The sequence below is a fragment of the Schistocerca americana genome, chromosome 9, assembly GCF_021461395.2.
Source record: "Schistocerca americana isolate TAMUIC-IGC-003095 chromosome 9, iqSchAmer2.1, whole genome shotgun sequence".
Taxonomy (NCBI): Eukaryota; Metazoa; Arthropoda; class Insecta; order Orthoptera; family Acrididae; genus Schistocerca; species Schistocerca americana.
This window is the reverse complement of record NC_060127.1, coordinates 124,260,224-124,332,312: the sequence shown is the minus strand read 5'-3', so window position 1 is coordinate 124,332,312 and position 72,089 is coordinate 124,260,224. Positions and strand designations below refer to the sequence as shown.

The 72,089-nt window shown below is 38.4% G+C and overlaps 1 long non-coding RNA gene across 1 annotated transcript; it reads left to right on the top strand.

Moving 5' to 3' along the window:
- The first annotated feature begins 33,800 nt into the window (after positions 1-33,800).
- Positions 33,801-63,350, top strand: LOC124551299. The gene is made up of 3 exons (XR_006967804.1): positions 33,801-33,869; positions 40,028-40,191; positions 63,116-63,350. It is a non-coding gene; the product is annotated as an uncharacterized LOC124551299 (long non-coding RNA).
- Positions 63,351-72,089: the final 8,739 nt, after the last annotated feature.

Below are 72,089 nucleotides of genomic sequence, written 5' to 3'. Positions count from 1 at the left end.
CACGCGGGTCAGTCGTATACTAGCGGACCGCGGCCGTTTTAAAGGCTACCACCTAGCAAGTGTGGTGTCTGGCGGTGACACCACCCCCCCTCCCCCCGTTCCCTGGAGCCCCTCTCCACAGTGTCTCTTGGACTGGAAAGCAACTACCGTACCTCAGCCACGAGACACACCATCTATCTGTGCATACTGGGATTTCTTGCTCTCTTTCGGTTCTTGATCTTTCACAAGCCTACCCTCCCTCCGTGCCCTACCCTCCTCCACCTCCGAAAGAGAAGAAAAAGAGATGTAAGTCCCAGGACAAGCACCCCTCCTGGTACCCCCGGAATATCAATCTCCCTCTTTGAAAACTGAGTCTGATGACTTGTGACAAATTTGTTATTAAAAACCGCTGTAATACAAAATACACACCAGCCATGCAATTAAAAGGTAGCAGGGAAACAAAGGTGGAAACTTTAAAAAACAGAGACAATCCTTTAATCTGCCTCTTCTTGGAGCATTGCTACAGAACAGACGGCTTTAGTATCAGTGCTGTAAACTTTGATGTGAAGAGAGCAGATTGTGTGAAGGATCAGTTTGCATGGTTAGTTGTCTTGCATTACTGTGTTGTGAGTAATTTTATATTTTTGACTTTATTCATTCAGAAATATAACATCTCTAAAAATGAATACCTGTTTGTCTTCTATTTGTTTTCATACCATTCAACTGATTACAATTAAGCAGTAATGAGTTGTGCTCAGCCTGTGAGGATAACAACAACTAGCCACCCATAGAGATAGGAGTGAAGAGCGAGTGACACAGAGGCTTAGCTCAGGAAAATTTCGTGCAATTTCACTCAGTTTTGTATATTTATGACTCATGATGTGTATAAAAATACTGTCAAGGTAACATACCTGAATCATCCTTAGGAAAGGCATTGGGGGTGTGGAGATGTGGCATAAAAAAATTGATAAAGATCAGTTACATATTAACTAGCAGAAGGAGCCACTATGAGCTGCTACTGTAAATTATACTCATAACAAACCATGGTAGCTGAGAAATATTATCTCCGGAAAAAGCCTCTGTGCTTCTTCTTAGATTGGCAGTCTGCTGTTATTATCTACTGATTCAAGCTAAGCATCTCTGTAACATCATGCACAGCCAGCACTTACTTCAAGAGGTCAAATGTTTAGCATTGTGAACAGAAACACACAAAAGTAGAAGTGATGACACTGTTCTTGCTTTAGGAACAAGTAGTTCCTTACCTGGGGAAGAGAGGAGGATAGACTGAAGAAAGTTAGAAAGGAAAAGGAAAGGCAGACCCATTGTGAGAGACGCCCATGTGTGGTTATAATTAGGATAGGCACATGTGAAGGGGTAGCCACCTGAGAGTGTATGAGGACAACAATAATTGATGGTGAGTGAAAACGGGGTATAGTGAAGAAAACAGCAGGAGTGGAATTTGCTTACGTATATTATATTGGGGAGGTTGTTGAGATGTTAGCATGGCAGGTGGTGAGATCCTGTCTCTAGAGTTCATGAAAACAGGTCTGTCTCAGCCACCCGCCAACCAGCCATATATCAACATCCAGTGGGTAGCCATGTTGTCTGTCACAAATACTTTCTAGCTAAACCTGGCATGCACTCACCTCGTATCTTAAGTACACATACCAGACAATGACCACAGAGGCCGATTTGTTGTCTGCAGAATCTGAGGCAGCCACCACGAGAGGCATCTGGCTCACTGCCAGTAGAGTTTGCTTGGTCTAATTTAAATAAAAATTCTAATATCATAAAAATGTTAGTATTTCACACTCAAGTATACTCTCAAATGCTTGAAACTATATCTAAGTACTGTTAAATCCACTTAATTAAATTACAGTAACCTAATTTGAAATGAAGTATTCTGCAAGCTGCTACTAGTTAGCGTGACTACGGCGAGATCATGTCACTGCGCATGTGTGCTTGAATTGGCCACCAACTGTATCAGCTCAGGCCAGCCACTGGAGGCCCCCTACGGGAGGTTTGGGCGCCATGCAGTCTCCAGTAAGCCGTCTGCCGGGGACTTGTGCATATAAATGCGCAGAGCAACACTGAGTGATCTTCTCTGTTCTTCTAGTTGTACCACTCACATCATTTGTTCTGTGTCTTGTTACATGTGGATTGAGAGGCTTATTTCTGTTATTGTTAGGAGGTTATGAATAAAACCATATTTGTGTTACTTGAATTGTTTTTGTATATTACTTGGTTACTACACATTTCTTTATAGAACAACAAGAATATTGCAAAATATTTTAGATCATCCTAAAACATTCAGGAACATTTCAAAATGTTCATATGTATAATGGTAAAAATGTGAAATAGAGTGAGCAGTGTAATTTCCATTTGCTCATTGCCAATGGAATATACTTGCAAAAATGTATAATATTTGTTTGGCAATGGTATGATCTCACTCCATGACACTTCCCCATTAATTGAAAACAGAGCGATGAACTGATGTTCTTCACTGATCATGTAAGTAGCACAAAATGATGCTATTTCAAAGGAGATATTGCTTGCTCTCATATTTTGTAGAAAATGTTCTGGCTTGGGATTTTCCCCAGATATCATATAATTATTGTAGAGATACCTTCAGTGGTATTAACTGAAAATTTCTGCTCAAGGAACACATTCCTGGTGGTTCACTAAAGTGCCACAGACCTGAAGCACTTGATCCATTTTGCAAGTGATGATGTGTTTGTGTTTGTAGTCTTAAGTGGTATCATAATGGAATGATCCATCTGCCAAACTATAATCTCCACGTCTCCTTTTGATTTCTCATACTCTAAATTTCTGCTCCTGTGCTTGTGATCGATGCGTTTCATGAACTTAACTAATTGTAACCATATGTATTCTGTTTCATAATGTTGTTTGTTCAGCAGTTTCTCCATGTCAGATTGCTGAGTGTCTCACTTGATCCTCTTTCCTAATTTCATTTTTTTTGTTTTCTCTCAGTTTGTTCATTCTCTTAGGTTTTGAAGCTAAACACACTTCTCACTCCTGATTTGTTTCATTTCTTCACTGCTCTGTTCCTTTCTTGTCATTTCACCACAGGCAGTATCTTCTCTACTGTTACATAACAGCATCCAGATAAATGTTAATCTTGCATAACACACTAAATGCCACTTTCTACACAGTTCACTATCTTAAACAATCCACTTCCACTTAACATTATTTCATTTTCACTTTCCCTTGATTGACCATAATAGATTTCCAAAAATACAGTAACACAGTGAGAGGATACAAGATTTTCTGTGGTGTTATCAGTAATAATCCTGAGTAAAATTACTGGACCGATCAGAAAGTCCCTCCCCATCATAGATCATAGAATATAAATGAACCATGACAAACTTCATGTTTGTGAGAAGAGGGATATCATCATCGTCTTGTGAAATAAAGTTACTTCTACATGAAATGATGGTTTCTTTGGATTATAACCTGTCATTCTGATTGTCTGTGGTATTCCTTTTGAGCTTTGTGCACCACTGAGTATAGTTGAGCTGCATCTGGCATCACCACAAGTGCACCACATTGTACACTGCTCAAAGGAATATCAACGACACGAACATCGAATGGAAAGTAATGTCATCTACATTGATGGTTATTTGTATGATATTTATTTTGATCACTAATATGTGAAAGTACAAGTCTGTCACTGCGTGATGCAGAAGAGAAGGTGAAAATGTGCTTTTATCCTCAAGTTGACAGAATATTCCTTTGGTAAGGCTGCTAACTACTGTAATGAATACATAATTAGTGTCTGGTCAGAGTCCATAACTTTTACTGAATCCAAAAGCATTTGACAGATGGGAACTCATGCAGCAGTTGTCTCATCATTGCCTACATATACACTTCTGACACACCTAAACCTCCAGATGTCAAACACTCTGGTACTAAACATCATGTGTTGATAGAGTACCAAACAAAACACTGATTTAGTTTGTGATGTATGCTGTCATCCAATAGAAGATGCATGAAGAGTAATTAATAGTAAAATCAGAAGTACAGAGTATAGGGAAAACATAACTGTGTAAGGGATAGGGAAAGGACATTTCCGAGTTTGTAGCAATGACCTTTTGACAATCTGCTTTCGCTTCATTAGTTCAAACTACCAAACCTATAGTGTATATTTGTATAGATAACCACACCTATTTATACAGATGTACACTGTAGGTTTTCTACTTTCAACTAACGAAGGAAAAGCAGGCAACCCAAAGAACACTGCTACATACTCTGAAAAATCCTTTTACATAGCAGAAAAATGTTCTCCCATATAACAATTTTACATGTCATCTGTTAAAATAAATTGCCAGCAGAGGGTTTTGAACTCATGACCTTTACTGGAATGATCTGACACTTTACCAACTCACCTACCAGAGATGTTCACATTTATAGCTTATAGATACTGTTTGCCTAGACAGTTCACCCATCTTCTGCTGGATGGCAGCACACAGCACAAACTAAGTCAGTTGTTTGGTTGATATTCTATTGACACACAATGTTTGGTACTGATCTGAAAGTCTGACATCTTGAGCTTTGGGTGTGATCTGGTGATCACCAACCACACAAAGCAGGGTAATGAAATGTTCGATAGTGCTCTACAATGTACTGAAACATTCCGGAAGATTTTCAAACCTTCTGGAAGTCTTTACCACATTCCAGAACATTGTAAGCCATTGTGCAACACTCTGGCCAGTCACAGAAACTTCAGCACTCGATTCGCAGCTGCTTCGCACAATTCTGTAATAAGCGCATTGATATGAAGCTCTCATTTGGTATCTATATCTTTGAAACCTATTCATGCAGTTCCAAAACAAAACCACTTTCATGGATGTGGGATGAAGGGCTACCATACCATCTAACCCCTACGGTGCTACACGAATATGGTGCGCAGCTATAGTGAAATATGAGGACATGCCATTTTTACTTTTATTACATGTGTTGATAGATTATCAGCTTTCATGGATTTTTAAATTTTTATTCAGAATTTTGAAAGGTTTTGTTGTATTTACAGGTAATCTCTGTGTGTTTGCTTATTTGAATGACAGTCATTTGTTATTGTTGTGGTAGTGGATCCTAGAAAGCTATCCGATGGTTCTGATAAAGTACTGTATCTCTGTTGCACATAATTCTATTTGATCAGTTCACAAAAGGGGGATAGAAAAAAATATGGTACAATAATAGGAGGCCAAATGTTCTGGATGTCACAAGGGGTGTAGTGCAAAGCCTCTTCATTGTCAAGTAGTATTTTGTATGTGTCCACTCTATATGCATATGCCACGATATATGTTGTAGCTGGAAAAGACTTAGCCGCACTCAAGTATCAAACTGAAAATCACCTTTGAGCAGTCAGTACACAGTTAGTTATGAAGACACTGGTAGTATTCTCTTCTCTTGTGTAGTAAAGATGACATTAATGGTGCTCGCATGCAGTGTATTGCTCAATGCCCAAGGTGCCTTTTTCTGCTGTCCTCTTTCATCTAAATTGTGTAATATTGCAATAAATAATTCACAACAAACAAGAAAACAATTCTTAGTTGGCAAAAGAAGGCAATCAGATACAATTCTAGACTGAAAATTGAAGAATTGTACACCATACTACAAAAAAAAAAAAAATAAAAAAAAAATAAAAAAAAAAAAAAAAAAAAAAGAAGAAGAAGAAAGCGTACAAATAGTAATGTCCCTCTTTATTCTAAATTGTTCAAGACACACATGGGGAGGGAACAGCATCATGAACAATGACAGTTCATCAACATCAGAGGAACCAAAAGTAGCAGACAGACATCCCAGCTGCCACACTTGGGTACATACACTTAGGTTTACAGTCACTAATACTTAACAGGCTGCCAGCACATGTGTGAGGTCTGACACTGTACTCAAAACACCACAAATAACTGGCTTAGACAGCACACATTTTATTCAATGCAAGAACTTAATATTGGTCCACAAAATACTAATGAGTAATACTTGAGTACTAATGTTGTGTTAGTTATGTTGTATGTATATATATGTATGAGTTCACCAATCATACTGTAATCATTGGCAGATACTTTAATCACCCAACAATTAATTGAGAAAATTACAGTTTAATTAGTGGTGTGCATGATAAGATGTCCTGTGAAATTTTACTAAATGCCTTCTCTGAAACCTACTGAGAAAAGATGGTTTGGAACCCCACTCATCATGCCAACATATTGGATCTAATGGCAACAAGTAGATCTGACCCCTTTGAAGATATTCACATCAAAAATTGTATCAGTGACCATGATGCACTTGTGGCAACAATGATTACCAAAGATTTATGTATGTCCTGTAAACTACATAAAAAATCAGTAGGAAACAGAGATTAATGCATATGGCTATAGATAGTGAGATACGGAATGAAAAGTATTTGGCTGTGTCGAGGGCAATGTGTGAAGCCTACAGTGCCATAGCAGAATACTGACCTGTGATCTTTCACAAACCCAAAGAAATTCTGGTCATATGTAAAGGCTGTTAGTGGCACCAAAGTTAGTGTCGAGTCACTAGTGAATGAGACAGGAACTGAAACCGAGGGAAGAAACACTTGACTCAGTTTGCAAATGTTCCTTTACAAAGGAAATCCCAGCTGAATTACCCCAATATAATCCTAGTACCAATGAAAAGAGGAGTGAAATAAGTATTATGTCAGTGATGTTGAGAAAAAGCTGATATCATTAAGAATGAACAAGGATCCTGGGCTCGATGGAATCCCTGTTGGATTCTATACAGAATTTTCAGATGATTTCCCCCCTCCACCACCACCACCATGACCACCACCACCACTACACCTTTCTTCAAACTATAATCTATTGTAGATCACTTGAACAAGAAACAGTGCCCAGTTTCTTGAAAAATGCATTGGGCACACCCATGTACAAGAAGGGAGGTAAAAGTGATCTACAAAACTACCATCCAGTATCCTTGACATCAATTTGTTGTAGAATCTTTGAATATATTTGAAGCTCAAATGTAATGAGATATCTTGAACAGGATAATCCCCTCAATGTAACCAGCAAGTGTTCCTGAAATATTAATCATGTGAGACCCTACTCACACTTTCTCCAATGACATACTGAAAGCTTTCTATCAAGGCAATCAGGTAGATGCAGTATTTGTTGACATCTGAAAAGCATTTCACTCGGTATCATATCTATACTTATTGCCAAAATTATGATCATATGGGGTATCAAGTGAAATTTGCGACTGGATTGAGGACTTTTTGGTAGGGAGGACGCAGCATGCTGGTTTGGGTGGAGAGTCATTTTCAGATGTAGAAGTAACTTTGGGTGTGACTCAGGGACATGTGATGGGAACCTTGCTGTTCATTTTCTATATTAGTGAACTTGCAGACAATATTAATAGTAAAATCCGGTTTTTGCAGAAGATGCAATTGTTTGTAATGAAGGTCTATGTGATAGAAGATCCTGATATGATTTCAAAGTGGTGCAGAGATTGGAAACTTGCTTTAAATGTCCAGAAATGTAAAATTTTGCACTTCATAAAATGAAAAAAATGTAGTATCCTATGACCATAATATCAATGATTCACTGCTGGTGTCGGCCTACTCATACAAATTCCTGGGTGTAGCACTTTGTAGGGATATGAAATGCAATGATCACATTGGTTTGGTCATGGATAAAGCAGTGGAGACTTCAGTTTATGGTAGAATACTGTGCAAGTTCAATCAATCTACAAAGAAAATTTCTTACAAATCACTCATGTGATTTGTTCTAGAATATTGCTTGAGTGTGTGGGACCCATACCAGATAGGGCATATACACAGAAGGGCAGCATGAATGATCACAGGTTTATTTAATCTGTGGGAGAGTCTTGCAGAGGCACTGAAGGAACTGAACTGGAAGACTCTTGAAGACAGATGTAAATTATCATGAGAAAGTCTGCTAAAAAATTTCAAAAGCTGGCTTTAAATTATTACTCTAGGGACATATTACAAACTCCTAAACATTGCTCACATAGGGATTGTGAAGATGAGATTAGAATAATTACTGCAAACACAGAGGCATTCAAATAGTCATTCTTCCCACACTCCACATGTTAATGGAACAGGAAGATATGGTAATAACTGGTACATTGGGCATATCCTCCACTGTGGACATCATTGTGGTTTGCAGAGAGTAGATGTAGATGTAGGTGTAATGTACTGTTACAATATGAAATTGTACTGTGATGATAATGGCTTTGAATATTCATTTCCCTGGTGTGCAAGATATACAAGACAGACTTCAAGACCTAGCGAGGTGGCGCAGTGGTTAGCACACTGGACTCGCATTTGGTAGGACAACGATTCAATCCCACGTTCAACCATCCTGATTTAGGTTTTCCGTGATTTCCTTAAATTGATCCAGGCAAATACCGGGTTGGTTCCTCTGAAAGGGCAAGGCTGACTTCCTTTCCCGTCTTCCCCTAATCCGATGAGACCGATGACCTCGGTGTCTGGTCTCCTCCTCCAAAAACAACAAAAAACCCAAGAGACTTCAAGAAGACTATAATAATTTCAATTCTAAAGAATTCGGATGCTGACAAGTGTTAATATTACTGAACTAAGAATTTAATAAGTAATTGTTGCAAAATATTGATGTGGGTTATTTACAGAAGAATAGAAAAACTGATGGAAGCCAACCTTCACCAAGATCAGTGTGGGTTTTGGAGAAGTGTAGGAACCATGTGAGACCATACCAGCTCTACAAATTGTCTAAAAAGACAGGATAGAGAAAGGCAAATATACATTTATAGCATTTGTGGAGTTTGAGAAAGCTTTTGACAATGTTGACTTCAGTACACTCTTCGGTATTTTGAATGTAACAGAGATAAGATACAGAAACTGAAAAGTTATTTATATCTTGTACAGAGACCTGACTGTAGCTATGAGTCATAGGACATGAAAGAGCAGCAGTGGTTGAGAGGGGGGTGAGACAGCATTGTATCCTACCCTGTATGTTGTTCAGTTTGTACTTTGAGCAAGGGATATAGGAAAGCAAGAAGAAATTTGGAGATGGAATTGCAGTATTGAACTTTCCATGCAGATCTTATGAACTATGAGGGTTGATCCTGAAGTAACATTCCCAAAGATCTCCAGCTGCACTGGAAGGTGCTAGGAAAAACTGTCAACACTGCTGTGTGCAGCTGTATTGGCTCAGGAGCCATCAGCAAAGGAAGTGCAATATTCATTCATAATTCGCTTTTGCACATGTAAGGGACTCCATGCATGGATATTCATTGTCAGTTGACGCAAGTGTATGGTGACAAGTGTATGTCCGTTCAGTGCATTTGAAAATAGTGCACGGAGTTTAGTGCGAGTCAGAAGAAGGTCCACAATGAAGAACAAAGTGGAAGAGCTTCATCCTCTGAGGCAGTTACCGAAATGGTCCAATGCAAAATGCTTCAAAATAGGAGGTTCACTATCCATGAACATTTTGCTAGGATTCCTGGGAGTTCTTACGGTACAGTTGAAAGAGCTTTGATGGAAAAATTGGGGTATCACAATTGTTGCCCTTGATGGGTTCCATGTATACTGACAGCAGAACTCAAGGATATATGACTTTGCTGTGCTGGCCCATTTGTTCAACAGTAGGGAAACTCAGGCAAGCTATGCAGAACCACCAGAGAGGACAACTGGCAGAGGGTGTAATGCTGCTTCACGATAATGCCCGACCTCATGTCTCCCACCAAACCCAGGAACTTTAGACAAACTTTGGTTGGACTGTAATGCCCCACCCATCTTAGAGTGCAGACCACGTGCTTTGTGATTAACACTTATTCCCTGAGTTAAAGGAACATGTGGATGGCCACCACTTCTGGAGTGACAATGAAGTGAAAGAAGAGGTGAAGTGCCTCAGCGGGTTGGTGGCAGAGTTCTATGGCATGGGGAATCAGAAATTGGAGCACCATCTACAAAAATACATGGAAAAAGTATGTGGAAAAATAGAGATAAAAAGTTTCTTCTTTCGAACAGTGTAAATTCCTATGAAAATAATCAAACCTCGTACTTCAAGGGAGTGGTTGTTAAGAACATTGCCTCTCTGGCTATCTTGTATTAATGGACTACTTTCTTTGTTATTAAAGTCACCACACTGCTTAACTGATTACTCCTTCAGCTATTGCTCATATAGTTTTAATTTTATTATCTCAGGTGTTGATTTCAGTCAGTATACAGAGATTTTTGATCACTTTCTTGAGTACAGCACAGTGTTTCTCGGAATACAAAGTCAGTCCTACTTTATCATTTCAAACAGTTTCCTTTCCCTTGCTCATATTTTGATTCCTTTTATAATCCAGAGCTTATTTGAACCATACTCTGTCATTTCATTGGGAAAGCAGCTGCTAGAGCTTGATGGAAACCAGTAAATAAATACATTCACCTAGCTGGAATTTAAGTTTTTCACATTATATACACCCTCCTAATCAATCTTTTGTAAGGCTGCATTGAAAGTTTCTGTTGTTTGTTCATTTATTCGTATGTTTTGTATGATACAATTTAGTATGGCTAGTTGTGCATCATGGCCAGAGAGACCATTCACTATTGGATAACATCTATGTCACTGATAAAAGTTTACTTATGAAAATGTTGTATATCGTTATATTGCTTTCCTGTGTAATTCTGGCGGAAAGTTATCATTGTAACTCATGTTCATGAGTGGTAAGCAATATTCTCAAATCATTCATTTTATCTGAATGAACCAGAAAAGTAATATTACTGTATTATACAAAGAGTGTCATTACAACACTGTATGAGCCTGAGTTATTTTAATTTTGAGGCCAGTCTCACTAAGTTGTATTTATGTTGGTGTAACACATGTCTGTTTTCATTTTGGAACATGTAGTAGGGCTAATGGAATTTTAAGAGTAAGGCTTCTTTTGCTTAGATGTCTTTCTTGTTAAGTCTCCCTCTGCAGTTTCTTGAGCATTCCTGTGACACTCAAATGCTGCCCAAGGAAACATGAGACAAGCACAGCAACTCTTCTCTGAATTTTTCTGTTTCTACAGTTAATTAACTTCGGAAAAGTTCCCACAACAAGAAACAATATGCAAGTGATGGTTGAATGATGGATTTATACATGACATCTTATTCTCCCCTCTCCCATTTTCACATACATTATCATTGAAATAACAATACCTGTAACATGGTCTCTGTTGTAAAATTTAGAGAGAATAACCTGTAGAAGGCTATAGAACTCAGCAAGATGTGGCTGGCTGACAGTTAAGAAGAATCCGAATTTTACAGGATAAATGTATCTCAACTACTCCAGTTACCTCAGGAATACATGTAAATCAACTCAAGTTCCTGCTACTTTAGTTCAAGATTGTACATAAATTTGTTCAGATGTGGCAACACGAATGCCCATTTCAATTTAGCTTTTCCTGGTTGAAAAACCTGTTGTGATATAGGCTTAGCTGCTTCGATCCATGGCTTTCGAGATGCAATGTGAGTAAAGCACAAGTCAGATTTTGCACAACTGATGGTTTCCAAAATGCTGTTAGTTGGCACAGAGAAGGTCATTGTACCTCTTTATGTTTGTATTCAGAATATATTCCAAGACTGATATTCAACTTTACTGTTTCATTCTTGTAGTAGTTTTGATGTAGTATATGTAGGATATGGAAACTGTAGCGCTTACATATTTATTTCAGAGTTAATTATATGTATGTGACTAACATTATTTAAAGGTAAGACTAGTTGACGGATCTATTGTACGTTCTGTAAATCAAAATTTTTTTAAGTTGTTTTGTGGAACTTCTGTGAACCCTTTTTGTAGACGCACTACAAATGGGAATATCTCTACCAGGTATCTGCTGGATGTTTGTATTGCTCTTCGATATGGGGAGATAGGTGAAGACTTGCCTTAAGTTACCTACTGTATGTTGCAATAAAATGGATGGTCAAGTTTGTAAGCTTAGAAACACTCTGTATGGTTTAAAGCACTCCCTCAATTTATGAATGTTAAATTTGACAAAGCAATAGCTGAGTTAGGATCTGTGAGCAGTTGTTATGAGGATTGCTTGTATTTAAGTCTGAAAAGAGCAATAAAATGTACTTGTTTACATTGATGATCTGCTGGTAGCTTCAACTTACCAAAGTGGAATGGATGACTTACAGATGTTACTAAGTGATAACTTCAGAATTAAGGATTAAGGTCTGATTAGGAACTTACTGGAAATGAATTTTTTTCAAAATTTAGTGAAGGGTACTGTTACTAATTGTGGAGGTTCCTCTCTTGAAAAAATATTAAAAGTTTTTGATGTATATTAAAGTAATTCTGTTTCAATTCCCATTTAGTAAAGAGTGATGAAAAGTGAATAATATGAAAATTAAAACATTGAGAACTGATGTAAAATGTTAATGGGATCATTGATGTATGTCACACTAGGTTCCATACCAGATATTCATGTAGCAATAAGTATTGTGACCAGGTACCAAACATAAGATAGTCTGTGTTTCTGGAATATTTTAAAATTTGTGCTGCATTGAATTACGTGAACCATAAGATGAGCTTGTTGTGTGCTAAGGATAAAAACTGTACTGATACCATAATTGGTTATGTTCACTCTGACTGGGCTGGTCACAGAGGACATAGAAGTCCACAAGTGGTTGTCTTTTCAAAGTTTTGGGTTGCATTGTTTCTTGGGCATCTAAGAAACAGCCTACAGTGTCCCTGTAGTCAACAGAATCAGATTTTTTAGCCTTAAGTATGGCGAATAGTGAAGGCTGTCACCACAGTACTATGTAACATAGTGTTTCTGGCAGTCAAAGAGCTGTTGTACTGCATGAAGATAATATGCCCGTAACAAGCTTTTGCAAGACCACACAGCTCCATCAAGTTTATGCATATATATGTCAAAATTTTGCTTGTGAGGGGTAAAGCTTTTGTGAAGAAGTTGTGTTAATGTATGTTAGCACAAATGAGCGACAAGCTGATGTTCTGACACAGCCAGTATGTGATAAAATTTTTGAAATTTTACAGCCTTGCTAGGACTTACTCAAATCTTATAATTTTTGTAACGCCAATAACTAACATTGAGGGAGGGCATTAGCGTTAGAATGTGAATATTCTTTTAAAAAACTCTATACAGAGACACTCATTAGTGAGCTTGATTTACGGCATCTGATTACAAAAGACCTAGATATGCTTTGTGACAGTACACTAAAAGTACTGGATATCCCTGAAACAGTTCAGTCAGTTTGTCCTATGCATATCATCTTCGAAGGGCTAAGCACATTTCTCCGTTTTCGTCCCAACGAATCAAACTACATTTCTTGTGTTTTCAGATTCATTCCATGTTCACAATCCATTACCGTTTTACCTCTTCTCTGGTACTGCATGTAAAAAAACACCACTCCGTGTACGATTATTTAGAAGTGCGGTAAAAAATGTTAAACTAAAAGCCAAGATGGCAGCAAGTGTACGCGTAACTTTAAACCGCTCTGCAGTTTTTGAGGACTTAATTTCAATCAAGTGTATTGTTTGTGACGAAACAGTGCTAAATGGAATTAGAATATGCGTGTTTAAACAAAAATGGTGCCATTCACACTGTTTTGCTCAAGAACATTTACAAATACAGCGTAAATGTGACATAGAGTGCAAAAGCCGCGAGATCGCGAGTGGAAAGTACTACGCGGGAATAGAAGACAGCGTGCATGACGAACTTCAAAAAGAACTTGACATTATAAAAAAATATATAAAAACAATGGAAAATTTGGTACTAACCATACGGGAACTGTCTGAATCGTCAAGGCAACAAGATCTCATTAATGCTAGCCATAAAATTCGTAGGTCTGCACAACCAAATGTACAAAGTGTAAACAGTACGACTATAACTAGATATATGAACGAACTGATCACTCAAAAAGACACAAGTGAATTAAACGCAAGAAACGAAGGTGTTAATAGTGCATCTATGGATAAAAATATGAACAAACTATCCACACAAAAATATACAAGTGGATTAAACGGGAAAAACACAAGGTAAATATTCGTAAAGAAAAAAAAGTAAACTACCACGTTATGCATAAGCAAGGACACAAGCAACACACATATATTTTTGCAGATAGTCATGGGAGAGGAATTACGGAAATTATGAGAAGAAATCACCCAGACCTTAATCTAACAGGCATAATCAAACCATGCGCGCCATACGCGAGATTCTGAAAAACAGTGACAACATATTAACGACCGGTAACAGCTGCATCATAATAGAGGCGCAAATGATGTTTATTGTAATGAAACTTGGCGTGCAACGAGAATACTAAAGGAAACTGTCAAAAGGATGCCTCGAGTGCATTTCTACATTGTTAGTATCCCCAGGAGACACGATCTGATGGAAAACTCGTGCGTAAACATCGAGATTGTTACAGCAAACAGGCTATTTGAGAAAATATGTAGAGGTTTCCAGAATACGACTTTCGTAGAGATAAACAGTGTTCACAGAGAGCACTTCACAAGACATGGTCTCCACATGAACGTAAAAGGGAAAAAGATTATTAGTGCCTGTTTCAAATCAAGTTCTCACTTTTACTTTTAAAACACTTTATTTAAAATATACACATGTTGACTTTATTAAAATAGGCGCACGAAGACTGACTAATGCGCCTCAACACACACACATATATACACAAACATCTGTCACCACTATCGATATTTCTCGAACATACTCGATATCCGATATAAATGTATTACAATTCCAACACGCCTCCTTACATTTATATCGCGATGTTTAACATATTCCTAATTTTAATGAATTTTTCTTTACATAACGACTTTGTGAATATATCTGCAACATTTTCATTCGAATCTACTTTAACAATATCAATGAGTCCCTGTAAATAATACTCATGCACAAAATGGTAATGTACTTCTATATATTTTGAATTCTTTGTGAAATTACCAAACTTCGCTATATTTAATGCTCCTGAATTATCTTCATATATGACAATAGGTTTTTCAAATTTAACATTAAAAATGTCTAAAATATCATGTACAAGTTTCACCTCGCTAACAGCTTCAGACAATGCTACATATTCTGCAAAAGTTGAAGCCTTTGTGACACTCGCTTGTTTTCTTGACTTCCAAAATACAACATTACTAAATAATCTAATTACATAACCAGAAGTTGACTTTCTATCCACACTATCACCTGCCCAATCTGAATCCACAAAACAATCTAATATCTCAGCACCTTCATTCCTACAATAGTTTAATTTCAAATCTTTAGTTAAATATAAATATTTCAAAATTCTCAAAGCATATTTAAAATGAGTACTACTGTAACAACTTTGGAATCTGCTCAAGTAATTCACACTATAGCTAATATCTGGTCTAGTACCCGAACTTATGTACAAGAGTGCACCTATCAAGTTTCTATATCTAACGTCATTACAATCTTCATACGCTGGTTCTAACTTTAAATTTACTTCCATTGGAGTTTTGTACAAGATCGAATCTTCAATTTTATATTTCGCAGCTAACGAATCAATGTATTTTTCTTGACTCAAACTCATAACTCTTGTTTCATAATCATAATTAATATCGATGCCAAGATATCTTTTTACCTCACCTAAATCTTTCATATTAAATCGCTTTGACAATAAGTTCTTAATCTTAACAATTTTTTCTTTTCTCACACAGCAAATGAGCAAATCGTCGACAAAAATAATCAAATAAATCAAGACATCTCCATCTCTCAATACATAAAGACAATAATCGTATTTACTCCTTTTAAAACCTAAACTTCTTAAAAACTCGTCAAGACAATTGTACCAAGCTCGTGAGCTTTCTCGCAAACCATACAATGCTTTATACAATTTACAGACTCTACCCGTACCATCATCATATCCTCTTGGCTGCTTTACATAAACTTCAGATAAAACTTTACAATTTAGAAACGCAGTCTCTACGTCCATTTGTTCTATAACCAAACCTTCTTGACAACAGTATGACAACAAAATCTTTAATGTTTGCATATTGGTTACTGGAGAATAAATATCCTCAACGATTTCTTTTTGTTGAAACCCCCTGACAACTAATCTTGCTTTGTAAACACCCTCTGATTTCTTTGTGAAAACCCACTTTACATCAATGGCTTCTTTATCAACTGGTTTATCTACTAATTCCCATGTTTTGTTTTTGTTCAAACAATCAATTTCCTTATTCATCGCTTTTTCCCAATAATTTGATTCGGCACTGTTAATCGCCTCCTCAAAGCTTTCCGGACTATTTGCACTGCAAAAGTTTACATAAATAAAATTGCTGTAAACATAATCATTTAATATTTTTGGTTTTCTTTCTCTAGATGATCTCCTCAACTCAAGTACTTTCTCTGATTCATGATTATCAGAAAGCTTTTCATTTTTCTCAATTTCCTTCTGTTTTTCTATTAGTTCAGTTTCATTTTCTATACTTTCGTGTTCAGAATCACTAGAATATTCACTTACTGAATCATAATCTTTAAACCCAATACATTTAACACCACTTTCAACAATGTCCACATGTCTAGCAACAACTATCTTATTATTTATTAGCACTCTGTAGCCTACTTCACAATAACCCATTAAAACCCCCAAATCGGCTTTCCTATCCCATTTCGACTTTCTCAGTTGCTCAGGTACTCTTACAAAAACTCTACTCCCATACAACTTCAAATGATTAACATTAGGTTTTTTTTCCAGTAATATCTCATAAGGAGTTTTCTTTTCAATGGTGTTAGCTAAAGTTCTGTTTTTGAGGTATGCTGCTGCACAAACCACTTCAGGCCAAAATCTCTTGTCTACTCGCGCTTCGGCTAGCAGACACCGTGACATGTCCATGATGGATCTGTTATACCTTTCAGCAGTACCATTAAGCTCATGCACATAAGGTGGACAAGCATTCAATACAATTCCTTTTTGTCTCACAAATTCATAGACATTTTCATTTAAATATTCCTTCCCATTGTCACATCTTATCTTTTTAACAGTTTTCCCAGTGAGATTCTCAACTTCATTAATATACTCTACAAAACATTTGTATACTTGATCTTTAGATTTTATGGTGTAAACACGAGCTGCCTTACTGTAATCATCAATGAAAGAAAGAAAATATCTTTCCCCATGCATTCCAGTAGTTGAGTGAGGCCCATTTAGATCTGTGTGAACAATTTCTAAGATTTCTTTTGCTTTGGTTCTATTATTTTTAAAAGGAACATTATGCATTTTGTTTTCGATACAGATTTTACATTTCATAAATTCTGATTCTAGTTCTGAAGGAACCCCATCTAACAATTGATGTTTACATAAAGTATTTAGATAATTGAAATTAACATGTCCCAAAATGCGGTGCCATTTTTCCTTTGCTGTCATATTATTGTCTTTACTCATAACATTAACATTAACTTCTCCTTTATTAATAGTACTACTCATTTTATACAACCGACCCTCTTTCCATGCAATCGCAATCAATCCATTAGCTTTATCAAAAATTTTTGCATTATTCCCTACCGATACAATTTTGTGATTATCTGTAATTTTAGCATAACTGATCAAGTTTTTGTCTATGTCTTTTACAAAGAAAACATTTCGCATATTAATTGGAACCATTTGATCATAGACAGGAAAATTACTAATTACATTACCAACTTTAGTAGCTTGCAAAATTTTTCCATCAGCAATTTTTACATTTATAGGTTGTTTTAAAGTTATACTCTTAGAAAAATATTCCTCATTATTAATAACATGATCAGTACAGCCACTGTCTAATAACCAATTGATTTGAATTTGATTGTTATTACTTGACTCTACTGTTCTATTTTGACCTATCATAGAATTAACCTCTGTTATAAAACTACTCATACCATGATCACTCTGATGGTAACCTTGCTTGCTGTGATGCCGACCGCTGCTAAAACCATGCTGCTCTCCTCGACCACGTTGCCTGCTGCCATAACCTCCACGCTGCATGTTGCCGTAATATCCACGCTGTACATTGCTATAGCCTCCACGCTGCATATTTCCATTACCTCTGTCGCTGCTTTGAAAATGTACTCCACGATGCCATGTGCCTCTGTTACTTGTTCTTCCCTGGGTACAATCACGTTTGAAGTGACCTGCTTTGCTGCATCGATAACATACTTGCTCCTGATTTCTTGAATTCAATTTTCTTTCTGTGTGAAATGCATTTGATTTTACCTCTTCATTTCCAGTTTTTGCATTCAATAATTGAATCTTACTTTTAACGTATTCAACTGTCTGGTCCTCTTCCTTCAAGACGTCCACTAAGTCCCCAATATAGCTCATTGACTCTGGTAACGTTCGCAGCATATAATTTAACTTCTCCTTTTCCGTTACTTTGGCGCCTGCAGATTTCAGCTCATTTACAGTTTTTTCAAATGCACTGAAAAATGTCCCCGTATCACTGTAATCACTTAACCTCAATTTGTCCAACTTGTTTCTGCATAATATTTGAAGGGCTGTAGACTCTTTCGAATATAATTCATCAAATTTCTTCATGATCTCGAAAGCACTTTCTCTGTCACTCACGAATTCTAGTTGCTTATTTGTGATTGCACCATAAATATAGTTGATAGCCTTCAAGTCCTCTTCATCCCACGTTTCGTTGTCTGAACTCACTTTTGCCCTCGTAGTCACTGTATAGCATTTCTTCATTTTTAGGTACATGATTATCCGCTGCTTCCAGTTCCCATAGTCTTCGCCATCAAATACAGGAATAGTTATATCAGCCATGTCGAACTTTCTGAATAACACGCGACGGCCACAATATAATATTTAACTTCTACTTTTCTTTTCAAGAACCACGCTCTGCTACCATGTTTCAAATCAAGTTCTCACTTTTACTTTTAAAACACTTTATTTAAAATATACACATGTTGACTTTATTAAAATAGGCGCACGAAGACTGACTAATGCGCCTCAACACACACACATATATACACAAACATCTGTCACCACTATCGATATTTCTCGAACATACTCGATATCCGATATAAATGTATTACAATTCCAACAGTGCCGAAATACTTAAATTTATTAATGAGTCATCTGTAATGGATGGGTCTCCAATCCCAATTCCGCCAAAACAAAAGTCGTCTGTAACAGTGGAACCATCATTTTCTGCAGGAGAGCTACAACAAACACCAGTAGCAGCAGCAAAGGCTCTGATATTCTCAGCAGCAGTGTCAGATAAACCAATAGCAGCAGAATCACCATAATCATCAGCAGAGCTGCCGTCATCAGCAACAGCATCCAGAACAGCAGACCCTATAATACTACATGAAAATGCATGTTAGGGACACATACAAGGGTCATTAGCCGCAGCAGCTAACAAAGAAGGGCAGTCACCAAGTCGGGGAGCACAGGAGCCACCTGCAACAGCAACCACACAGAAGAGGTACCTGAGGCCTGGGAGATCAACAGCAGAAGCAGCTTCCAATCAAGACAGATGCCTGAGAACTAGGAGACCTGCTACACTAAGTGAGGATTTTTTATGGTACCGAGTAAGCAGAAAGAGAACATGGAAAAAGATGTAAGTAAAACTGTCCATCTTAAATACCAGTGTGACAATAGTGAGAGGAACATAAACACCGGACAAAGATACGATCCAGGTTTAATGACACAAACTGAAAAAAATCACTGCATAGTACCAGAAGCAAAGGCAGCAAGTGAAGTGCTTAGTATATTACAGGAAGGGGAACTATTACATTTAAAGCCAACTGTTAGAATACTTCACAAAATGTTCAATACATAAACAATAAAACAGAGGAACTAGAGGTAATATTACAGGAGTATAGGTCAAACATTCTAGTAGTTACAGAACATGGGCTAAAAGAAAATCACATAGAAATGTACAACTTGAAGAATTATGTGAGAGTAGCCAGTTTTTGCAGAACCTCCTATAAAGGTGGTGGAGTTGCAATTTTTTCTAACTATAAATCAACTAAAGCCATAAATATAACAAAATATGCTATAGAATTGAACTTTGAAGCTACAGCACTGGAAACTAAAATTGCTGGTAATTTATGTTGTGTATTAGGTTTGTATCGATCACCAAATGGTATAATCAAAACCTTGTTTGAACAGCTGGAAGATATAATCCAGCACCTCTCAAAAACATATGCTTATTTGATAATTATAGGAGATCTGAACATAGACACAAGTAAAAATACAGACAATACTAAGACCCTATTGGAATTATTGTGCATATACAACCTAAAAATGAAAATAGATAAACCAACCAGAGTAACAAAGCATAGTGAAACTATAATTGATCATGTAATAACAAATATTCCTACATGCTATTGTGACACACAGGTAATAAACACGTTAGCAGACCATTTTGCAATCATGATAGACATAAATCTAAAGACTAGTGATTCAGTGCAGAAGATATGGGACATGAGAAGGCAGAACTACCCACATAACATAAATCTGCTAAAAAAGATGTTAGAGGCAGAAAACTGGGAAACAATATATGCAGCTAAAGATGCAAACACCAAATGGAACCAGTTTTTTCTTTATTCAAGTATTATTATGATGTTACATGTCCTGTTAGTAAAAGGCTTGTCAAACAGCAACAAAAAAAGAAAAGCTGGGTGACTGGAGAAGTAATCCATGCCAGAAATAATCTGAGAGTGTATTACGACCTCTCCAAACAAAAAAATACTGAGGCCTACAACACACTGTATAAAATAAAAAAGAAAGAGTACTGTAGTTTTATCAGAAAAAACTAAAGCATCATTCATCAGGATGTCTATAGATAAGGGAAAGAACCACTCAATAGGTTTATGGTCGTTCATTAATGAAGAGAGAGGAAAAGTAATAAATTGGGCAGAGGACATCTGCCCACTGATGAGTGGGAAAAGCAACGCAAACCCTCTAGAAGTAGCCAATACTTTTAACAGATATTATATTACTGTAGCAGACGAACTAGTAAGTCAAAATAAAACAAATGCAGTAAGTAAATTGTTAAATCCCCCACATACAAATCATACTATGGTTTTCATACCTACAACGAATGCGGAAGTGTCAAACCTAATAAAACAACTTAAAATTAAACATTCATCTGGCTTGGATGGTGTCACATCGCATCTCGTAAAGGAATGCAGAGAATGTATTTTAAAACCATTGACACACATGCTGAATGCTGCGACAGAAGAAGGTATATTTCCAGATTCACTGAAAGTAAGTGAAGTGAAGCTAATATTTAAGAAAGAGAACAGGGATGAACTAGGAAATTACAGGCCAATATCATTGATCTCAACATTTGCTAAAATCTATGAAATGATAATAAATAATAGAATTGTAAGTTTTATAACAAAGGACAGTATACTGCATTCATGACAACATGGTTTCAGAGAAGGGAAGTCAACAAAAACAGCATCTACAGACATAATTGATCACATTCTTAATTTACTTGACAGGCAACAAAAGACTTGTGGGATTTTTATGGACCTATCTAAGGCATTTGATTGTGTGAACCACTCAAAATTAATTATGAAATTATATCGGTATGGAATTAGAGGAAAATGCTATGACATACTTAAATCATACATTACAAATAGGAAACAATGCACAGAAATCAGACATACTAGTGGGGGAAATATAACAAACTACAGATCAGAATTACAAACAGTTAAACACGGTGTGCCTCAAGGGTCTGTGTTTGGGTCAATACTATTAATACTCTACATAAATGACTTCCCTAGCTATATAAATCAGAAACTTATAATGTATGCTGATGACACAACAATCATTTGCACAGCTGACACAAAGGAGGAGCTTGAGAAGAAAGCTCTCCTGACTATCGAAAATGCAAATAAATATTTAACACAAAACAGCCTGTTTATGAATCAGTCTAAAACAATGAATGTAGTATTTCAGACCAAGCATAGTGAAAATTATAATATAAATGTTAATTTAAATGGAAAGACTATTAAAGAAGTAACTATAATAGAAGAAACTATAATAGACAAACATTTGGGATGGGGGGAGCACATAGATGCACTGTGTAAAAAGATAAACAAACAGATCTTCATCATGCATAAAACAGCCAAGACTGTGGATGATAAAATACTCAGATCAATGTATTATGGACTTGTCTTCCCACATTTGTCTTATTCAGTTCATGTATGAGGAAGTGGACAAGCTGGCTACCTAAAAAGAATATTCACAATTCAGAAAAGGGCAGTGAGATGCATTGCAAAAATACCACCAAGACAGACCTGTAGGCAAGCTTTTGTACACTATAATATTATGACAGTATATTCACTGCACATATACCAAAGCATAATGGCGGTAAGGTCAAGTGATAAACACCTCCTAAATAAAGATATACACAAACACGGTACAAGAGGAAATGAAAATTACTACATGATAAACAGAAATCTAAAACTGTCTATGACTGCCCCAGAAGAAGCAGGCAAAAGGTTTTTTAATAAACTCCCCAAAATCATTAAAAAAGAAACAGACCTAAAATGTTTTAAAAATCATTTGAAACAATATCTCACAGAGAAATGTATATACAGTTTGAGTGAATACTAAGATGGTGTTTATTATGTTATATCATTACTGAAATGTACGTTTAAAATTATCATGTATGTTGTTTGGATTTGTGTGTGCATATAATGTGAAACATGTAATACCTTTGTATGATTGTGGACTATTTTTGTTTAATCATTTGTTTCATTTATATATAATGAAATCAAGTATGATGTTAATAGCCTATTGTATGATACACCCAATACTCTAGCTGAATTTTCAGCTGGAGTCCATGGGCAAAGAATAAATAAATAAATAAATAAATAAATAAATGTTATTTATTGAGTGGGAAACACGTGCTGATAAAATTTATAAATTATATAAATCTGAAATAAAAAACCAACATTACAATATCATACTGTATCACATTTTATTTAGTACTTTTTGAGGAGCTGGCATACGCCTTGTCTTGTGGCGATCGAGGGAAACTATGTCCGTACACATATCGTAAGATACCGGCATGTTACATATTTCATTATTCGCTTTTTAATTTACGTCCATATCATGGAAAGCTTTCAAATGTCTGTACAAATCCTTCGTGATTGTAAAATTGAAACCATATATTCCGCACAGTGCCTTCCAAAAACACGTATTTCGACTATATCTGAAATAGAACACACAATACAAAAATTTTTAAGAGGTCTTATATACGGGTCAGTTAATTTTTATTAGAAAAACAACACAGTTAAGTGTTAATTATATCGTACTTCGGGCCAGAGAACTTATACGTTGCGATTATCATAGCAATCTTACTTCTTAGCAACATTTTCGCGAACTCGGTTGTCTAGACAAAGATCTCTCCCCACAGCTTCCTTCTCAGGCTATCGTATGACACCAACGCCACCTAGGTGGCATTGATGACACTCACGCCAGATTGTATTTAAGATATTTGTCAGTGGCCTCTATATTGCTTCTCTGTCGACTACACCCGTGTTGGGCGTTCTTGATCTTTCGAGAAAAGAAAATGCACAATTTAGTTTTGTCATATCTATCACCACTCTCGCTTTAGTTTACAAATAGCTCATTCGGAAAACCATCGTCATCTCAGTAAATTGATTATCTCCGTCAACGAAACATCTTATAAGAAATCGTTTGCGGGAATACGAAAAATTAACACAAATGCCACATATTTCCGTGCATTCAAGGGTCGCTGACAACATAATCCAATCACACTACGCTGTGGCTGCGGTGCATAAAATTTAATCGGGTTATAATATTATCTTTCGTACACTGCTCGTTATTTAAATGGTTTTACTATTGGTATTTTTTTCCGTTACTTTTTTTTTTTTTTTTTTTAGTAAATGTTGATAGTTGTACCTTATTACGGAAACAAGTTGAACCATCGACAAAATACTTCACTATTATTCCGTTACCGCTGCGGATATTTGTGGGATTTATGTCTTTAAAGCAGAATTTCATGTTCTGTGGATTTCCTGTCATCCGTCATTTTTTCCTCTGTTGTCGAATTTGTTTATGATGCTCATTACCTACTGTTGGTGCAAAATAATCCAGCATGTAATCGATTATACCACAAAACATGGCGTAAGAAAGTCGTATATGTTGGCATAGCTGAAGCAAAGATGATTCACTGTACCTCAGGCGAGTAAAGGAGCGCAGTTCTATTCTTGCTATATCAGGTGTAGTTGGTGTTTGATAACGGAATAACGCATTCGTAATGGCTGATGGTAAGCGTTGCAAATAGTATTTTGTCAATAGTTTAGACGGCAGAGTCTGTTCAGTGATGCAGAACGCATTGCTAGTCGATTTGAGTAGTATGCATGTGGTATTTTATGTAGAGGGGAGAGTGTCTGTTGTTCATGAAGTTTGATATATGCACATACATTTATTTGACATGTTTGCTACATTTGTCATCATTATGCTGTTCTCCTACCATCAGTGAAAACATTCTTTACCTTTTTTGTTTTTGAGGATGTTGGTGTGACACAGTGTACTGAAACCAGAGTTCTGGATTAGGTTGGATGAGTTATCAGTTGACCTATTTTGCTCTTTTCTTCTTTTAGTGGAGACAATGTCACCTAGTCTGAGGTCTTGACTATGTCGGGCAGTTGCTTGAGTTGATATTCCAGATCCAAACAATGGAATTAATGGTATTACCTGTAATGATATTTATTTGTAGTGTCATTTGTGTATGCGACAGGCTTGTATGTGGAATGAGTCACAGCTTCCTGTAAGTACTGGTGCATGAATAACTGTAATATTAATGTGATAATGAGTATGAGTAATGTGTAGAAACAATGGGATAAAGCGGAATTGGGCAGTACTTCCTTAAATCAGCCTTTAGCAAGGATGTTTATTTCTTATGTCTTTCCTACGATCTGGCATGTGAGATGTTAGCATCTTGCACCAGAATATTGTGCTGTAACAAATTCAATGAAACAGGCTGACGTCAAGATGCTGCAGCTACTAAAATGGGGGGATCACTGTGTTAAAACAATTTGTGCCTGGAGAACATTAAGTTACTGGATGTTAATAGTGGAATATTATTTTAGTGTAAGGTACATGGGAACCATTACCTCTTAAGTTAGTTTAGGAGGTAATAGAATTTTTTCATTTCAGATTTTTACACTCTGTGTCAAAATCTAAATTACTCTGCCACCAAGCCAACCCAAATCTATGTCTGTCAGCTCAAATGGAGCCACTTGTGGTATGTACGGAGAATGAAGGTACAGTGTCCTATTTTTGCTTTGGGAGTGTGTGTTGTGCTGTGAAATGATGAATTTATATTTGTCTGCTTCCATTCTCCATCTGTTAGTTACTGTTTTCCATGTTTTGTGTGTTGTCTTTCTGTAGTATATTAATGCAGTATTGGTTGTGCTGTTGAACCTCAGTGTAGTGAATCTGAGTGTGACTATTGTTAAAAGCAGAGTATTAGTGTTTTTGATGATACTGAGCTTTGCTTATTGTCAGTGTTACATATTTCATATAGAGATCAATGTACATTGTAGACCTGGTGCACTAATTCACAATCTGCATTGACTTTGTGGATAAAATGCAAAACCATAGCATTGATATTGTGGATAGTGCGTTCATAGATTCTGCCCAGGATGGAAAACTGCATCCCTGCTTCTCAGTTGATCCCAGTATTTTACCATGAGTTGCTTATGTTGTGTATGAAGTAGGAGCTTTGAAAGTTTTCTCCAATCCATGTGATGCACAAAAATAATTAATTTTCCTATATCCCAGAACTCAATTATGCCGAGCATGTCGGGTTTAAGCATTTACCTTAAGCTTGAAAATAAATTTTGGGGGGGGAGGGTTGTTCCTTGAGGGAAGACAATATTTTTCTCTTTCATCCCAACATGGTCTAGTGAAATTTTACCTGTTCATGTATACGCCTGAACTGCAGTTGGTCTGTAGTTTTTTTGTGTCCACATTTCCACGACTCCATTAAGCTACTAACACACTTTCTGTATGTGAAGTGTTCAGATTGTCTCCTGTCTTGTTTAATGTTCATGTATGAATAAAACATGGTGGAGCTGTTGAATATTTCATAAACAGTGACACTATGTATGTTCGGCTATAATTTTATATGCATGACAGGGTGGTATCGGCATAAATGGCAGTGATAAAATGGCATAAGCTGCACTTTCAACAAGGCAGTTAAATGGATGACAGTAATTGCAGTTGCAGGGACTAGATGCTGATTACGCCTGCAGTGCCATGCCTCGAATCTGCAGGGTCCACCCAAACTTTAGAAAATTTTCCTTGTATCTACACACTTCATTAGAGCTACCTTCCCATAGCTAATGTAGTGCTGTAGAAAATTGAATAAAGCTTTAATATGTAATGAAGTATTTCTGACTTGCCAGCAGAACTTTCATGTATATTTGTGACACTTCATTTTAATGCATGTACAATTTTTTTAAATTGCTCACTCAATGTTAAAAACTGCAGGTTCATGGTACCACTTCTTAAACTGGGATATCCTCAAACTGAGTTGTTGGTTTTTACTACAAACTTTCTCTTACCATTGCTGCACTGAAAAAACCTGCTTTGACAGTTAACATTGTTTTTGCAGTGTGCAGACCAGACAATCTATTCTGCAGAGCAGGCTGGAAGTTGTACGTCCAGGATGTACTGCTGAGGGCTTGGTGGAAGTCAGGTATGGTTTGTGTAATAGAATGGTTTATTAAGCTTATTTCTGATGCTTTGTTTCATGTTTGCCTGATTGGCAGTGCTAATTATATTATGTGGCAATATCAATTTATTTTCGTTATGAGATAACTATTAATGAAACACTGAAATTCACAAATAAGAAAAGCTTTGTTATTATGGGTAAGTTTATTGCTATGGCGACAGTGAGTGATATGTATACTTAGATACGAAAACCTGTTTCTACTAATGGAGGTAATTCTTTAGTGTTTGTGTATTGTTCAGTCACTCATAAAACTGAGCTCTTAGCTGTGGAGTATATAGTCAGAACTCTTCAGTTCCAAAACAAGTGCTTCATTGTCCCACTGTTAAATTGCCAGTTACGACCTCCTGGTATTCGGGTACTTCACAAAAGTGCTATACTGTGAGGAAGGCATTCTTCTCTGTATTCTACTTGCTCTGGATTCTGGGAAGTTCGCATCTTCTAGTGGTCTACTTTATCTATGTAACAACTGATGTGGACTGCTAAGGCAACCAGTCCACAGTGACGGGTAGCCGAAAGAAAGGCACGCGTACACACACGCCGACTGGCGTGAAGTCTGGAACAGGATAACTATTAAATGCTAATAAGAAAAGTATGCAGCTCCTCGAATACTTAACTTTATTCTTTGTTGGTTTACAACATTCTTCTTGAGACATTTATACGATAACTCTCTAACTAGGTAAAGCTAATGGCGCCTTGCTAGGTCGTAGCCATGGACTGAGCTGAAGGCTATTCTAACTGTCTCTCGGCAAATGAGAGGAAGGCTTCGTCAGTGTAGTCGCTAGCAAAGTTGTCGTACAACTGGGGCGAGTGCTATTCCGTATCTCGAGACCTGCCTTGTGGTGGCGCTCGGTCTGCGATCACACAGTGGCGACACGCGGGCCCGACATGTACTAAATGGACCGCGGCCGATTTAAGCTACCACCTAGCAAGTGTGGTGTCTGGCGGTGACACCACACCAACAATATTACATTAGCAGAACTGTTATCAAATGCTGGTTAGGGTGTTTTGATAAAAAGGTAGTAAACATTCAACACTAGCTTCTCTTGTCAAAGACACAGATTTTAGCTCTAGCTCCTGATAATTTACTTTCGTCACTGATATGCAAAATTGAAGATTGGTACCACGAATGTAACAGAATTATCTTTGTGATTAGTCTGTTGGGGTATGTTGAGAAAATTGTAGCTTTGTGTAGTACCAGTGAGATGTGCATAAGGGTTTACATTTTTATAATCTTGTGGTAGGTTTGATGTTGCATATTCCAGTAGATGGGATTGTCTTCCAGAAGAGGATTTGTAATTGGTGCATTGGCCATGTGTGAAGGGCACTGAAAACTATAGAAGTTGGCTCTACAAAGCTAGTTACGTTAATTTTACATGCTCAGTTAATGTGGGTATACATTTGTTGTTTAGGTGTTATGATCCTTTCTGATGTTTCTCAATTTGTTAGTTTTCAAAACTGAGCATACAATTGAGCATCCAGATGACCTGATATTTATGATGTATGGTACACCCTTGTTTAAATGAATTTAAAATGGTTTTTATTCACTTTTCATTGGCATTTGTTGATGTACTAGGTATCAGCTAGGGTGGCCCCTGGGTGGTGTGGTCTAGGTCAGTTCTCTCACCCCCTCATCTTCCCTTAGGATCTAAAAAGCAGAGGGAAGACTTTGGGGTAGCCTGATCTGGCTGTGATTCTAAGCTCACACCGTTGGCATAGTATTATTTCTGCTAAAAGTGCTGTTTGGGTAACATTGGATGAAGTAATGACATTCCGACCCACACCTGTCCTTCAGAGTATTCATGTGGCAATACTGTGCCTAATTTGTGCTGTTTCTGGCATGGTTTTGCAATTTTAGTGCTACACAGTAACCAGCATTTGGTTGTGTCATTATTGCGTGGAAGTGTCTGCAAAGAGAGCAGTGATGTGCATTGGTTAGTATTGCTATTTTGTTTGAGAGGTAGTCATATGAGGGATTTGAATTTTTTCGCAAGCTTAAAGATAATGACAGAAGGGGTGAAATAGCATTGGAACAACAGACTGAGTCACCCAAAGCATGTGGTGTTCCACTACAAATTTTACTGAGAAGCTTAGCAGAAGTACAGGCAATGGAATACTGTGGTCAATAAGTTGTTTCTGTCTTCGGAAAGATACTAATGAAGAACTGTCACTTATTTGGATGATTTCCAGCAATACATCGTTCATTGTGCTGGTTGGAATTTTATGACTACTGCTTGTTTTCTGAAGCAAAAGGTGGCACATGTTTCAGTACAGTAACACTGGTACAGAAAGTGCAAGGCTAGAAAGGCTGGTTTTGATTCGGAGTTTCTGACGTTATAGTAGCCAGGGCTAGTTTTCAGAAAAGACAAAATGTCAAGGAAGATCTTCACTTTGGCTCAATCAAAAAGATGATGCCAGAAAACACATTCGACAGGATTCGGAAGGTAATGGCAGGATGAAAGCACTGTCGGGCAAAGAAAACTTAAGTGGGGTAATCTGAATATCACTGCAGGCTAATACTTGCATCCTGGAAATCCAGTTATCAAGAAGAGAATAGTGATGTATAGGAAATTCATGTGGTTCATAACAGAATAGTGTTGTTATGGATAAAACCAGTTATCATCCACAAAAACAGAAGAAACTTCCTAAAGGACAATAAAACAACAATTCTATTAACCCAATAGCATTCAGTTTCTTATTAATTTACATGTATTCTTAATTTCTGGAAAACAGTATTCTGGTGGCCCAATTTATGGAAATATGAGGAACTTTAATTTACTTAGGGCATAAAAGAAAAAAAAATTGGGTTATTCTCATTTTACGATGCTAAGTGCTTGGCAGTTTTCACCTTACACTGCTTTGTAGGAAAGCGGGTAGTATAAGGAAATTGATAATAAACTGATAACATTTCACTATTATTGTTTATTTTACAATAACTCGCATTTATAAAAGATTTAACCTATCATCTTTCCAAAACAAAAATTTAATTAAGGCCAAATGCTATGTTTGGAAAGCATTTGGTAGGGAGCGTAACATTCCACTCACCACAATATGTTCTAGCCTTTTTCTTTACAATTCTCAGACTGGCATAATCTTCGCTTTTCTCGTTTCTCTGACACACAGTTTCTGGTTGTATCGTGCTGGGGCATGACAAGGGATTCATAAGTGTTCCATTAGTTGACATTTGATATGTTCTGGCAATTTGTTTTCTGAACCCTTTTCCTGGGAGAAGTTCCTTCATTGCCCCTCTTGGAAGCCAGTTGTGCATTTGTAACCATCATATGTACAGTTTTTGTAAAAACAAAAAGGAACCAGTATCGCTGTTAACCATGTACTGCAATTGTGTATTTCTCTTTTTAGACATTCATGAAGATTGGCACCTCCATGATGATATTGTGTGTTCAGTGCATGTTGTTTTGGAATACTGAGCTTTTGTTTCTGGGATGAATTTCTACGTTAGACTTTGACCGTGGGGGGTACAGGGTCAAAATCAGTTCCTAGTACAACATACTTCTTACCATTCCATTTTGTGACAAAGATTTCCTTCTCTATCAAATCAAGCTGAGAACCTCCCCTCCCCACCTTTCTTTTTCATTACCTTATCTGGTGATAAGAATGACATCTTTGTTCTGCTTTCTCTTAGGGTGGCACATGTACAGAAGCCTAGTCCCTACTGGTGGATGTGGTCATGACTAATAATTAGTGACAAAGGACAACATATCCAAAAGTACTTTGGGACTCACTGTAGATCCTCATTGTCATCATTCTGGTCCTTCCCAGTATATAGAAGAAGATTTAAGGCCCATGGTTTACATCCAAAGTGTGTGTGGACTTGAGTCTGATAAATTGCTTTATAAGATGTATCCCATATTGAAATATAATTCAGGTTTCAGTTCAAGATACCTATTATGATTCAAAGAATCTTTCACCGTTTGAACACCAAGGTCATCATCCTCAGACCAATAATTTCTTTCACTGCATAATTTGATAGCCAGTAAAGATCGACAACACAACAAATACACGAATTTCATTACGTACAACCGAAGAATGTGTTTTATTTTTACATTTCCCAGCATATCTTGAGTTTCCTCTCCAGTGATGCTTACTGTTGTTCAGAAGTCTGGGAAGAACAAAATACAGAACATTTACCAAGGAAGTGTTGGCAAATGAGGACAGCAGGCTTTGATGCACTGGAACACAAAATACAATAAAGTATTGACCTACACATACTACTACAGTATTATTTATGCATCAACCAGAAAGTGACAGTGTCTTACCATAGGTGCTGCCACACTAATAAAAATAGAAATAAGCAGCAGGTTCTGAGAAGGTCTACTCTTTTTAACAGTCTTGAACTGTATAACTGTAAGAGAAATATAACATAAGCACTCATTGTCAAAGGAAACCTCACCTTACCACAATGACGGCATTCTTTGTTGGAAGCAGCGTGCATTGTAATTGAGGGCAATGGCCACAGAAGGGTTAAACATTGTTCATTCATCTCCAGAAAGCCTTTCCTCTCTTCCCAAAAAATACGTAAATATCTGGCAGACGGACCATTGTACATGCACAGCCTGTGTTGCTGTCACGTTTGTTGAAGACCCTGGTTTTGTACTAAGATTAATATCGATGTGAGAATCTAAAGAATGCTAAACATTCACATGATCAAAGCTAATTTACTTTATAATTTAACAGATTAGTAGCGATAGAATGAATTGTTTGTAGTGTGCCTCCCAAAACCATAAGGGAGAAAATCTAATGCTGCATGAAATACATCCTCTCATGATTTTTTCCACACTTTTTCTATTTTGCAGCATACTTCCAAATTTTTTTTCAACCTTAGGTGCACCGTCTCAGAAGGTTGCCATAGTACAGTGTAGAGCAAATGTATGCAGTGTAAAGAAACATTGCTGTTGCCAAGTCGGCTTACTAAAATCCTGGTGTAGTGAGAAAACTGTTAAGAATGCATACAGTTCCTACTTTCATTCTCACCTTTAATATGGGGTCACTTTTGTGAAACTTCAAAGCAGCTATGAGCACATTGAAACTGCAAAACAAAGGCAGTTAGAATCATGTTTGGATGAAAGCCTACTCTTGTGTAAAACTATGAAAAAGATTTCTGGTATTCCTCTTTTAACCATGTACCTACATTACAGAAAATAAAAGTAGAAGGGAAGCGCAGTATATTTAAAAAAATGGATCACCACCACTTTACCAGGGAAAGAAGAAAATTATACATCACTCACATCAAATTTGCAGCATCGCTGCTTTCACACCATTCGAAAATATATAATTTTATTAAATGTACAGTGGGCACACATCATGAATTAAGTGTTAATGTACGCATAAACTGCTTTCACTTCTGTAACCTACTTACCGGTAGACTTTTCCAATGTCATATGCATAAGCTGCTTTTGTAGAAAATGGGAGAAAAATAGTAAAATAGTGGTTTTTATGAGTACAAAACAGCCCTCAACTGGTCTTCATTTGTTTTGAATTGCAGTATTAAGGTAAAGTGTTTTCCCTGAACAAATAGCCTGTTTTTGTGGCTGTTTGTTCTCTTAATCCTCGTGCTTATATCGGCAAACTTCATTTTATGGAGTCATTCAGTGTCTTTTATGTTTATTATGTAAATTCAAGGAGAGAGGGGTGAAAGGGAGGGAAAGGAATATTGACATGTGCTGCATCAGGACTCTGTGCGGCATCAGTGGCGATGAGTGAATATGAGTGCTGGCCTGGGATTCGAAGTTGGGAACCACAGCGCCACTCAGACACAATGTTCATCGCAGCTATCTTGGCACGCCTCTTCCTACCTTGTGCCACCTGTCTACAGTCCCCGTTCATTTCCTCCATGCTTACTACTTTCCGATTCCCAAAGGAGATCGGACACTGAATGTGGTAGATCTATTGCCCATTGAGGCAAATCAGTTTTGAGTGTGTGGTGTGTGTTCTTTTGAAGCTGTCTGAAAGAATGGTCATTGTGGATTTGTGTAATTTCATATTAGTCAATGTGCCACGTACTGAGGCTAGTGTGATGTTGTCTGCCCACTCTTGATTTAGTTTCATTCCTGTTCTGACATTTGCTAAAATGATGATCGTTTCAGTTGGTATAAGACTCCATACACAAAGGCATACATTAATGGCATATGCTTCACCATAATCTAACTTTGCGGTTTGCACAATTGAGAGTGTTAACAAGGAATCATCCCACGTAGGTAATGGTTTGTTTGTGTCCAATTTTTTGTGGCCCTCAGCATAGATATTTTTCCAAATCGTGAAATTGTTGCATAGACAAAATATCAGCTGATTTTGGATAAAAGGAATTGTTAGATGCTGGTTAGCTTGAGTGAAGGATTTTACATGTTACGCATACCACAAAATATGTGTATGGCAAAAATGCATTCCATTGCAGCTGTTCCTCAAGGTCCCATATCAGAGGTAATAATTGAATTCATGCTTCTCCGTTCAGGTATTGCTTATTGAAGTCCAAGAACTAATGACACAGCTGCGTACTCAGAAATGATTACAGCTATCTTAGCAGCATAATGAATGGTGCAGGAAATGTCTGCATACAATCTGAAGTTGTATTTGTTTATATCCATGCATCGACCATGTATCTATTTTTATAACTACCTATATCTGTCCAACTGTTGAAATCCTATGGCATGTGAGACAATGGTGTGAATTGCTATTGTATTTATGTTGACTTTGCTATCTTTCGTTTCCCTATTACAGATGTAAGTAGTTGCTTGATTGTATGTTAAAATATGTTCATTTCACCATTTTTGGCTGTAATGATACTGCCTAATGTAACACAAATATTTCAATTGCAGTGCAAGAGAGACACAAAAATACTTCCTGAATAGAGAGGCGCCAATTTTCGCGAGGTACGGTATACTCATGTTTGATATAATTAAATCTCTTCTCGTCCACCTAATACTCATACTTGATGCTGTGCTAGTTTTCAAATGTAATTGTAGTGTGTCAACTGCCAAATAGAATTTTCTGTTGATAAACTGTCTCAAATTAATATCAGCAACTTTTATGTCTTTACAGTGCACTCAGCGAGACAGGTCCACATCCTGTGGACCTTTATCCCACATCCACCTTGAATCCATGGGCACCAGTATTCCACGGGTAGAGTGTAATTGTGTTCAGTGCATCATTGACAGTTGCTCATCTAACAGTACCCCTATTATTTCAGTAAAATAACTGAACTAGAAAGTGACATTTCAAGTTAGGCACTGATAATTCAGACATTGGGACTCGGGATGAGGTGTAAATGTGAAAGACCATTTTAACAAGCAACTCATATTTCAGAAGTGGGACATGAGATACAAAAGGAGACAGTTGTGACAGGCTAGTCAGTGACTGGCAGGTATGATTATACTGCTGATGTTGCAGCTTACTGGGCCCATTTGATACATGACCATTATTGTTGGTGTGTGTGCATGTACAACTGAGAGCTTGGAACCCGAGAAACAGAGGGGCAGTTTTATCATTCTGCCGCACTGTTGTAAACCTGTTCTGAGGGTGGAGGGACTGTCAAATCAACGCTGGTCACTGACAATACGTATATTAGCCTTATTTGATATATGGCTGTTTAACTGAACGAGTAGTTGCTGCTTCTTCTTTGTAGCTTCATACCTCCAATTCTGCTCCACCACAGTGAGACAGTGTTTGAGACTGATCTGTCTGAGATACCAGTGGGACTCATAAATTTAGTGCACGTTACCTCTTTGCACATCATTAATAATTTCTTACCGACACTGCATGGTGATGTTACATTAATTTATCATTTACAGTGTTTCTTGTGTCCTATGAAAAGCCTATAATCATCATTAACATGAATGAGGCAATGGATGGGAGACATTAGAATTCAGTAAATTGCGCTGTCTTCAAAAAATAGTTTATGACTAAAACAGATGAGCAGGTTATTTATTTAGTCCTTAAAATCCTACATGAATAGAATATATAGAAGTATATTGGACATAGTTAGTTATTTAGAAGATAAAATACCGTTTGTATTGCAAACCTAAGGACTGGATATTGAAGTAATTTAGCAGAGATTCATACATACAACAAACATTACAGACAACATACAATGTAGAATATTCATAATTCATCTTTATTTTTGTTGTTTGGCGTTTATGTATTCTGTCAGACTGTAAAAGCAATGAGCAATTAAACATGCCTTTACTTCAGCCTTAAAACTACAGAGTTTACTTGCTATTTAATATGGTTAGGTAGATTATTAAAAATGTTTCTGCCAGTATGCAGTGTGCCTTTTTGGCACAATGATGTTCTCGCCTGTTTCATATGAAGGTCAGATTTTTACCTTGTATTGTGTGCATATATATCTTCATTTTTAATAAGATATCTGGGGACTATCAATATATTGTTTGATGAAAACTAATGTTTCATAGATAAAAATGCAAGCAAGAGGAAGAACTGACCGTTTTATGAATATGGGTCTGCATGATTTCGTATTGTTTACCCCTTCAATAATTCTTAATATTCTCTTTTGCATCCTGAAAGGTTTAATATTTGTTGTTGCATTGCCCCAGAAGATTATGCCATATTTAATTACAGAATGCACGTAGGAGTAGTATACATTTAACTGGCTGGCTTTGCTGCAACAAATTTTTAAGATCCATATCATGTAACAGGTTTTGCTTGGTTTTCTTTTCAAATATTCAATATGTACCTCCCATTTTGTGTTGTTCTGGAGCTAGAGTCCCAGAAATTTTGTGCTGTCAACACTTTCAAGAACTCTGTCCCTAAGTTCTATTTCTATGTTTGGGTGGTTTCTTCCTTTTACTTTATAGAAGTTCAGTGCTACTATCTTTTCTTTGTTTATAATTAGCTTGTTATAGCTGAACCACTGTTCCACACTGTTCATTGTTTGAATAGTTGAGTATTTTAGTATTTCTTATGTTTTACCACTAATAAGGAAGCTTGTATTGTCTGCAAATTGGAGGGTGGTTTGGCAATACTTGTTGTACATACGATCATTGACATAGAGGAGAAACAGAATTGGTCCTAATACTGATGCCGTATTTCACATTTTCATATCCTGAACAGTAGTAGTTGATTTTGTTATGGTCAGAATATTGCGCTTCAACCACCTGTTTGCGACCACATAGGTATGTCTTGAGCCACTCATTGGATATACCTCTAATTCCTAATTGGTCAAGCTTCTGCAGTGGGGCATTATGGCCAATGACATCAAAAGCTTTAGATAAATCAAGACACATGCCTGTCACAAACTCACTTGCATCCAGTTTAGTATAGATTTCATTAAGAAATTCAAATACTGTACTTTCAGGTGAATAGCCTTTCCTGAAGCCATACTGTGAAGGAGAGAGAATTTTATTTTTATTAAGAAATCAGACAATCTCTTTAAAAAAAATTCTAAATTTTTGAAAATACAGGCAGTAGGGCTATTGGTCTAATCTGAAACACATTCCGGATTTCCTTTTTTGAAGAGTGGTTTCAGTTTTGCTGTTTTTTTATGCATGAAGGGAAGGTTCCTGATGCCAGTGAGCTGTTGCACAAGTGTGTCAAGGGTTCAGCTAAGGCAAGACAGCATTTTTTAATAATTGCATCTGGTATTCCATCAATTCCACATGAGTACCCTGTTTTCAAGGTTTTTATAACTGGCAAAATTTCTTCAGTATTTATGGGTGAAAGGAACAAAGATGTAGACACATTTCTCACACTATTGCATGATGGAGGTGATAACTTGTTGTGTTCTTCCAGTCCACTCATCAACTGTTCACTTACCTTTGCAAAATATTTGTTGAAGGTCCCTGCAATTTCTGTTGATCAAGAAATCATTTGCCCTTCATAACATAAGTTCATATTTTTATATTGGTTAGTTTCACTTGTTTGATTTTTTATAACTTCACATATAGCTTTAGATTTGATTTTGAATTTTCAATGTATTTGTCATTTGCTATCATTTTTGTAGTGGACTGACCCGATAGCCAATCCACTAGGACGGGTAGCCGAATAGCACGCGTTTAAGCTCACGCAGGCTGGCATGAGGTCTGGAAAATGACAAGGAATTATAGTAGCCAAAAATAGTACATAGCTTCTGGAATACTTAACTTTAATCCACATTTGTAGAACATCGCTATTGATGATACATGCTTCACAATAATAATTATCAAAGGCTATGGCGCCTTGCTAGGTCGTAGCAAATGACGTAGCTGAAGGCTATGCTAACTATCGTCTCGGCAAATGAGAGCGTAATTGTCAGTGATCCGTCTCTGGCAAAGTAGGCTGTACAACTGGGGCGAGTGCCAGGACGTTTCTCTAGACCTGCCGTGTGGTGGCGCTTGGTCTGCTATCACTGGCATTGGCGACACGTGGGTCTGACGTATACTACCGGACCGCGGCCGATTTAAAAGCTATCACCTAGCAAGTGTGGTGTCTGGCGGTGACACCACAGTTTTAGCTTTCCTTACAACATTTTTGAGCATCCTCTTGTAATTCTTCAGGTACAAATGATATTCATGAGGCATGTTCTGTGTCTTTGCTATATCATGTAATCTTCTTTTCTCTGTACAAGAGATGCTAATACCTGTTGTAATCCATTTGTTCTTTTTGAAGTTAGGTTGACATTTTTGTTTTTTAATGGAAATGCAGCTTCAAAGTATAACATGAAGATTTTCATGAATTTTTCAAACTTTTTGTTAGTATTTTCACAAGTATACACTTAATACCAAGTTTCTTCACTTAGTCTCTGTGTAAAAAGGTTTATGTGTTTGTTAGTGAATTTCCTTGCTTCTTTTACAAGTTCTTCTTTCTCAGTTGTTTCACTTGGTGTGTGCAAAGCAATAAACTGTGCATAGTGATCACTGAAGCCAGTATTAAGATTTCCAGCACAGAAATTGTGATTTACATTTGTGTTTATTAACATCTGATGAATTGTTGAGCTAGTTGTTGGTGTAACTCTTGTAGGAGAGTCTATGGTGGCTTTTATGTTACATGTTTCCAGTAGGGTCATCAAGCCTTGCTGGTCTTTTGATATTTCTTGAAAATAAATATTAAAATCTCCACATATGATCACTGTTTTGTTGAAGTTTTTTGTAGTATTTAAAGCTGCTTCTAGTTGATGACAGAAATCATTGAAGTTCCCATCCGGGCTCTTATATACACAGATGATTATTGATTTTAATGCAGAGTATTCAACTGCAGATACTTCAAAAACTTTTTCTTCAGCTAACAGTTCAATGGGTTTTATGTTAGAATGATCAATGCCACTTTTAACAAATATACATGACCCTCCATGACTGGATGTACTTCTAGAGAATGATGATGAAAGATTGAAGTCTGCAAGTTTTGTGACTGACATTGCATCTTTAGGCAGCCAGTGTTCAGTTATACACATTACAGAAGTGTTTTGTAGCTCATCAGTACATATAATTTCAACTTCACTTAATTTGTTTAGCAATGATCGGACATTTTGATGAATCAGCATGAAATTAAAGGATTTGTTAGGCTTTGGCATATTTAATTGATCACTTACCTTTACCTTGTCAATAAAAAATCATTGAGGTGTGCTGGAAGTACTGCTTTCCTTTTCCTGACTGCACCTATTCTTCTACTATCATCTGCAACAGGGTTTTCTTCTGTGTCTGGCTCCCCTGGTAATTGTTCAGCTGCTGATCCTACTGTTGATAATATTGCTGCTGGTGTTAGGGCTGGGTCTGCAATTGGTAGAGCTGTTACTGCATTCATTGTTGTTGCTGTGCCTGAATATTGGAGGCACCTTGTTCCTTCTTTTGTTGTTGATGTTGGTGAGTGAGGTCTTGCTGGCGTTGTTTCCTTCGAATGTTTGGGGGGCCAATCCAGGATGATATTACTTTCGAGTGTTTGATGCCTGTTAATGATAATTTCTTCAATTCTTTCGACGAGCAATTTTTCCCCATGTTGTTAACGTGCAATCCATGTAATGTGTGGAGTCTGCGTCCGATATTGTTAACATTCATGAGTTCTACATTTCTGAAATGTTTGCAAAGTGATGAAATTTGTTGGTTGGCATTGATTATTTCTTTATTTACGCATGACTAAGACGGCAAGTCATGCCGATGTGGGATGTTCAGCACTGAAACATTTGTGTGTGTCAACTGTCCTAAACACCTTTTTAGTTCTTGTTTTGCTTTGTTGAGTGTTTCGTTTTTATATATGTCATTTGACCCACAAATTAGCACAACAAAGTATTTGCAGTTTCATATTCGGCTCAGAAGTTAGTTTTATCACATTCACAATCTTTCTTATCTTGCACAGTTGATTGCTCACTGAATCTGCTTGTAAACACGATATTACGCTCATACAATAAGCTTCGTTGAGAATGAGGGACTTTGTTTTTCACTTTGCCTGGAATTTTGTGGTAACTGTGAGGCAAGTTTGATGTAGGTTCACACTTCCCGGATGCAAGTTTTTTTAGTTCGCTCATCAGAGTATTAATGGTTGGATGCAGACTACTTACACGATCATTTACCTTTCTGATTTCATCACTACAATTCGTGCACACGCTGTTTTGTTCGGTGTAATTTTCACTTTCTTAGCATGAACACTGTACATAGACACTAGCCGCCATCTTGCACAACCTGGTTACTAGTTTTATCAAAAAATTATAAGTGAGATAAAAAATATACTAAAAAGAGTCCGGTCATTCTTAAAATCCGTCCTGCTTCGTTACGGACTGCATGATGGATGGCTAATTAAATGTTTTAGTGCTGATGCTTGTGCGGTATGTGAGGATACACAGGGTGGCCGAAATTAATGTGGGCCGGAAACTAAATCAGGCTGACATGAAATACATTGACCTGGTTAATGAATGTTACATTGAACGTGACAGAATTTGGCACTGTTTTGAATAAGCTACCAAACTGGTATCACAAAACTTGCATTGGGATGGTTTTATTTTAGACAGCCTTTAGCCTAGTAATAGTCTTGCAATCACCTGCTGTCATATTCTGCTCTAAATAGTGTGCTGCTGTGGCATACTGTATACTGCACCAGACTGTTGCCAGTAAGTGTGCCACAGTAAATAGAATTAGCTGAGTGTGCACCCTCCAAATTCAAATGGCACAGAATACTCACCCAAATATATTAGTGCTATCTTTTCCACATGTTATACATATCAAAAATAAGTCTGTAATTTGCTTCAGCCATATCCTGTCACCCAGGATGACGGAATTATATAAAAAGTGAAAGATAAGATATAGTTATTGGTAGTTACTGATTTGGTGGCAGTTGAACTAACAAGTGTAATGTTGCAGGTAAAATGTGGTATCTGTCGGTGCAAAATGGATTTTGGATTCTCCACCCACACTGAAGCAGAGAGGATGTGGATGAATCTGTCATGAGGGATTTTTGCCACATTCTCTAGTGCGCACGTGAAAGGGAAGTACTGACAAAGGATGTTAATCCTGAACACATAACGGTAAGAATTAAATCAATATGACCTTGATTTTTATGCATGATTAGTAGTAACATTTGTCTTTCAAATAATGATACTTGACACATCATGACTAAATGTAGTTCAGGATTACAGTTACATGAATATATAAACAAAAGAAGCGATTCTCTGTATGTTACATAATGTTTAGCTTCCAGGTACTGTTACACACTGGATTAAAGATTTACTTCGAAAACAGCCATATTTGGTTTCATCTGTGTGTACAATGGCAGATTACTGTGTAGGAAGCATGTTGCGTTTATGGATTCTGATGGTCAATTTTAGCAGATTTGCTTCAGCTTGATTACAATTTTCCCTTGTGTTAAAATCATAAGTATGTGTTTAATAATGCAGCACACTTAGTTTTTACTTAAATATTGATTTCCTTTCATTGCAGTGATCATACTGTTTAGTCTTTAGTAAAATTGCACTTAGGTTGTTGGTGGCTTTAGCATTGTGTACTGACGTTAGTAACAACTCTCTTGACAAACAATGAGAACTGAATCTGATGAGTCAGGAGTTAGTTGTCAGTAGCCCACCTGAATGCTCATACCTATATTTAATAGTTTGTCAGTAAAGTTAGCTGGCTTTTGTTCCATTAGATCAGAATTTGACTAAGTTGTCAGAATTTGAGACAAAATCAGAAATAAGAAGCAGTACGTTATTGCAATGATGAACATCTCTCTCCAGCTACACTACCTGTCAAGCTATTAGAACTCTCACTTTTTCTTGTTGGCTGTGGGCACCTCAACCAGTGTTACATTCAAACCTAACATAGGCCTTGGGCTATGCTACAGGTCAGTCTGTCAGCAGTTTTGTCATTAAGAAAGTACATAAAACAGTAACCAAATTTGCAATTCATAACCATACAACCAAAAATTACTCTGGTGCTCTGCATATCGAAAAGAAATGTAATTAATTTGTGCGTTCCACTGAAGAAAGCCATTAAATTCAGTGATTCTCATTGGCTCTTGAATACAATCACCGTTTTGGCTGTGACCAACATTCACAATTTGCCAACATTTGCACACAATTTGGGAGCTGCTGACACTGAAAGTGCCCTTTAGCCTTAATGTTTGGTTCCATAAATCTGTCTGTAAGAATATTTAAGAAGTCATATTTTAGTATATCTTACAGCTTTCTTTTTTAGCTTCACTTATGTTTGTATGTGTGTTGTGAATTAAGTAGCCCATGGTACGCTGTTAGTAGTGTCCATGTGTATGCTGTAGTGACATTTTTTCATCAGAAATGTTGTTGAACTTGTAGCGACACTGCCGCGCATTAATTCAAGCTCACCGGTGTGTGTGTGTGTGTGTGTGTGTGTGTGTGTGTGTGTGTGTGTATGTGTGTGTGTGTGTGCAGTGCAGTGCAGTGCAGTGCAGTGCGGTCGTAATTACTGTACACGACGTTTGCGTAGTTCCGCGCCCAGCGTCTAGAGGCGCTGTGTTTTCTAGCTTTTATATATGTTCTGTTTATTATTATTATTCCTTGTTTTTTTAGTTAATTAGTAGTTCCGTGCCTCCTGGCTTGTGAGGACAAGTACTGTTTTCTCTCTAATAACCACGGAAGTTTTCCCAGGATTAAGGATCCTTCTGTAGAGGCCGGAAGCAAATTTTGTAACTCCCCATCAGTCCATGCATGCTGGGTGTTGTCATATACGCGCTCGCAATAAAGTTATTGTTGCTGAACTGAAGGTCTTTATTCTTCTGAATCGCATTAAGCAAAGGTCGGACAGCCACCAGTTAAGCTGAACCCGACAAACTCGATTCACGGCAGATGTTGTTTATTATTGTCCCATCTCGAGTACATATCCATAACCACACCCTGGAATTATTTTAGCTCCAAAGAATTTTTCAAATAGTTTTCCTATCATGTATTTGCTTACGTGTGGATTTGTTAATATTTTATAAAAGATAAATATTATTGAAGTGACTGTTCCCAGTTTCATATATTGAGAATGTTTTGTTTGTAAGTTGACTGTTAAACTGTAATTACAAGAGGTGAAGCATTTCCACCTACTTTGATGCACATCATTTGCATGTAAAAAAAGGAAAAGCAGTAGGTAAAGTACTCGCACACATTCTTCGGAAATTCCTGAAAAATGATTAAACTGATTCTTGTGTTACAATGTTGATTGAGCTAATATACAAAAGCAGAATGTTGCATAGATAGAATTGCTGTACATTTTAATTGTCCATCATTAATTTCTGGACGTCAGTTTGATGTACTGACCCACTCCATAACTTGGAGATTCGCTCTTCCTTTTCGTCGTACAGAACCAGATGTGTAGGACGAGGAATGAAAGAAATTCAAAATTATTATGGAAAGGATAGATTGCTATTCACTATAAAGATGACATCCTGATTTCCAGGTAGGCATGATGAAGACTATTATATATAAGCTTTGAGTCAAAGCATTCATCAGAAAAGAGAAATGTGCACTCATTCACCAAAGTAGACGAGTGTACACGATTGCTACCTCTGAACTTTCTTTTGCAATAGACTCTCTCATACTAGCTGTTTGCGAAAGGATTTTTAGACTTCGTATTCTAGAAATGAAATGGAGCAAGGAGGCATTAAGTGCCCTAAATCAGACATACAGTGAGGAAAGGTGTATGCATGACCCACTGTATCGTAATAAGGTAGTAGAAAATAATTTCTTCCCGAGTAATATATGTGTAAAGTTATATGGTGATTTTTGATTTGTATCGTAATACCTTATCTTATGAAAGCTCATATTTGATGTGATTGCATCTCGTCCTTTATTTCAGCATGCCAGAAAAAAGAAACTGGCAGTGAAAGGGAGAAAGTCCTTGCAGTTTCACTTAGTGTGACAGATGACTGCGAAACTGAGTAGCACCCACACAGACTTTTGAAATGGTGTGCTGTGCTATTCTGTGGCTAAAAGCCAGACTCTTAAGATTCCCCAGTTGCCAGTAAACATAATGTTAAATCCAGCCTGCAATGTAACATGTCATTTACCAGTATTTTATTTGTGATTTAGGTTGGTAAAATCATGAAATGTATAAACATATGGATTAATTCTTATTTTCGAGAATGTGAGACAGCCTTCCTCGTGACTGTCACACTTGCTAGTTCCATCTTCTATTATAGACAGCAACTTCTCGAAACAGGCCATGTCCATCCTCACGAAGCCCCGAAATTCGCGCACATCTTAGACCCTCAGTTCTTTCATAAGCAGTGAATATAATCCCCTGCCTTTGTCCCTTCTTTTCAGCCAGCTTCCAAGTTGATGACATCTGGATTTTTATTTTTGTCGTTCTGCCCTCATCCGAAGATTTACTGTCACTCCCGCGGCAAAGGGCAATAGCTCCAAATGCAGATGGGTACTCCATGTGCAAAATGTTGTGTAAATAGATATACCCGTGCAACCGAGTGTCGTAATATAAAACTAACTGTTGAGTCTTTAATTCAGAACAGTAGTAACCTACATAAGAGAATAACAGTTACTTGATAAATAATGATATTCATTTTCTTATGAATAATTCAAACGGATGGCATTCCAATATGTCACACAGTCCACCTTTGTTTCGTGCAGTAGAACGAATGACTACAAGAGATAAGACAGTTCTGTTCATGTTCCATGTGCATGCATGCCAGGTATATCCCACATGGATGGTGTAATGGGTCTTTGTGAACCTGCCGGTAGTTACAGAAATGAATGCATGGGGTGCTGGTGCACAGGTCTGCGGTTTAGGCACATTGTGGAATAGGGACTTGAGAGTGTCTTTTCTGAAGAAGGTTTGGCTGAAAGCTGATACGTCAGTCTTTCCATCATGTCTATCTGGATCTCAATGGTTTGTCTTCACAGTGTGTACCAATGTATCCTTTCCATAATAATGTTTATATTCTGACCTAGAATTTTCGCTGTTTAAATAAATTAAAAATTTGAACAGATACTTGTAATAGAGCTGTTGACTTTTCTTTCCACACATCTTCATTTTCCATGGATAATTTTATACCAGCCCCCTTCCCCAGTACACAGTCAAGGAGAATATCTAGTAGTATATGTTGTGGCACACACAATGCCCACTGAATAGTCAAGAAATATGCCACTAACCTAGTGCCTTAGTTACAAAAACTAAACAGACAGCTGTGGTTCTGGTAGATCTAAAATTCCTAAACCCATACTGGGCATGTTTCACCTATAATATTAACTATTGGCTTCAGTTACATTCTGTTGTTTCAGATAATGTTGGTGTAGTAGTTGTTGGTCTGTAATTTCCTGTATCTTCCTGACTGCCGTCTTTGTGTACTAGTATCACTTAACATTGTCCTCTTAAACGTAATGTGAATATTCCTTCTTCCATAGCTAAGATAAGAAGAGCTGTAGGCTTTGCTAGCCACTGCAGACAGCATTTAAATAGTTCAGCGGACATATTGTTTAGTCCCTCAGTAGACTGTCTTTAAACTGTGTTCTATTTTTACTGAGTCAGATGATGAATAAACATTGTCTTGTGAGTAGTACTTTGTGTGCATTTTGTGACAGTAGACTTTTACATAATTAATTGGTTAAAATGTTACTGGTTTGCTGAGAGCCCATGATTTTATTCCCATTATTCTTGATTATTACATTCCCATTGTTCCTTGCGTCTACTCTTTCTTTGTGTGACTATACAGTCTCTGTGATATTAGTGGAGCCCATTTTGTTCTGATTCAATTTGGTTTCTTCGAACACTTACTTGGATTATCTCTTCTTGTCCCTATAGGTATCACAGTTCACTTGCATGTTTAATCTGACAAGTATTAACTGTAGTTTCTAGTTATTCCTTCTTCCTTATTATGTGTGTTGTGTTCTAGTGTGTGCTTTACTTTCCATTTTTATTTCTGCTTACTACTGGACATGCAAGATTTGTTGTAGACCAATGTTCTGCAAACTGATTATCATCCTCTGTTTCCTATTAAATAATCTTTGCAGTTTGCGTAGGCTTGCTGACTTTGTCGCAATTCATTAAAGCTGTTGTGTAGCATTTGTGTCTTGTCTGGTGCTTCAGTAATATCCCATAACAATCTGCAGTGGCTCTATTTAAGACCTGTAACTCAACTGTAAAGTGGTAAATTGATAATTACATGATCTGTCTCTCTGTAATTTCACTGCACCTTGTAGGGCTGTTTCAGTACCACAGTTGTCTTTCAGTGAGTTCATGTCTAGATCACCTGCTGCCATTATGCAAGAGAATTCACTGACAGTCCAGTGTGTCCAGTGTGGAAACAGTTCTAGCTCCTTCAGAAACCCCTGCCCTGATGTCAAACACTTATCTCTTTTCAGGATTGTCAGTATTGCTGCTAATTCAAATTATTACATTTCTTTTCACTTGTCCACCGACCATGGAATGCAATTCCTCCTTTCATGTGCTGCAGCCCCTCCACACTTCTATTGATGCCTACAGAACCCCCCAGGGGGTCCACAACTCTTTTGTTGATACGTGCGTAGCGAGCACGGGACCCCGAGCTAATGTGGCCCTCCTTTCTTTCCGGGCTGCATACCTTCCCTTTCCGCATCCTTCCCTCTCCCCCATCTTCGCCCCTCCTCCCCTCACCTCTTGCTCTTTCCTTCCCTTCCCTTTCTCCCCCTCTGGGAGTATGGTTTGTGCCTACGTCCGGAGACGGACGCTCGTAAATGTACCCCATTCCCCGCCTTCTCTGCTTGTATGTCTTCATCCTTCCTTTGTCAGTCTCTTTTCCATACCTCTTCCCTTTACCCTTTTCTCCGCTGCGGCGTTTGAGACCTCTCCTCTTTCCTTTCTCTTTCGTTGTTTTTCCCTTTCTCTTTCTTCCTCCCTGTGCGTGTCTGAAGGCCGACCCACGCATTTTTGTGCGTAGCCGGTGACGGGGTAACGCGTAATTCCCCGCCCCGGGTAGACAGGTAGGACACATACGTACCCCCTGGTAATGGCCAGGCCCAGGGAGGGGTGATTACCCGAGCTGATACCTTCTGAAAGTGCCGATTGGTCCCTCCGTCCGTTTGTCGGGAGGTGTGACCTGAGGTGTGAACAATCACCTAAGGCGGGAGTGCCCTCAGAGAGGGCACCCACAAGGGAGGAGCACGCCATCGGAGCCGCCGGTAATCATGGGGGATTCTTCCGCAATGGTTTCCTCACCTTCCACTATGTCTGCTCACAAGCGTAAGTTCACTGAGTCTCAGCCACAGACAGTTCTTCCATCGTTGCCACAGTTTCTTGTTATTTCTTGGTCTGACGAAGGTCACAACTTCTCCACGGTCAACCCTTTCATTATTCAGAAAGGTGTCGACGCAATTGCAAGTCCTGTAAAGTCTTGTTCCAGATTACGGAATGACACCATGTTGTTAGAAACAGTCAGTGCCCTCCAGGCACAAAAATTGCTGCGTACTTCACTGCTCCACACCTTCCCTGTCCGGGTTGAAGCACACCGCACTTCAAATTCCTCGCGTGGAGTCGTTCATACACGCTCCCTCGGTGGATTGTCCGACGAAGAAATTCAGCACTACCTGTCTGACCAGGGCGTAACAGCTGTTCATAGGGTTATGAAAAGGGTTGACACGAACATCATTCCAACCCGCACTGTTTTCTTGACATTTGACAAAGTTCAACTCCCATCGAAAATCAAAGCAGGCTATGAGATAATTTCCGTTTGCCCTTACGTCCCAAACCCTACGCGTTGCTATCGGTGTCAGCGGTTCAATCACACCAGCCAGTCCTGTTCCAATCCGGCCAAAAGTGTTACGTGTGGCAAGGATGCCCATGAGGGTGCTTGTCCACCTCCATCCCCTCGCTGCATCAACTGTATGGGTGACCACGCTGCTTCCTCTCGAGATTGCCCCATTTTTAAGGACGAAAAGCTCATCCAGGAAATTAGAGTGAAGGAAAAGGTTTCGACCTTTGCTGCTCAAAAATTATTCGCCAGTCGACAGCCCACCGTGCCTCAGACAGGAAAATACAGCACTGTCCTTGCTTCTTCTCAGCCAACAAAGGAGGCGGCCACGCAGACTTGCGACCTCACCTTTAGTGCCACGATAGTCGGATCGGCCAGCGCGAAGATCGCCCGTTCAACCTCACCACTTTCGCCTGCCCACTCTCTGGCTCACCCTTCGTCGGGTTCTGCTAAATCTCGAGCCCAACAGTCAGACACCACGACTTCGAAAAAAGAGCATACTCGTGAAGATTTTTTACGTACCCCAACTTCACAACCATCAGTTCCTCCTTCATCTAAACATCATACTTCCAAGAAGGCTACAAAGAAACCCAGTTCATCTCCTTCTCTGCCAAGGCGTGTCCCATCTACAGCACCACCTGGCGGAAATCCCCCTCGGCCGTCTTCTGTGTCACCGAGGCGCACTGCTGGCGGCCGATCAACCGGCCGATCGCTGGTGGCAGGAGCTGCTCCTGAAAAACCTATGGATCAGGGTCTTCTGTCTCTGGCTGAATGCCATTCCATGCTGTCAGTCGCACGCTCTGAGCAGTTGTTGAGTTGACAGCAACCTTGGTCACATTCCTCCATTTTCTGTTCACTCTATATCCATTATCCACTGGAATATGCGCGGCATTCGAGCCAATCGGGATGAATTGTCGATCCTCTTATGATCCTACTCGCCGGTCATCTTCTGTCTTCAGGAAACAAAGCTGTATCCCCATGACCGCTTTGTTCTCCCTCATTTTCAGTCCGTCCAATATGATCTCCCCTCTGTTGAAGGCACTCCAGCCCATGGAGGACTCATGATTCTTCTCCATGATACTCTCCATTATCACCCAATCCACTTAAACACTTCCTTCCAAGCTGTCGCCGTCCGTCTTTCCCTTTCTGGATACACGTTCTCTCTTTGTACTGTATACATTCCATCGTCCACACCAATGGCACGAGCTGATCTCCTTCATCTTCTTGGTCAGCTTCCACCCCCCTATTTGCTGGTTGGGGACTTCAATGCCCACCACCCACTTTGGGGATCTCCACATCCTTGTCCACGTGGCTCACTATTGCTAGACGTCTTCCACCAAGCAGATCTAGTTTGCCTCAACACTGGGGTCCCCACATTTCTGTCTGCCTCCACGACAAATTTATCTCATTTGGACCTAGTGGTCGGTACTATTCCGCTAGCTCGGCGCTTCGAATGGTTCGCCCTTGATGATACACACTCGAGTGACCACTTTCCATGTGTCCTTAGACTGCAGCCTCAACTGCCATATATGTGCCCGTGATGCTGGAAGTTTACCCAAGGCGATAGGATACTTTTTTCGTCTCTAGTGACATTCGACGACCGTCACTTTCCCAGCGTCGACGATGAGGTCACACATATTACCGACATAATTCTTACAGCTGTGGAACGTTCAATACCACGCACCTCCGAATTGCCCCGGCGCCCCCCAGTTCCTTGGTGGAACGAGGCATGCCGTGACGCAATACATGAGCGGCGACGTGCTCTTCGCGTTTTCCGCCACCATCCTACTTTGGCAAACTGCATCCGCTATAAGCAGTTCCGTGCGCGATGCCGTCGCGTCATCCGTGATAGCAAAAATGCAAGCTGCGACTTCTTTACTCACTTCCTCCTTGGAAGTTTGGAGTCGGATTCGACGGTTATCTGGCATGCCTAGTTTCTCCCCGGTCTCTGGGCTCACTGTCGCGCATGATACATTAGTGGACCCCGTCGCAATTTCTAACTCATTGGGTCAACACTTTGCTGAGATTTTGAGCTCTTCAAATTACCCGCCAGCCTCTCTCCCGAAGAAACGTGCAGCGGAAGTGCGACCTCTTGTTTTCCCCTTTCAAAATCGCGAAAGCTACAATACTGTTTTCTCCATGCGGGAACTCCAACATGCACTCTCTTCTTCTCGCTCCTCCGCCCCAGGACCGGATGGTATCCACGTCCAAATGTTGCTGCATTTATCAACCCATAGTCTGCGTTACCTCCTTCGCCTTTATTTTCGAATTTGGACCGACAGTACTTTTCCCAGACGATGGCGGGAAGCTATCGTCGTTCCTGTTCCGAAACCTGGAAAGGACAAACATCTCCCCTTTAGCTATCGCCCCATTTCTCTCACGAGTAGTGTCTGTAAGGTTTTGGAGCGTATGGTAAATTGTCGTTTAGCTTGGTGGCTGGAATCCCACAGTCTTTTAACACCTGTCCAATGCGGATTCCGAAAGCATCGTTCTGCAGTTGACCATCTTGTTGCTCTCTCCACTTATATCATGAACAATTTTCTCCGGAAATCCCAAACAGTAGCAGTATTTTTTGATCTGGAGAGAGCGTACGATACCTGTTGGAGGACAGGCATCCTCCGCACACTGTTCTCTTGGGGCTTTCGAGGTCGGCTGCCCCTTTTTCTTCGCGAATTTATGGCAGAGCGCACATTTAGGGTGCAGGTGAACACTACTCTGTCCCGTACTTTCTCCCAAGAAAACGGGGTACCCCAGGGCTCCGTGCTAAGTGTTGTTCTGTTTGCCATTGCCATAAATCCAATTATGGATTGTCTCCTTCCTGATGTCTCGGGCTCCCTCTTTGTGGACGATATTGCGATCTACTACAGCTCTTAACGGACCAGTCTTCTTGAACGACGTCTTCAAGGCTGTCTCGATCGCCTCCACTCTTGGAGCATCGACACCGGCTTCCGTTTTTCTCCCAGTAAGACCGTTTGTGTTAATTTTTGGCGACGTAAGGAGTTTCTTCCACCCTCCTTACATCTAGGACCTGTCAATCTTCCGTTTTCAGACGTCGCTAAATTCTTGGGTCTTATGTTCGACAGAAAACTGTGCTGGTCCTCCCACGTTTCCTATCTTTCGGCTCGCTGTCTGCAATCCCTCAACACCCTCCGTGTCCTGAATGGTACCTCCTGGGGAGCGGACCGAGTGGTCCTTCTCCGCCTCTATCGCGCCTTAGTGCGCTCGAAATTGGACTATGGAAGCATAGTCTACTCCTCTGCTCAGCCGTCTGTTCTTCGGCGTCTCGACTCTATCCACCACTGTGGATTACATTTAGTGTCTGGAGCTTTTTACACCAGCCCTGTGGAAAGCCTTTATGCTGACACTGCTGAACCTCCGCTATCTAATCAGCGAGCAGTCCTTCTAAGTTGTTATGCTAGCCATCTGTCTTCCATGCCTGCTAATCCGGCCCATGACATTTTTTTCGACGCCTCCTTCGATATAGGGTATGCAGGCCGCCCTTCCTCCCTACTACCACTGGGAGTTCCCTTCCGTCAACTGCTCCATTCTCTTTCCTTTCGCTTTCCTAAAACCTTCTCGACAACTTGGGGTACAGCACCGCCTTGGCTCCATCCCTGGATCTGCCTGCTCCGTGACCTTTGTCAATTTCCCAAGGATGGTACCCCTTCCTTGTTTATCGTCGGGCATTTGCTGCTCTATGTGCACAAATGAAGGAAGCCACATTTATTTACACTGATGGCTCGAAAACATCATTAGGTGTAGGGAGCCCCTATATTGTTGGCGACACGCCAAATCAATTTCGGCTTCCCGACCAGTGTTCGGTTTACACTGTGGAGCTTTACGCTGTTCTCCAGGCTGTCTACTACATCCGCCGCCATCAGCAGATACAGTATGTTATTTGCTCAGATTCTCTCAGCTCTCTCCTCAGTCTCCAAGCTCTTTACCCTGTCCACCCTCTTGTCCACCGGATTCAGGAATGTCTGCGCTTGCTCCACCTGGGGGGCGTTTCGGTGGCGTTCCTCTGGCTCCCGGGACACGCTGGTATCTGTGGGAATGAGGCAGCCGATATAGCGGACAAGGCTGCAGTCTCTTCTTCGGCCAGCTATTCAGTCGATTCCCTTCACAGATCTACGGAGCGTTTTATGTCGTCGAGTTGTTCTTTTATGATACGCACATTGGTCGACACTTCCCCATAATAAATTGTGGGACGTGAAAGCTCTTCCTTGTGCTTGGACCTCTTCCTCCCGAACGCGTCGTCAGGAGGAGGTAATTTTAACTAGACTCTGGATAGGGCGCTGTCTTTTTAGCCATCTACATCTTTTAAGCGGCGATCCTCCCCCACTCTGTCCCCACTGCTCTCAGCTGTGGACGGTAAGACACCTTTTACTAGAGTGCCCCTATTTTACTCCGTTACGCGCCCGTCTCCAGCTGTCGCCTGATATATCGTCAATTTTAGCAGATGACACGCGCTCGGCCGATCGCGTTCTCGAGTTTATTAGTGTCAGTGAACTGACGTTAGTCATTTGAAGCTTTTTTTGGGGACCATCAACCCCTTTCTGTAGTGGATTTTTAAGCCTTCTTTCTGCTTTTAGTTTCTCCAATTTTTTGAATTTCGTTCCCGTTTCTGCTGTTTTCCATTTTCGGTTTCTATTGTTTCCTAGGTCACGGACCGGGCGCTAATGACCATAGCAGTTTTGCGCCCTAAAACCAAAACAAAACAAAAACAAAATGCCTACAGAAATCGGCCACCTTTTTATAGTTCTGTGTGTTATTAAATATTATTCATGTACTATAATAGTGAAATTTGTTAGTACTGCTGCTACTGCTACTGCTACTTCTGTTTCATCTGTTTCATTCCATGCATACTGTATAGTGTAGTGTAAAACTTCAACAGTAGAACATCTGTATTTCTATCCATATATTGGTTACCCCCACCCCTGCTGGGGCTGGTGCAGAAAACCTAGTCATTCAGATTTTTGTGTTTCTTGGTTCTTTCTCCTCCTTCCCCAATTTCCTGTCATGTGCTCTGTGAATGACAGTGCTTTTTCTGGTGGGATCAGTGATGCCTTCTTCTGCAGGTCTAATAATGAGTCTCCTTCATTTTCCTAAGTCAGTGATTGTTGTCGTGGGAATATTGATTACCGTTTCTTTAATTGTTGACAGTGGGATTGGTCTGTGTTTCTTTTCTTGGACAGATTAAACTATCTGGCATTTCTTTGCACAGAATGGTATTTCAAATCCTTCCTGTGCTGGACATGTTCCATGAAATGTTCCTTTTCTGAGCTTGTAGCTCCAGGAAAGAACATAGCTACATATATTCTTGAACTTTCTGTTTGTACTTTCAGTCTTTATTTACACACCAGGCTTCATTTAGACCATGCCTCTGTGGTATGCTTCCAAGAAAAAACACTTGCTGCATGTGGAATTCTTTCTGAAGTTCCTTTTACACCCTGTTTGCATTGTTGTTTGGAGTTTTATAGATATCTTTTGCTCTTCCATTAATGATCATTGAATGCTTTTCATCCCTGTCTCACATGTTTTAGTGTTTCCTGTAGAGGGATGCCAAGCTTGTTAATGCCAATTACCTTGTATTTGATTTTCAATGTAGCCCTAACACTTGCAGAGCCTCTTACATAGATATCTGAAACTATTTAATATTGTCCCTTCTTATCCATATTTGGTGATGCATTTTGCTGATACATGATATTTTCTTGATTGTGTGCCGGCTGGGGAACTCGCCATGTAAAATGTAGAGTAACGCATCATTCTTGGTACCTCTATGGTGATGTGGAAATCCAAGTGGTGTTAATAAGGTAAATAATTTGTGTACATGTTTCTCTTCACCTTCATTGTTCACGTCTTTATCCTACTATGTGTAACTAACAAGCCTCAACTGAAATACATAGCTAATTTTCAGTATTAACTGGACTGAGTATTTTGTAGTGACAGTGGCTTCACTGCTGTTGAAAGGTGTAAGTATCCACTGAAGTCCCATAAAAAAGTGTATTGTGAACACTGTAACACATTGTCCGTTGTCATTGAAGGTCTAAACACTGTACTGCAACATTGTTCTATAAATTGATCTCATCTTTTAGTCAGATGATGCCATAAATTGTCCTCAACTAAATTGAGTACTGCCTCACTAGCTGTTAAATTTATTCATAAAACTTTCACCGTTCTCCAGTAACATTGATCCAAAACTGTTACTTACACATTCATAAAGTTAATGAGATTTCAGCCTGTGTAATTTTTTTTTTTTTTTCATCTGCTTCAGTGAATACTTGCATATCAAGATGGAATATGTAGGAGACGAGATACTGGCAGAAGTAAAGCTGTGAGACCGGGCGTGAGTCGTGCTTCGGTAGCTCAGATGGTAGAGCACTTGCCCACGAAAGGCAAAGGTCCCGAGTTCGAGTCTTGGTCCGGCACACAGTTTTAATCTGCCAGGAAGTTTCCAAATTAACTTGGTTATCAGAAACTACATGTGGGGTTCAGTGTGTAATAGTACTGTGCAAGCTCACTAATTTCTCCTTTTTCATGGTTGTGGTGACAGACCAATCCACAGTTCAGACCCAGGTATGGATAAGTTTGAAAGGTGAAAAAATTGTTGCACAGGCAACAAATCTGATATGGAAATAATGATTGTGGTTATAAATTGCAAATTGGTTTGTAACATAGCTTGATGTCTACATTTATGCCATATCCAATACACTGTTCATTATAAAATCTGAAACTGCCAGGTGAATAGAGAAAACCTTCATAGAGTATAGGAAGAGTTCCCGAGAAGTATTTTGGCGGATGTACATACGTCATCCATAAACTCAAGGAGGGGTTGGCAATCACTTTCAACCCCATGTAGGAAGAAATTGCCATTTATTTAAGGGCAATTTGTTAATAACATTAAATTCAGTGTAACATGGTTAATACCCTCTGCAACAACAGAAATTTTAGGTACCGTAATACTAGGACCATTTTTTTCACTTTTGCTGTTTCTGCTTCAAATGCACAGTCAGATGAATGCATTGGCGCAATAACCATATAAGTTAAATTTTTCATATTTTCAAATAAAACACTAATTCCTGCAATAGAAGAACTTCATTAACTGGTGTTGTCTTCATCCAACCTTATTTAGACTACCAATACAGTTATAATTCCCTATTTAATGAATTGAAGAAATTGGACTAGTATCGCTTCTGCGCCAAAAAGTTCTTTTTAATGTTCAAAAATTAAAGTAACTAAAACAAACAACTATTGCCACATGAAAGATTACTGAATATTATGAGCAGAATTGCTACGCTAGTGAATCATAAGTACGTATGGTACACAAGTTCATTATGCTTCTCTAAGTGGCATCTGTAACTGTTGTCACAGATGACATTGTCATAAAATCCATGTCTGATGCTGGCAAGTTCTTGTCCAGCCTCGTGATCTGTTTGTTTGTCTGATTTAACTAGCAGAGGCACTTCCTAAACTTCCTTCTCAGTTGTTGACTTTCAACTAGAAGATTAATATTGAAATCACCACAAAGAATAATCAGTTTCTTTTTGTAAAATGTATTTAGCAACAATTCTAATTTATCAAAGACTTCTATGTTTCCAGATAGTGAACTATACACTGTTATGACTGACTTTTTTCATCAGGCCATATAGCTGGACAGCACCTGCTTCAAAAAACTTTTCAATACATAAGTTCTCTACTTCACATCTCTTTTTAAATTCTAACTCTCGTGTAATTACCGACTCCATCACCTTTTGCAATTTTCCTACTATAATGATTTGCCAGTTTAAATGGATTAATATGAATACTAATAAATCATGGTCCTTACAGCAATGTTCAGTAATACACAAGACATCAGGTTGGGTGTTACTCACTGCTATTTCAATTTCACAATATTTGTTCTTGATGCATTGCACATTTAGAGTCATAATCATTAGAACAGGGGAGTGAGCACCAATGGTATTTCTCCTTTCGTTTAGCACTGTTATCTTGGAGTTTTCATTATGGCCGGATACCAAAAATCCTGTTGTACCACAGGTTTCTGGTTTCTGTTGCTTTTCCTACTGGAAGTTGTGACCACACATAAACAATTCAACTAGAATAACAAACACCTCCAATAGCCTCATAGATGACATTTTCTCAGATATGTCAGCAACTGACATAGAGGTAACAAACAGATTTAGGATTGTCTGATCACAATGCTCTCACCATAGAAATCCCTTTAAGGTCAAAGGGAGATCAAGGTGTAAATAATATTTACAAAAGAAACTTCTCTGTGGACAGCTGTCATCAGTTCATAAGTATCTTAGAAAATAAAATTTGGTTAGATGTTACGAAACAAACAAGTACAGATGAGGCATATTGTATATTTGCATTGATTTATATAATGAACTTTGAGATGTGTTTCCCAAAGAAACTGACCAGAATCAAGTCTACTGGACACATAGTCAAGTTCTTGGATGCCTCTTGGCATTAAGAAATCATGTTAAAACATGAAAAAAACTGAATTCAGAGTTGAGGGAGTGTACAGATACTGATTTTATAGAATATGTAAAAAGGTATAGGAAAATATACTGCGGAGTAATTGCAAATGCAAAGTTGCTAAGTAATGATATGGAAATAAAACAGTCCAGAAATAAAACTAAAACACCATGGGAAATTGTGAGAAAAGAGACCACGGTGCCTATCAAAGACAAGGAAATTATTCTAAAAGATGAGGAGAATGAAATGGTAGACAAATACGCCATGTCTAATTATATAAATTACTTTTTATATGTACCCCAGACATTAAGCAGGAATTTTGGGGAGCAGATTAAGATGGAAGCACCCAAGGCAACCAGCAGCATGGTGGCAGTTCGAACAAACGAAAAGGATGTTTTAAAAGTGATTAAAAGTCTCAAGTCCAAGATGTCTGCTGGAGTAGATGAGGTGCCAATAATACTAGCAAAGAAAACAGCTAATCAAATAGCGAAACCATTGGCGCACATAGCAAACGTGTCAATGGCTCTGGGCGTGTTTCCACAGAAGCTGAAAATTTCTAAAGTCATTCCCCTGTTGAAAAAGGGTGATAAGCTTAAAATAGAAAACTACAGACCTGTCTCACTTCTCCCAACTTTCTCTAAGGTTTTAGAGGTACCAATGAAATAGTCACACATTATCTTAATATCCACAATCTGATAAACAGTAATCAGCATGGATTTCAAGCTGGAAGTAGTACTGAAACAGCTGTACTGGAATACACAAAAGAAATAATCACTAAATTGGAAGAGGGAAAAAGTGTACTTGGGATAAATCTAGATTTGTCAAAAGCCTTTGACACTGTTGACCATGCCATACTTTTGGAAAACCTTGAAGCTATAGGTATCAGAGGACCACTAAAAAGTGGTTTGAGTCTTATCTGGAAAAGAGGATGCAGGTGGTTGAAATTACAGCACCAAATATTAATCAAAAAATTAAACTAAGATCAGATCCAAGGGAGGTCACAGTAGGAGTACCCCAAGGAAGTGTATTGCCCCTTGCTGTTCCTCATTTACATTAATTATATTCAGGTGTCAGAGAGAAAAGTTAGAATCATGTTATTTGCTGATGATACTAGTTTAATAGTTAGTGATATGAAGCAGTCATTGCACAGTTCTGTGGACCATGTCCTACAAGATATATAAAAATGGTTTAGTGCTAACAAGCTAACACTGAATGCAAAAAAACTAATTATGTGCAATATGGAAAAATAAATGAACATGACGACCTAAATCCCACCATGGAGGGCAAACAACTTGAAAGAGTACAGTGTGCAAAATTCCTGGGTGTGCACATTGATGAGAACTGGAAGGACCATGAGATGAGCTTAGCACTAAAACTAAATTCAGCATGTTTTGTACTTAGAATAATTTCAAGAGTTGCAGTAATGACTGTACCAGATTAGTATATTTTGGCTATTTTCAGTCCATTGCATCCTATGGGATAGTATTCTGGGGAAAAACAAATTGCCGTCTACATGAGGTTTTCAAATTACAAAAATGCACTATTCGGATAATGACCCAGAGCCCACCTCAAACACATTGTAGGCCCCTTCTTAAAGCATTGAAAATTTTAACAATTCCATCATTATACATTCTAAAATATCTGTTTGTGATGAAAAGAAATCAGGACAAAATGAAAACCAATACAGACTACCATAATTGCGATACACGGCAATGTAAAGATCTCTACATACGAGCTGTAGCAAGGACCTGGAGTTAGAAACGTGTATGTAATCAAGGCATCAAACTTTTTAATGCACTACAAAACATATCAAAAGGCTGGAAAACGAGGATAAATTTAAAACTGTTATAAAGAACCACATGCTTGAAAAATGTTATTACAGCATAAGTGAACGTCTCTGCGCAACTGTATAAGAATATGACTGTATAAAAATATAACTTAATGTGAGAAATAAAATGACATCAGTGAATATGTCTGTCAAGCACATAAGAAATAATGTTATAAAGACACTTATTAGTTGTATATTGTATTAAACATAAAATGGATTCATATGAATTCAGCACAGATAAAAATTTTGTAAAGATATTATATAGTTGTTAAAATGTACCCTGACAAATCCTATATCACAAATGTGATCATTGGGATGATAATAAATGAATAAATAAATAAAATAGACAGGATGTCATAATGAAGCACTACAGCAAACTAGAAGCAACTTTGCAATGGAGTACTGACAGAACCTTTATTTTGGAGAAGTAAACTTCTCGTTATCAGCTATCTTAGTGTTCAGCTGATACAGCACTTTTGAGGGAGACGAGAAGTGTAAAACTACATCTTGTGTAACATCAACCACAGTGAACTCTTTGGATGTATTTCACATGCCAGAATGGCTATTGTTCGTTGCAGTGACAGGGCAAGCTATTGACATGTCTGGTTCTTGCCCCAAAGACCCAGTGTCAAAAACTCAATTCCCTGTGCTACTTGGAATTGGTTACATGGAGAGGTCTCAATCTTGCACGTGTGATGGAGCGATTTTCCAACAATGTAGTGGTACTAAAATCGTATTTTTGGCCAAAACTGCACATTCCTGGCTAATGCACCAATGCCTTCATGAAAAGGGAAACAGTCAAATTTCAGAGGCAAGTGCTACTAAGGTCTGAATACATTACGTTTATAACAGGTTGCAAAGATAGGTACCAAGAAACAGTTTGAAAGCCCTTTTAGTTGATGTAAGCAAATTGTAATTAAAAGGTATGGTATGGTACTCAAATAGTGATGTATACAGTCATAATTTGCTAAATGCTAATTATTAAGCATATTATACTACTTCAACTCTTGCGATACAAACTTGACTGGAACCATAAAATTTATGTTGTGTACGGATCCAATGGAAATAAATAAATCAAATAAGCTACTGTGTCTGCCAAGAGAAGAAATGCTCCTGAAAGCAGCATTGGTATCTTTGTCTGTCTGAGTAAATAATTTTGGTGACAGGATCCAGATGCATTGCAGTCAAGAAGCTAGGTGCAGCTGTATGTACACACTCTTTGTGATTCCCCCAGGGTGTCCACAACTCTTTTGTGGATACGTGCATAGCGAGCACGGGACCCCGATCTAATGTGGCCCTTCTTCCTTTCCGGGCTGCATACCTTCCTTTTCTGCATCCTTCTCCATCCCCCATCTTCGCACCCCCCCCCCCCCCCCCCCTCACCACCGCCTCTTTCCTTCCCTTTCTCCCCCCTCTGGGAGTATATTTTGTGCATATGTCCGGAGACGCTTTCTCTGCTGGCAAGTCTTTGTCCTTACTTTGTCCTTCTCTTTTCCTTACCTCTTCTCTTTACCCTCTTCTCTGCTGCGGCATTTGAGACCTTTCTTTTTCATTTCCCATTCTTTGTTTTTCCTTTTCTCTTTTTTCCTCCCTGTGCGTGTCTGAAGGCCGACCCACGCATTCGTAGCCGGTGACAGGGTAACGCGTAATTCCCCGCCCCGGGTAGACAGGTAGGACACATACGTACCCCCTGGTATGGTCAGGCCCAGGGATGAGTGATTACCCAAGCTGATACCTTCCGAAAGTGCCGATTGGTCCCTCCGTCCGTTTCTCAGGAGGTGTGACCTGAGGTGTGAACAATCACCTAAAGCGGTAGTGCCCTCAGAGAGGGTTCCCACAAGGGAGGAGCATACCATCAGATATGCCGGTAATCATGGGGGATACTTCCGCAATGGTTTCCTCATCATCTACTACGTCTGCTCACAAGCGTAAGCTCAACGAGTCTCAGCCACAGACAGTTCTTCCATCGTTGCCACAGTTCCTTGTTGTCTCTCGGTCTGACGAAGGTCTCAACTTCTCCACAGTCAACCCTTTCATTATTCAGAAAGGTGTCGACAAAATTGCAGGTCCTGTAAAGTCTTGTTCCAGATTATGAAATGACACCTTGTTGTTAGAAACAGTCAGTGCCCTCCAGGCACAAAAATTGCTGTGTACTTCACTGCTACACATTTCCCCTGTCCGGAAGTGCACCACACTTCAAATTCATCACGTGGGGTCGTTTATACATGCTCCGTCAACAGATTGTCCGATGAGGAAATTCAACACTACCTGTCTGACCAGGGCGTAACGGCTGTTCATAGTTATGGAAAGGGTTGACACGAACATCATTCCAACCCGTACTGTCTTCTTGACATTTGACAAAGTTCAACTCCCATCGCAAATCAAAGTGGGCTATGAGATAATTTCCCTTCGCCCTTACATCCTAAACCCTACGCGTTGCTATCGGTGCCAGCGGTTCAATCACACCAGCCAGTCCTGTTCCAATCCGGCCAAATGTGTTACGTGTGGCAAGGATGCCCATGAGGGTGCTTGTCCACCTCCATCCCCTCATTGCATCAACTGTATTGGTGACCATGCTGCTTTCTCTAGAGATTGCATCATTTTTATAGACGAAAAGCTCATTCAGGAAATCAGAGTGAAGGAAAAGGTGTCTACCTTTGCTGCTCAAAAATTATTCGCCAGTCAAAAGCCTACTGTGCCTCAGACAGGAAAACACAACACTGTCCTTGTTCTCCTCGGCCAACAAAGGAAGCGGCCACGCAGACTTGTGATCACACCTTTAGTGCCACGGTCGTCAGATCGGCCAGCGCAGACATTGCCCGTTCAACCTCCCCACTTTCGCCTGCTCACTCTATGGTTCACCCTTCATCGGGTTCTGCTAAATCTCGAGCCCAAAAGTGAGACACCAAGACTTCCAAAAAAGAACATACTCGTGAAGATTTTTTACGTACCCCAACTTCACAACCATCGGTTCCTCCTTCATTTAAACATCATGTTTCCAAGAAGGCTAATAAGAAACCCAGTTCCTCTCCTTCCCCGCAGCGGTGTGTTTCATCTACAGCACCACCTGGTGGTAACCACCCTCGGCCGTCTTCTGTGTCGCCGAGGCGCACTGCTGGCGGCCGATCGCTGGTGGCAGGAACTGCTCCTGAACACCCTATGGATCAGGATCTTCTGCCTTCGGCTGAGTGCCATTCCACGCTGTCAGTCGCAAGCTCTGAGCAGTCGTTGAGTTGACGGCAACCTTGGTCACATTCTTCCATTTTCTGTCCACTCTATGTCCATTATCCATTGTAATATCTGCGGCATTCGAGCCAATCAGGATGAATTGACGATCCTACTCGCCGGTCATCTTCTGTCTTCAGGAAACAAAGCTGCGTCCCCACGACTGCTTTGTTTCACCCCATTTTCAGTCCATCCGATTTGATCTCCCCTCTGTTGAAGGCACTCCAGCACATGGAGGACTTATGATTCTTTTCCATTATCACCCAATCCCCTTAAACACTTCCTTCCAAGCAGTCACTGTCCGTCTTTTCCTTTCTGGATACACCTTCTTCTCTCTTTGTACTGTATACATTCCATCATCCACACCAATGGCACGAGCTGATCTCCTTCATCTTCTTGGTCAGCTTCCACCTCCCTATTTGCTGGTTGGGGACTTCAATGCCCATCACCCACTTTGGGGATCTCCACATCCTTCTCCGTGTGGCTCATTATTGATAGATGTCTTCCACCAAACGGGTCTTGTTTGCCTCAACACTGGGGACCATTTTTGTCTGCCTCCACGACAAATTTCTCTCATTTGGACCTTTCGGTCGGTACTGTTCCGCTAGCTCGCCGCTTCGAGTGGTTCGCCCTTGATCCGTCTACAGCTGTCGCATGATGTATCTTCCATTTTAGCAGATGACACGTGCTCAGCTGATCGCGTTTATTAGTGCCAGTGACATGATGTCAGTCATTTGAAGCTGTTTTCGGGGACAATCAACCGCCTTCTATAGTGGTTTTTTAAGCTTTCCATTTATTTTTAGTTTCTCCAATTTTTTGAGTTTCGTTCCCATTTCTGCCTTTTCCTAAGTAACAGACTGGGCGCTAATGACCATAGCAGTTTTGCGCCCTAAAACCATAACAAGTGAAGACCTTACTTGTCTCTCTTTCTTGTGCCTATCTGTGACTCATCTCTACTATAAGGTGAGTAGCAACATCTTTTTCATAAAATTGTCAATAAACCATCCTGGATTTTGCATTGTTAAATACAGATCAGCAGCTCATTACCTCAAAAATACTTTCTGGCTCATCTTGATAAATGGTAGGAGTAGGCAAGAGGCATGTCAGTCTTTACAAAAGAAACATTATCTGCTCTGAAGTTGCCTATATGTTCCAATCTTGTGATTACAAATATTGTGTATGTGTAATCCATTTAGCCTGGAAAATTTCACACTGATCTTCTTGAAGACCACTTTGGAAAGCAGAGAATTGGCTGGGTCACATTGACATGTATCGATCAGGCTAATACTTTTAGCGCAGAGAAACTGATTTTCTACATTTTTGAAGATATTAAATAAATCTGTGATGGGTAGACCAACCAAAGTAAATTATTTCTGTGTTTCATAACCATAGAAGGGATACTCACTATTTTCTCACTGTTCTGCCTCTCCCTGTGAATCAGATTCTGACACTAATGGTGTTAGCAGCTACTTAACATTGATCATGTACCCTAGTGGCTGCAAGAAAACTGAAATGCAATGTGTGCTAGAATAGTCTAGTTTTTCACAGAATCATGAATTATGAGGAGTTTGTTAGGCATATATGGTATGGAGATAGAAGTGGCCTACTTGACATAAGGCCATTTGTCATTAAGGTTGTCAGCTATATCACTTCTTCAAACTTGTTCATCTTTAATCTGAAAAAAGCATATTGCAGGATTATAACCAAACACAAGTGCTGAGGGTTTGATATTGTGTATTTTGTCATCAAATTTTGAGCAGCCTAATTTGTGTGACAATCAAATGATTGAAAACATTCTGAAAATTATTCTATGTTGCAACAAATTTCTTACTGGTGTAATAAAAAATACACACCAGGCATTCAGTCAAAAGGTAGCTAGAGGAAAAAGCTGGAAACTTTAAAAAAGTGACAATCCTTTTTAATATGCCTATTCCAGTAGCATTGCTACAGAACTGAAACTTTCAGTATCAGTGCAGCAAACTGCGATGTGAAGAAAGCAGATTGTGGAAAGGATCAGTTTGCATGATTGGTTGTCTTATAGTACTGTGTTGTGAATAATTTTCTAGTTTTGACTTTACTCATTCATACATAAATACAACAACTCCGAAGACGAATACATCTTTGTTTTTCTTCTGTTTGTTCCTATACCATTTGACTGATTGCAGTGAAGCTGAAAAGCTTTAACACTTTGGGTCCTGAGCCGTTGCGCGTGGATGTGTATCATAAAGACTGGCTGATTTTAACGTATTTTAAACTACTACAACTCACGAAATGTTTCAGGTATAGCAATAAAATTACTCTTATTGAAAAACCTAGACTTTCTTGTTTAAAACCATATATAATACCTTTCTCTTGAATTAATACATACTTTTGACAACCATTATTATTATAATATTGTTTTTGAGAAAAGGAAAAATTGGTCAAAGGTATATTCATTGTATTTTCTAGAAAGAAATTTTTTTATTTTACACAAAAATTGTAATTTTGATGGATACAGTATGTCTCATCTACAGTAACCTCCTGTAACTATTTTAGGATGCAATTTTGCTCTTTGTGTGGTGAATTTTGAAGCACGGCATTTTGCACAATGCTACTTTATATTCACTACACTTGTAGCTTGTGTCTTTGTGCCACACTTTTCCAGTCAGTTTTTTCCTCTCAGAGAACACACTACACATTGTGTTTGTTTCTGTTTCTTACCTACTTCTGTCTCAATCTTTTCCAGGAAATGATTTCCAGTTGATAGTCCTGAGAGTCCAGATGGACCAGGTCGGGGTTAAAGATCTTAGCTTTGTGCAAGATCTGCACAGATAACTGTCATGAAGTGAGATGTTGTGAGGCATTTTCCAGTAACTTTATTGTATAATATGCAGGAATTTACAATCGCAATTAGTATAACGTGGAATGCCAACTTTCTCCACCACTTCGCCGTGTCGACGCTACTGAGACCGCCTGGGAAAAAACCGCCGCTCACAAAACCCGACAAATAAAAAGGGAAGCACACCCTTCCACAGCATGCCCGCACCATCTAGTGACCAATACTCGAACTACAGTCCATGCAGCACCTCCACAAAAGTGGGAGCCATAAGAACACACAAAGGAAGGAAGGGGAAGAACGAGAACATGCGCTCGTAAAATCATGGGCGCCGGACTTTCGGGCAGGCCGTGCACTCCCATATTTTTACGGGTGTTGGCACCTAAGTGTTAATGAGTTGAGCTCATGCCTTCAAAAGTTTGTCAGGATAACAATGTGTAGGTACATGGTGAAAGATGTCCTGGATGTGGTAAAGTTAGAATTTATTAAAGAACAAAAAAATAAAGCGGCGATCATAACAGAAGCAAGGACTGACTATGTATGTGATCAAAGCCGTGGTCAGTAAGGAGCATACAAATGAACAAAAAACATCATTCAATTTTCTTTGTACATTCTTTGTTTCACTCTCTCATATGCAGGACTGCTTCAATGTGTTGCTCGAAGTAAGATTTGCAACGAGTGCTTTGTATTATATGTGATTCTGAATAAGAGAAGACTTAATAACAGCATTAAATATTTTTATTGAAGTGAAGTGGAGTGAAGATGGGAGGATTTCCTTCATCTTGAGAGGCACTGGTGTCCTTGGAGTCAACTGCCTGCATCTACAATTGAAATATGAGAGGAAGTCCACGGTCCTATTTTGTAAGATAAACATAAGTATAAGAGCTTTCCGAAGATGACATAATAAAAATAAATAAATAAAAAAAGGATGCAAGGTAAAGTGAAGGAAGACTAGCACAGTTTCGTACACACAGATCATTCACTGATAATGCAATTGCACTATCCATTAATTTTTTTCCCTTTATATTACTGTTATAATAAAACTAGTGAGATAAGTACCACTAATTCAGCCTACCAGTTGTAAGTAGGGTTTGTTAACTATTGTTATAGAAAGAGATTTCTGTGACATTGTTATTACTCATAAAAACTAATCATCTGTATTACCTGTTTACATGAATCACAATGGGGAGCAAGTAAAGCAAAAAGGAAGAAAATTTTGGAGAGAAATAAAAATTGGACCCAGGTTACATGAAATTTTCCAGAGTAAGCAGTTTTGTTCGGCGCAGCAAAGATAGGATGGCTTTGCAAGTTGCTTCTATGCTTAGGCTTGGTAGTGCCACTTTTGATGTAGATACATAGCTTTTCCTTATTATTCCCTTTCTTGAATTTTATTGTGGAAAATGTACCGGAATTTTCCAGTGTGATACACGTTGTCAGTAAAACATAAAGAATTGTGACAGAATAGTTTGCATATCATAATAGATGTAAAACAGGCTTTGACATCTTGTAAATTACAATTAAGTGTTATAATTAGCGTAGAAATTTCAGAAATTTTGTGAAATTTTTATTTTTGCATATTCATAGATGGCAGAAAAATGTGTCCATTGTTGATAGCAACAGAGAAAACGCAATCAGTGCGATGGTATAGAACAATTGAAGTTCAGGTGCCATGCATGTCTACCGCAAAAAGTTTAAGTAGGTCAGAGATGGGTTTCCCAGATGTGACAAATGATAATGGTGCTCCACAGCAGAATAACCTTGACGACACAATGTTTACAATTGACAAGACAATGTCATGCAGCTTCCAGAGTGACATACTGCTTACGAATGAAACAGAACAATACATATATAAATCTGGACAACACATTACAAAGCTGACAGTAACCACAGTAGTAAAACTGATGGACTGCTATGACAGTTATTACCTAACATAAACATGAAATTAGATAATGTGTACACCAATTTCAGTGATACGGGACAAGATCCGAATGCTGAAGTTGATAATTTGACACAAGATATGAACACAGTGAAACAGCAACAAAAGTGTTACACAAAATCTAAATACAATGCAACAAGAATAAAAACAAGTATTTGTGAGTCACAATCCCACAGAAGTTCAATGACTTCGCCAAGAATTTTCACACTGATGAAATATTGAATGATACGAAAAACAAGCAAACCTTGAAGTACTGTCTGAAGTTAACAACAACATTACGGAGTTGAAAGAGAAGGTAGATTCTTTTAATGACCATCATGCTAGTAGAGCAACAGATAAAGAAAATTGCAGATGTGAAGACAAATATCGAAGCAACACAAAATGAGTTGTGTTAGACAGTAAAAAAGTTACCCATGTTGTTCAACAAAATAAACAAACTATGAAGGTATACCTCCAGCTTATAACGTTCTTAACTACTTGTAATAATGGGGTTGTTCATAGTTACTCATGATCTGCCGCAGTAGACATCCTGAGTACCTTGACAGTAACTGTAAATTAACTACTGGAGAATTAATTTAGTTCAGTCTTGTGTTAAGTTTAATCATTTTCATTATACTTTCAAAACAAAATCAAAGTATTACTGCATTTGCCTACAATACAAAAGGAACAGCTACATGCTCATTGCTCAAAAACCAAAACCAGACTGATTTACATTGCCAACATGGCTGTAACTATTTATACTTTCTTAACAATCCCAAACAATCCTTGGCATTGTTTAGAATGATTATTTGATTAATTAACAAATAAAACTCTCATCCTAAAACAAATGACACATTTCAATGATTGCCTTGATTTTTATATATTAAACACAAGTGAATTCTAGTCTCTATATTAATTGTATCATGTATAAACACCTAAGTATCAAATATTAACAATAAACTTGCTATATTTACTAATTAAAGAAGATTCATATCATGTAAAATCTTCCTTCCAATTAACAGACTCCTACACATTAATGTTATTAAGATTCTATAATTATTTTCTTCGTAACTTTTTTCACAAGTACATATTTCCATAAACCTCTGTCAGAAATTACTCTTTATGGTTAAAATTTGTGTGTTTATATTAGTTTCAGTTAGACTATTACTGTACAATTGGACCATTTGTCCAAATCAGGAAGTGGAAGAGGTGAATTTGTACAGAAAAGTAAAAAAGGATGTGACTTGAAAAGGAAAGAGTCACACAAGCTCGAAGCCTTGGGTTCACCACCCCCAAATTGCAAAAAGAGCTTGCAACCTCCTGAGGAAAGAGAATTCTTGTGATGTTACGTTAGTGATTAAGGCTGTTTCTATAATTTCAGGTGCATAACATTCCTGAGTCCAAATAATATTTTTTACGTAGGATAAACAAGTCTATAAGCATTTGGTGCTGGTTTACAACAATTTCAAATTGTCCTATATAAATATCAAAAGATTTCTTTATTTCTCTATTTAGTGCTTTAGATTTGGTGTACATTTGTGTCAAAACTAGATCCCCAACTTTGAAATATGTGTATTTTTATCTGTTTGTCATGTCATTTCTTTCTTTTTTCATTATAATCTTTTATAGTTCTTCTAAATGTCTCCTCTCTTTCAGCTGCTGTTACACTTTTACAAGCTGGAAACTCAATAAGTTCTTTGATTAGGTAAGGAAGTTTTTGGTCAAACATGATCTCATAAGGAGAGTATCATGTGGTAGTATCTTGTAGGCTATTCATAATGTCTTCAAATTCATTAAAATAACGTAACCAATTTTTGTGATCTTTCTGAAAGCAAATTCTACATAATCTATCAATTTGCATCATGTACCTTTCAGTTGGGTTGCATTTGGGTGAATAGGATGATCTTAAGATATTTCTGGTGTTATGTTCTTCTACAAATTCCTTCCAAAATTTTGGAGTAAATTGGCTCCCATTGTCAGATAAAAGACCCTTAGGTGTACTCACATTAATGAAGTAGCCCTTTACAAATGTAGAAGCTATTTTCTTACAAGTTGCTTTCTTTAAAGGATAAAATTTCGCATATTTAGAAAACAAATCTACGATGACGAAAGTATACTGAAATCCCCGTTTAGCTCTTGGAAGTTGACCATACAAATCTATCCCTATCAAATCCAACTATTTATGTGGTACCACATTTTGTAAAAGTCCCTTGTTGGTTTTGTTACTAACTTTTCTTCCTTGACATCTCTCACAGTAGGCGAGCAAGGTCCTAACTCTCCTGGACATATTATGAAAATATATACACTCTCGTACAAAAATTGCAATGCGCCACAGTGTCCTAAACTTCTATGTGTGTACTTTATCGAAGTATTTATGTGAGAATCTGGCCAGCAAACTTTCCAGGCATCACTATCTGTGCTGTGTCTATAAAACAGAATACCTTTGAAGACCTGATAATACATTTGTACTTTCTCATGACCTTTCTTCCTGAAATAACTTAACAAGCTTCCACTGATAACCACCATTTTGATATCTTCTCAATTGATTAGATTTTTCTAATTTCACTTTCCTTTTTGACATCTTTAGAATACATTATTTTAAACTCTCCCTCCTGACTATTGTTTCCATTATCATTTTCATTCCCCACTGGCATTCTTGATAGGGCATCAGCGATGACATTTTCCTTACCTTTTATAAAATGAACTGTGTATTTAAACTGCTGTAAGAACATGACCACCCAGTAATTCTCCCATGATACAATTTACACTCTTGTAAGTAAGTTAATGCTTTATGATCTGTATAAACTTTGACATCATGCCCAAACAAATAATTTTTAAATTTTTTGAATCCCCATACAATTGCCAAAAGTTCCTTTTCAGTTATGTAATTTCTCTCATGTTCCTGTAAGGTTCTGCTTGCAAATGCTACAGAATTATGTTCAATTTTCCCATTCATTTCTTTTTCTTGGAATAAATGTACCCCCAGTCGATACTCACAACTGTCTGTCATCAAACAAAATGGTAAAGATAAATCAGGTCTGTGGAGGATTTCACTTTCTGGCATTCATCAGACCAATCCCACGCTGCATTTTTTTCTTAACAGGTTGTTCAAGCGTGGTGCATAAAGTGCCTGTGTTTTTACATATTTTTGATAAAAGTTTACTAATCCAAAATAAGACTTTAAATCTTTTTGTTTTTCTAGGTTTTGGGAATTTTGCAATGGCCTCAGTCTTTTCTCCATCAGGCAAAATCCCTTTTTCATTTATGCACTGGCCAAGAAATTGTGATTGTTTCATTGCAAACTTACGTTTTTCTAATTTCAAAGTCATTTACTAATCATATTACCACCTGGAGACTGTTCCATATTTTTCATGACAATTTTATCATCTGAGTACACACTTTGACAAATTTCACTTAAGACCTTATACTTTTGATCACCATACTGACATTTGTTACTATAGTCATTGACTACACTCAGTACTCTATCACTAATTAGATCTTTTCCATTTTCACAAACACATTCAGATACATCATCACTAACATCAACTGGTAACATTAATCTATCAGGCACTGCTCTACTGCTTTCTAACTCATTACTTGAACACACATCTGAATTTGCAGAGTCATTCAGCATCAAATCATCAACTTCTACATATACCATCCCAACTAATTCTGTAAGTAAAATAATCATCATAATCATCATCATCATCTGAAACATTCTCATCAGAAACATTATCATCACACTTAATATTATTTTCAACATCAAACACATTTCACTCTTCACACACTTCAACAACCTCAGCACTGTCACTACTCTGGTCTACCACATCCTCATTTTCCTGTCTATTATCTACTGCAAATTCATCTGGAATTACTGTCATTCTCATTTCCATTACCAAGCACATGAACATCAGCTTCCACAGATACAGCTCATTTCACAGTCACTCAACATTCTCACTAAACCAAACTCATCAGATCTGTTCTCATCACAATCAGCAATTACTACTGCATTACTACTGTTAAAGAAATTTGTCCTTCTAATTCAGATATTTTACCATTTTGTTCATCTTTGTTTTCAGATAAAACATTTTCCCAAAATTCCCTATCAAACGTCATTCTATTCACTTCAGGTTGTATTCTGGGTACAAAATTTTGGTATGTCCTATTTGTTCTGCCCCTTACCCTTCTGAAATTACTGCAATGTGCCTGATTGTAATTCCCATGTCTATTTGCCCCATTTCGCCAGGCTACAAAAGGGGCAGGTCTTAGCTTATCAGATCATTTCTTCTATTTTCAAAATTGTTGGTGTTCTTTCCCTGATTTTGTCCCCACTGCCTATTTCTTGGTTTGAAATTCCTATTCTCAGGTCTCTGCATATCATTCCTTTCTCCATTTCTTCTGTCATCATTTCTGAATCTGCTATTGAAATGATCATTGAAAACTGTTATTGTTATTTCTGCTATCATCAGGTCTGTCATGACAGATGTCATTTCTCTCCCATGCTAAATCCAGTTTATCTATATATCTAAGAAATTGTTAAATTGTATCATCAGGTCCGTAGACGAGACTCCACTCTACCCTGCTCAGCAATCTAAGTTTTAATGCGTCTATTTGGATCATTTCATTGAGTGGTTTATCAAGATGTACTAAAGTTCTTAACTGTTGTTCACAAAAGGTTTTCATGTGTCCACTACCCGGTTTGAAATTTGGCCCAATCAAAAATTCTGACTTAATTCTGGTTTGTTTTAGTTTCTGACCAGAATTTGTTCATTAAAGCTCGTTCTACTTAATTAAACGACATTTCGGGTTTGATTGCTTGGTTCGCCCATGTAAAAACTTTTTAAAAAATTTAATTTTCAGATTATCGCTCATTTTATCATTGAAATTGTCTTTTATCTGGTACATGAAATCAACTGGATGTGTATTTCCCTCCCCTCAAAATGGTTTTATGTTAACATTGTTCCACATTGGACTGTAACTACAGAAAGATTTCACAGCAACGGAGTCTTCTATTTCTTGAAATTTAGATTTGAAGTTCGAAATTTCGCCTAAACAATTGCCTTCCTCTTTTAACTCTGCGAAATTCTCATTTGCAGTTTTAGTGAAATTTTGGTCAGTTTCTGTGAACTTCTTTACGAAATCTTTGTTGACCTTTTCCAATTTTAACACTTCTACAGTAGCAACTTTTTCGAAATTTTCCACGGAATCTAGCCTCTCTTTGAATTTTTGGTATTCCTGTTTTAAGGTACAATAATTTTCCCTTCTATAGTCGACACAGTTTTGGTATTCTCGTCTACTTTTTCTCAACATCTGTCAACTCTCTTTTGTCTCGCAAATCTGGGTTCATACTTGCTTAATTTTCTATCGATCAAATCAACCTTTTGATCAAGAGTGATTCTATGCTCGTCAATTGACCATTTTTGTTCATCAAACGATTTTTAAATTGCCTTTTTCTGTTCTTTGATTGATCTTTTTTTTCTTCCATAAGTTGAACTTACCTATCCAAGGCTGATACATTAGGTTCAAATCCACGAAAGGGTGAACATCCACTACCATGATCCAGGGCCGGCGGAAGCCCAAGTGCCACCCCGTGTGAGCTGCTTAATTGCCCCCCCCCCCCCCCCCCCCCACTTTTTTTTTTTTTTTTTTTTTTTCCCACAAATGTTCTGTAAAATTTTATTTAAGGAAATCTGTAGGAGATTCAGCAATCTATCTCAATGTTGACGGTTACGTTCAGCATGACGGTATAGGTGTAAACATAACTCAGAGCATTGACAATAGCCACACTGTGCCCAAAATCTATGTAGATGTGGAAAATAAAAACAAGAATTGTGACTAATTGGTGACATTCTCTACAGATTTGTACAAAACAGTCGCTGGGTACCAGCTCAAAAATGGGGTCACAACTGATTGAAGAAATCTAGCTAATTTTAATAAGCATTGTGAATTTACAAACATGTTCAAATGTGTGTGAAGTCTTATAGGACTTAACTGCTAAGGTCATCAGTCACTAAGCTTGCACACTACTTAACCTAAATTATCCTAAGGACAAACACACACACCCATGCCCGAGGGACGACTCAAACCTCAGCCGGGACCTGCTGCACAGTCCATGACTTCAGTGCCTTAGACCACTCGGCTAATCCGGCATGGCATGAACTTACAATTAATGTAAATAAACATTTTTCAATGGTTGTGAATACATAATGCATTCAGTGGAAAACAAAATATATTTACCATGTGACAATAATTTGGTTTGAACATTAATATTTACAATGTTGAACAAAATAAGAAACAACATAGTAAATAACAAAGACACTTGTCATATGAAAATTTAAAAAAATACTAGACAAATCGAACCTTCCCGGCTTTTGCTAGTGCAAACTCTTTCGCACTATCTGTGTAATTTAAGTCCTCTGCAAGCTTGTGCTCAATTGATATTGTTGCAAGATCATTCAAACAAGTTTGGTTCATCGTTGATCGGAGATATGTCTTTATCAATTTCAGTTTTGAGAAACTCCTCTCTCCACTCCCAACTGTCACAGGCAGTGTTAAGAGAATTCTCAGAGCAATGTTAACACAAGGGCAAAAATTATGTCCTCCTATAAACTTCAGTGTCTTTTGGACCTATTCCAGGTTTCAGCAATGTTGAAGGCACTTTTAGTTCTCCTTCCCGCAACTCCAGTGAATTAATGGCGCTTGACTCATGATCTCCCAAAATCGCTGAGAGATTTCTACACTTCGTGTCCAGGCTGTCAGGAGGTGCAGTCTTCAGCTCAGCGATGTCGTAGAGAAAATCAAAATATCACAATGAGATTTCAGTTGATTGAATCTCTCATCCGAAGATGTGGTTACTACATCAAAAAGATAATGGTAGAATTCAATCTTGTAACGTCTTATCGGGTCATGTATTGCCTCATCCCTTCCTTCATAGGTAAAGTGTATTGGCTTCTTACTTTGTTGCTGGGA